This window comes from Xenopus laevis, chromosome 2L (genome assembly GCF_017654675.1).
Source record: "Xenopus laevis strain J_2021 chromosome 2L, Xenopus_laevis_v10.1, whole genome shotgun sequence".
NCBI classification, from domain to species: domain Eukaryota; kingdom Metazoa; phylum Chordata; class Amphibia; order Anura; family Pipidae; genus Xenopus; species Xenopus laevis.
In genome coordinates, this window is record NC_054373.1 from 57,081,491 (window position 1) to 57,139,716 (window position 58,226).

The window sequence follows — 58,226 nt, forward strand, 5'->3', positions numbered from 1 at the left end:
CAGTGAAAAAGAAAAATTGTTGATGGCTTGAAAACTGTTCCCAATTACAGCTACTGCACACTGTTATTAGATTAAACATGAATCCTGCTGTACTCACTCCATTGAAATGCATGGAATTGCCACTCAAAAGCCCCAGATACAGGGTGTGCAATCAGGTGGTGGGGACAAAACCAAGATGCACTTGGATTGCTTTGGATATGGGTTTCACCTCTTAAAGGACATGTAAAGCCTTTAACAAGGTTAAACATTAGCATGAATTTTCCCATCTGTCATCAGATTTTCCCTAGTGCCCTAGAGAGCACAACATTTACCCTGCAACAATGAAAGTATAAAAATGGATCTATATGCACAAAAGCCTTTGTTGTAAACTCAGCATTTGAGCCTATTCCGAGAACAACAGATCTTCCAACTTGAGACTCTGTGTAAACATTTCATTTATCTGTCTCAGCTTTAGAGTCGACATTAGAGACATTCCTTTCCACTTGCAAATAAATACCAAACGTGCCCTACACAAACCCTGTTGTATACTAATTTCTTCCTTGCCAAACCTGTTCCCTCCTCGCCTTCTCTAAATGGAATGTATCAGCTCCTTCCATGAGTCTCACATCTCATTCATTCCTCAACTTGCCTTTCCTGTTTCTCACCGACCAATCCTCTCGCTCGTGTCATGGCAAGTTTTTTTTCTTCTAAGAAGCTGTGGTATTAAGGAACTGTTTCTTCAGAAAGCTTTTTTTTCTTCCAGCAAGCAGGAAGCAGTGGGTCATATATACCACAGGCAGGTCGTCTTATTGGCATTTGTATGTGGAAATAGGGATCTCTCTCTCTTACTGCACTGCCCACAGCACGGGATAACTTTTACACCATGGGCACACTGGGTGAGTACATTTTCTTCATAGGCATAATATAGATATATTTCAGCAGCACAGAATAATTAACCAGCAGGGGTGATGAAGGCTTATTTATATATATATATATATTTGCTGAGTTCTAATTCAAAACTGCAACACAGCTTTTACATTCAAATAAACAAATCTATAAGATCAGATAAGGGTTTCAAAGTTCCTTTTGTAGTCTGTGCAATTCCTGCGTGTAATGACTTAATGACATATTGCATGTGGGCATGGGCAGATCTGAATGTTAGCTCAGAATTCCTTACAGAAAAAAAGCATTTAAAGGCATGTCTGCAACATGTATTAATCATGTAAAAATGCAAAGATCAAATTTATTAATACTCAACTGTTTATTAAACCCTCACGGGAATGGTTACCTCACAGACAGTTGCTTCAGTCCATTATAATGCTGGCTTGAGTAACGTGAGTCAAGAGGAAATGAGCAGCCAAACAATTACAGTATTTGAGTGAAAAATGATATATTTACCGGCAGCTTTTACAACTTGTGATGAAATGAATTACTAAAAGCTGCAGGGTCACATGACTACCTGTGGTAAACAAATTAATCTCCTTTCCATAACATGAACTCATCCCCTCACCCCTTTCTTGTAGCTCAGTGTGTAAATGTGGTTAATCATTATCAGATATGTTTGTCATCTGGAAGTTTTCTATTGTGCTAGTTAAGATAATATCTGAGTGATTTGGAGCAATAAATAAAATAGGGATGTGTCAGAATCTAAGGGTCAGGACACACTGGGCGTTTTGGGGAGATTTGGTAGTCTGGCGACTAATCGCCTTGTTTTTGCGCGACCAATCTCCCCAAACGCACCGCTGCGTGTGATTAGCGCCGGCGTTTCTTCATTTTAAGCCGGCGCAGAGTCAGGGAAGGCGTTTGGGGAGATTGGTCGCCGCAAAGACGAGGCGATTAGTCGCCAGGCGACCAAATCTCCCCAAAACGCCCAGTGTGGACTTACCCTAAGAATACTATACAATGATTGGCCTGTTAATATTTCTATTGCAAGTAAGCAGGTTTAGATTGGCTCACCGAGATAATGAGAAATTTGGTGGTTGGCCAAAATGTAAAAACTATGTGTAGGTTCATCTATCTCATCGGAATCTTGGCAACTAGTGATGGGGGAATCTGGGCCTCACCGAATAATTAGTGAAACGGCAAAATAAAATTGCAAAACTGTGAAAATTTGGGAAACGCATTGAAGTCAATGGGTGTCAAAATTATTTTGACACACGCGACAATTTTTGACACAAGCGACAATTTTTTATACGCACAACTATTTTGTCCAAATTCAAAGTCAATGGGTGTCCGAATAATTTTAACGTGCAACAACATTTTTCACGAAAACATTTACGGCCGGTGAAATGTGAAAATTCTCTGTGAATCCATGCCTGGCGAATTTATTCCCCCATCACTATTGACGACTACTTAGTGCAGCCACTGAATTTACTTTCCAGAAAGCTGAATTACGCAATGTCTCCCATAGACTCCATTTTATCCAAATAATCCAAATTTTCGGATTGATTTGTTTTGCGAATTCACCCAAAGTTTCATTGTGAGGCAAATTGGGGCGACTGGAAAACCGAAGCAATCTGAATGCCATCCCACTGGCGATTCACATTCTTGCCGGCAGGAAGGCTTTTCGAGGAGATTAGTGGCCTGCAGAAGAGGAGATTTGTCTCTGGGCGACTACTCTACCCTGAATCTGCACGTCTGCCATCACCGTTAGTGACAGCTTTAATATCAATATAGTCTTAAGAAGTCTTACTCTGAATGCAGATTTTAATATTGTTCATTTAACTTTACTGGAGGTATTTGGATTTTCTTCCTAGAAAACACTGCAACCTGAAAAAAGTGCAACACTTTAAGTACATTCAGCCAGATATTGATTGGGCAGGTTGTCAGGGGGTCCCTGTACATGGACTAATATGTTTCCGGCTAAGACTAAAGGGGGCAGCTTTATTACACATACTGTATATGACTGGCTTTATCCCCCTTTTCTCACAACAGATACTATTTATTAGTTGCAAGATAAAGAGAGCAGCCTTTCAGCCAGTCGGATAATTCATTCATGAAAAACAGTTCGTTGGAAGTTACTGCTGGAGCTTATTTGTGATAACTGCAATATGGATTTATAGTGCAAGGGTCACCACTGAGTCAGTGAGGCAGATTTACTAAAGGTCTAGCGATATTTTGCCAAAAATCCCATCCACAGGTACATTGATAATTTAAAGGTGTAGGTGACAATTCGCTAATGAACTGGACCGTTATTATCGTTCGTTCGCACCCTATCACAGGTGACTTTTCGATCTGGCGAACGGTCATCTGGCGAATTTTACTGAACTTTACCTCTTTCGCCAGAGTTGACTCTCAGACCAGGACGAACTGCTAAAATGAAGCTACATCTTCCTCAATCTTATGTCACTTACATTATATCCTGTCTGCCGGAAATGCATTCAAGTTGTAAATATGCTGGCGACTTGTCCTTTTTTTAAGCGGGATTGCCTGCAAAAGTCCGAAGGATTTAACTTTTTTGGGTTAACATTTTTTCCCGGACATTTGAGGGACATGGAACATTTAGGATGGGCTCATGTGTAGGGCATTAGAGCTTCTCTTTATTCAGGTGCCTTGGACATTTGTAATAATACGTGGCCACTTCAAGCATTTGCACCAACATCTCTAATAAAGACATCCATATGACTTTAATGTACCCGCCCTATTCAAATTGACCTAAGCATTAGAGGACTAACGAAGTTTCGCTAGGCAGAAGTGATCACGTGTAAATTTCGATTTGAAACCCTCACACTGCTTAAGTAACACTAGCGAAAAGGCGCCAGCATACAACTTCACATTTTAATGAATTAGCGGAATGGTAAAAAATTGTGGTGAATCGTTCGCTGGCAACAATTTGCCCTTTAGTGAATCTGCCCCAATGAATCTATGGAGTCATAGGCATCATAAGTCTGGTGCCACCCTATTCTCCAGGTATGAGCTTTGCTACCTTTCCACTCCAAAATAATATCTATATAATAGCGGTGCTTATATCATTCCCTGGACACCTACCTGATCATTATGATGACTAGAAATGGAGAAAAAAAGGGCTTAACCCTTTACGGAAAATGTTCCGTGTTTTGAGGAGATAACACTGCTTCCTGACTGTGGTTTTGTGCTAATTATCAATACTATTAAAAGATACAAGCACACCAATGCAATACTGAGCCACAATAAGTGGAAGTCATATCATGTCCTCCTGCTTTATTTGATACTGATGCAGCAAGAAACAACCTTCATAAAAAATATTTTCAAATCGCTTCCAGACTTATACATTCAGTTCATCAACAAAAGAAAATCATTGCTATGTGACGATGTGCAGTTTTCCCAGTTTAACATTCAAAGTAAATGGAAATTATATTTCCAAATAAACATGATACTAAATTTCAATTGACCCTGAAATAGGGGAATAATTACAATATATGATCTTTCGACTGCCATTCCCAATTACTCAGTGTTTGTATGTACTGTAATGCCATTGTCATTTCAGAATGTCAGTTCGACTCTTCCTTCACCTGCCTGTGTCTGTTGTTTTACAGGTGATATGTTGGTTCTAGTAGACTTTAAGGGGCAACTTGATGATGAGTTAAAAATAAAAACTGGAGATGTCATACAGAATGTGAAGAAAACAGCAGAAGAAGGCTGGCTAGAAGGAGAGTTCAATGGGAAGAGGGGCTTCTTCCCCCAAATGTTTGTGAAGGTAAATAAACTCCAACACCAATATGGATATACAGTAGGTCCTCTTGGGAAAGGGCAATCACATATCTACTAAACCATACATATTTTGCTTAGTAACTGTGCAGCCACTTTGTTTTAAATACCCTGAAATAATGAAAAAAAGTATATTATATCATCTGTAAATGAGAAATCCTTGAATTTTGACACTGACATAATAGAGGTATGGGACCTGTTATCCAGAATGCTGGGGACCTGGGGTTGTCCGGATAACGTATCTTTTGGTAATTTGGATCTTCATAGATAAAGTCTACTAGAAAATCATGTAAACATTAAATAAACCCAATAATATAATTTTGCTTCCAATAAGTATTAATTATATCTTGATTTGAATCAAGTAAAAGGTACTGTTTTATTACTACAGAGAAAAAGGAAATAATTTTTTAAAAATTTAAATTATTAGATAATACTGGAGTCTATGGGAGATGGCCATTTCATAATTCGGAGCTTTCTGGATAACGAGTTTCCAGATAACAGATCCCATACCTGCACTGAAACATACAGGAAGTGTTACTGATGCTCAATTTTGTACCATTCAACATTTCAGTTTGTAATTTATAGCATTTACGTTTGGACACCTGTTCCTTTGAGGTCATGCCTGTGTAAATTCTCATCCACTTTTGACATAGACCCACCCATTTCTGTGAAGCTACTCCATGTTTGTTCTTAGATAGCTAGATAATAAATTATGATAATCCCGCCATATAGGGTTGCCATCTTTTCTGGAAAAAAAAAAATACTGGCCTTCATATATATTTATATTTTTTGCCTATTGATAACATTGGGATCAACCACCATTTTTACCGGCCAGGCCAGTAAAATACCGACCAGGTGGCAACCCTACCGCCATATAATGACTTCTGGCAACAGTCACAACTAAGGAAAAAACAAGGGAACTGTTTATTGGAATTTTAATATCTATCTTGCAAGGACCAAACATGGGGTAGCTTCAATTTCCCTGTTTGCCTTATTTAGATTTAGAAATAATCTAGTTGACTTGAGTTGTGGGTATAGTAACTGTGGTAAAAATGTGGGCTGTAGGTACAGTAAGGACCTACACAAGTCTGAAGCACACAGACATTAATAATTTATTCTAAGGCTTAAAACTGGATTTATGATATCTGGAAAGACAAGAGCCCTGCTCAGTCTTATATTACTGTGCTTTACAATTTTGCCTCTAGTCCAGCGACCACTAGCAACCATGAAAGAGAACTTGCTTTGATATAATCTATTTTATACCCCTCCACTGTAATTGTCATTAGTACCTAAAAAAACGGCTTGGAAACTGTTATATATATACAGTATATAGGAGTACTGTTGCTCACTTGCCTGCAATATATTGCTTCTAGCTACAGCATAGTGGTCTTTACGTCCTGTATAAAAGTTTCTTATGTAGCCCAGGCCTAACAAACATGTAGTAAATCCTCTTTATCTGCCCATGTCTTCCTTAGAATATAAACTACAGCTGCAGTGCCAGAATCTAATATTTCACAATCCTTTCTGGACTTCAGTTATTGACATTTGTGTTAATGATTCATCTTGCCCTTTGCTGAAGTTTTATATTTGGCATTTTATTGTGTATAAAGTGATATAATAACAATCTTAGTGTTATTGGCACACATCTAATTCTTATACTGTACGCTGATGGAGCCCTAGAAGCCTGCATTGTGTCAAGCATGATTTCAGCTTGGTCATGAGCCACGGCATAGCATATAAAGCCTCACCTCCACATTAGTAGGGTTACGTAGATTAAAACAAACATAGCTTGAAGTCATTCAGTTTCATCTGCACAAACAGCTTACACAATAATTTCCAGTTATGAGGTATGAAGTATGTTATTAAAAATATACACCCTAAAAAATGATCTGGTGGTAATTTATGATTTAATCGTTTTTGATTAAAGAGAGTACAAAGTGACTTTGATGATTATGACATATGCATGGTACATTTCTTATATGTGATTTTGGGGGCCAAGTTCTGTCACACAAGAGAGTTATATGTTTTGCATGAAATGTTACGCATCTTCCAATCTGCAAATAAGAATTTTTTCACAGATAGAGATTACCTTAAAACTTTATGCTGCATAAACACTATTGGGCAATTTTCACCTAGGACATGTTTTCAGAGTATTTAGTTTTAAGCCCCTCTTTAAGGGTTAGTCCACACGAGGAGATTCGTGGAGATTTAGTCGCATGGCAACTAATCTTCTTCTGGGCGACAATCTGCCTGAACTGCCTTTGCGTGTCTTCCCATTTGCTATAATGAAAAGTCGCCTGTGCTAAAACATTATGCGGCTCTTTGTTTTCTAAAGTCATCTGAAGTTTCCTCATGAGGCAACTTCGGGCGACTTTGGAAAAAGTGCCACATGTGCTTTAGCGCAGGCGACTTTTCATTATAGCGGATGGGAAGACACACAGAGGCAGTTCGAAGAGATTGTCGCCCAGAAGAAGAGACGCCAGGCGACTTAAACTCCATGAATCTCTTCGTGTGGACTAAACCTTAAGGGTGAAGACATAAAGAACTACTAGTAGCAGTTACTTCTCACGGCTACAAAAAAGACAATAGTGATAATTGACTTTGCTACGACACTACCCCCCAAATGAAATAAAAGGCACTAAGTTTGCCATGGGGCAGTAACTCATGGCAACAAATACAATGCTTCCATTTAAACAGGTGACCAATAAATTCTACCTGCTGATTCTATGGGTTACTGCCCCTGAACAAACATATTGCCATTTATTACATAATCCTACACGTGTGTTTTAGCAGAAGCAATTCTCTATGGCTGGGTATTTTGTAGCCACAACAAGTAGCTGCTACTAGTAGCTATGTTGGTCTAAACCCTAAGGGCAGAGACAGAAGAGAAGATTCGGGGAGATTTAGTTGCCTGGGACAAATCGCCTCTTCTTCGGGCGACTAACCTACCGGAACTTCCTCACCGCTGATTAGTTTTCCGAAGTCGCCCGAAATTGCCTCAGGAGGAAATTTCGGAAAACAAAGCGCTCTGAGTGCCATCCCTCTGGCGATATATATTCTAGCCTGCAGGGGGGCAGTTCAGGGAGATTAGTCGCCCGAAGAAAAAGCAATTTGTTGCCGGGCAACTAATTTCCCCAAATCTTTTCATTTGTCTCTGCCCTCAGTCAAATCAAGGTTTGGCAGTAAATAACCATTCCCTCCATATTTTATCTTAAAGTAACTGTAACACCAAAAAATGAAAGTGTTTTAAAGTAATGAAAATATAATGCAGTGTTGCCCTGCACTGGTAAAACTAATCTGTTTGCTTCAGAAACACTACTATACAGTAATTCATATAAACAAGCTGCTGTGTAGCAATGGTGGAAATTGAAAAAAAGCTATATGGCACAGGTTAAATAGTGGATAACAGATAACACCAATATGTTCTACAGAGCTAATCAGCTATCTGCCTTTCCTCCTTTGAATGACTACCCCCATTGCTACACAGCAGCTTATTTATATAAACAGTAGTAGTGTTTCTGAAGCACATACATTTTACCAGTGCAGGGCAACACTGCATTATATTTGTATTACTTTAAAACACTTTCGTTTTTTGATGCTACTGGTCCTTTAACTATCCTTTAAATTTTAGTCAACACATTAGTTGTTTTGTGCTCCTTTTGTAATACAATGCTGCAGTTCAGGAAACAGCAGTCTTGGGCAATAGATATTTTTGGTTCTAGCTACTCTTTGTGCAGGGGTGTAACTACATAGGAAGCAGACCCTGCAACGACAGGGGAACCCAGGAGAAATAAGGGGCCCTGTGAGCCCTTAAATGATCAGCAATTTCAATATATGTTGTTATAACAGGTCACTTCTGGACATTTTAAGGGGCCTTGCAATTTATTTGCTGTGGAGCCCCATAACATCAAATTACGCCACTGCCTTTGTGTGTCAAATACTTGTTCTCCTCCCCCTTAGCTCCTAAAGATGGTGCCGATATTCAAAAACATGTTTGTAATAGTCATGTTCCTATGTTTTCCAAGATTGTATATAAGCATTCACCCTCACATCTCACCATAATTGCTATTTTCTCTGGTCCCCTTTCAAAAGGGTTGCCACCTGGCCAATATTTTACCAGCCTGGCCGGTAAAAATGATGGTTGATCCAATTGTTATTTATAGGGAAAAAAAGATAAATATATAGGAAGGCCAGTATTTTTTTCCAGAAAAGGTGGCAACCCAACCTTCCAATGGCGTGCCCTCCCTGGGAACCATTGGCCTAGGGTATCCACCCCAAAAGGCTGCATAAATACAAGAAAAACTGTCAGTCATAGAACAAAGACACAAAATTGATATTATACACATTTTGGTACAAGAAGAAAGGAACGGTTATGTTTCAAGAAAGCTTTTGTCCTACCATTCCAAAGGTGTCCAGCAATCACTATCCACAATTTACAAATGATCTGTGTCTTTTAATAAGTGGCTGAGTATAATGCTTTATTATCATTACTGCCATAGGAAATCCCTCCATTCTTCCTAAATGACAATGCACAGAGGTACCCAAGGTCGATCAGGAAACCTAATGGTAAGATACTTTATATTTCCCCTGTCTCCAGAAACAGCCGGACTGCTCTCCTTTGCTCCATATTGTTTCTGCTCCTGCAGGCACGGCCTGGGTGCAAACTCACGCAGCGGATTTCGGTGCGAGAAAAAGCCAAAAGAATGCATTGTCATGGCAAAATTCACTCCAGGCTGATGCCATGCTCGCAGGTGTGGAAACAACACTGAGGGGAGGTTAGAGGTAAAGTTGTTTCTAAGCCTGTGTTTATCCGCAGGCTGAGAAACAGCCATGTCTGACTGCAGTCTAAGTGCTGTGGCAATTTCAGTATGCCCTGCAGTATATGAATCACTGTTGTTTCCAAGCTGTGTTAATGATCTTCTGATAGAACCGGTGCATTATTTATAAAGCCCTACCACAAATGTTTTTCTTTTGCCTGCTGGGTATACACTAAGTGATTGGTTTGTGGGTGTATAAATATGATGTTGCAGCGGCACAGCCCAGTAATGAACTGCTGAAAGTATTTCTGTGGGTAAACAGCAATTGAGTAATACGGTTTCTAGGCCTGTTCACCTTGTTCTTTTCGTTAACTTTCTCACTGCTATAAAACAATGAGCAACTCTTTGATAACATTTTTTGTTAGGTCATTTAAAGGAAAAGTAACATAAAATAAGAACTACAGGTGGATGAACATCGTGCTTTCTTCTCATACACAGCATATAAATATATATATTTCAATTATTGGCTTGTAAGGTGAGCAGAAAAAAATCCAACAGGGCTTCATAGAAACAAATGGAGACATAGGCCCTGTATTTATTTTTATCAGCTAACAAAAAATAAAGAGGTAGAATTACTGCTTTATGCTTTGATATGCATCCAGCAGAACAACACATAGTTAAAGGGGTAGTCCATCTTTCAATATGATATAGACATTGATTTTCTACATAAACATATATCTGTTTTTTTCCAGAGACAGAAATCTTGTGCAGTGTAACACGGCACATTAAAGGTCCATTATAAGTCAGGTATGCAGTCAGTGAGAAAGACTGACAATGATATAGGTTAGGTTCAACTTTGCTCTAGTTCAGTAACTCACAGCCACCAGTCATGCATTTTCTTTTATTATTCTCAACTCTATGAAAACACATCACCAATTGGAGTTATGGGTAATTTTTGCCCAGGTGCAAATCTTTATTAAAATATTCCATCCCACCATCTTATTGCTACATGTTTTCTATAGCCAAGGGCGTAACTACAGAGGATGCAGACCACGTGACTACAGGGGGGTCCAGGAGGTATAGGGGCCTCATGAGGCCCTAATTCATATGCCATTTCAATACATATTAGTAAAACACACCAACCTCTTTTGGGACCCGAAGAATCATATATGTAATATCTAGTTACGCCACTGCTTATATGTAGCATAATGCAGCAACAAATGCTAATGTCACTTATATCTCTCTAAGAAGTAGACACATAGCTGGTAAGTTACTTTAATTAGCAAAACAGTGGAGAAATGACTGAGGCCAAATTTTTTGCTACAGATAAGCAGGAGAATCCAGGGAGACTATTAATTACATAGAGCTGGCAGTGGTAGATTCTCAAAAAGAATTTGCACAGTATAGTTATACAGCCATACTTAGCTGTTTTTGCGTATTTCAGCTCTGAAATTCATTAGTGTGCATTTTCACACTAAAATCCAGGGCCTCTGGATGCAGACAAAAGGTAAAGTGAATTCGAGTGGAGGTATTGTTTCTCAGCCTACGTATATACGCAGGCCGAGAAATAGCCCAGTGTGGCCATACCCTAAATAAGGGAACAAGAGCGAATAGATTGCTCAAACAATCATATAATTTGGGCTGTAAACAGCACAGGGATGGAGATGTTCCACCTGCACACCTCCCTGTCTCTTGGTCTGTGCCCAGGGGAGCGAAGCAATGAGGCAAGCTGAGAAGCTCGCCTCAGGCGGCACGCTGCAGAGTTTACCAGGGGCGGCAAAAAACGCTCCTGGTACATTTAACAGTTGAATTTCCATTTTTTAAACTGGAAATTCGGCTTCACTAATGCAAGAGAGCGCAATTGCACTCTCCGCAATAGTGTTCCTGCCTCCCCTCCCAACAGGTAAGCCGGCGAGGGGGGAGGCCTCAGACGGCGCTTTACTTAGAATCAGTGCTGTCTGTGCCATCTGTCTGTATCCAATGTATTGCTCTGTGCTCTTACACAGCTTGTACTAGCAATAATACAACAAACAGAACATGCAGGAGAACACACCAGCCCTGGTAGAATTAGTCCTGAATGTGTCTTTTTGAAAGCAGCCGCTCTGGTTGCTGTGATATCTCTATCAATAACATGTTTCCCAGAGACCTCAGTGAACTTGTGCCTTCTAGGTTATATTAATCAGTTACAATTGAACAATGAACTTCTCAAACATGGGGATACCAGAGTTGTACTTAATAATAAGAAAAAGTTGAAGGGTTCCGGCTGGTGTGCCCTTGATTTAAGGTTCACTGATGGGCCGTTGGTGTCCAAAACCAACACTGTCTGTACAGCTTTTATCTCTTCTTTGCCTTATCTTCTTCTTTTCCAATTTTCTGTAGTGTGCTGTCCCCTGTCTTAACCAATTATTTCATCTTCTTCATCCTTTTCCTTTTATGATCTCCTAACCTTGTTACACAATTTCCCCCTATGCATTCACCATATGTTGTTCATTCTTCCTCTTACACTATCGACAACTGTATCATGCAGTATTCTTTTTCTTATCACACTACACTGTGTTCACTTGCCTTTGGAGAAGATTGGATTCTAGGGGCTTCTGACACACACAGCTTTTCTATAATGGCAGTAAACCACTCTTAAAGGAACAGTAACACCAAAAAACAGTTTTTAAGCGTTTTAAAGTAATTAACATATAATATACTGTTACCCAGCACTGTTAAAAGCTATGTGTTTGCTTCAGAAAGACTACTATAGTTTATATAAACATGCTGCTAGGTAGCCACAGGGGCAGCCATTCAAGATGGAAAAAAAGGAGAAAGGGCACCGGTTACATAGCAGATAAACAGAATACAATGGTGTTTTATCTGTTATGTGCTATGTAACCTGTGCCTTTTCACTTTTTTTCCAGTTTGAATGACTGCCCCCATGGCTACACAGCAGTTGGCTTATATAAACTAGTTTTACCAGTGCAGGGCAACACTATAACATATTTTAATAACTTAAATACAGGGAACCAATGAAGTCCACAGAGAGACAGCAGCAAATGAAGTCTTTACTTGAGGTCAGGGAAATCAGGCAAGCAGGGGCAGCAGACAGGCAGGACAAATTCATGAACATTGGAATGCCTTTTATCTTACCTTTTGATCCCTCTATCTCTAGTCATTCCATAGTTTTCTCTGCAATCTTTATTTCTGTTTACTAGCTAGTACACATTTCTTATATTCCTCCCCTTTATGTCTTTCTCCTTCTTTTTTTCGAGTGTGCCATTCTGTTTTCTTTCCACTCCCCTCCATGCTATTCCCCTCCATTCTCCCCCAGTGTGTCTTTCTCTTCTCACATATAGTGATAGGTGACGTTAGGGAACCGAGGGCCCAACTAGAAATAGCAGACACAAGAGGTAGCACCCACCACCACCACCACCATTGCACCCTAGCCATGCATCTCTTTTGCCTACCCCTAGTCCAGACCCTTTATTTCAGCCTATTACACATTACTTCATCATTCAGTTCCTGCCCAAGTGGTTCTTACCAGGTTCATTTAAACAAATTTTAATAGCTAATGTTTAGTTCTGCGTAATGAAGGTACTCATACTATTGTCTTCTCTGCTTAAACCTTTTAGACTAGCGCAAGCCTGGTGCTTAATGGACAGAGTTTCTTAAAGGGATCCTGTCATCGGAAAACATGTTTTTTTTCAAAACGCATCAGTTAATAGTGCTACTCCAGCAGAATTCTGCACTGAAAAACATTTCTCAAAAGAGCAAACAGATTTTTTTATATTAAATTTTGAATTCTGACATGGGGCTAGACATTTTGTCAATTTCCCAGCTGCCCCAGTCATGTGACTTGTGCCTGCACTTTAGGAGAGAAATGCTTTCTGGCAGGCTGCTGTTTTTCCTTCTCAATGTAACTGAATGTGTCTCAGTGAGACATGGGTTTTTACTATTGAGTGCTGTTCCTAGATCTACCAGGCAGCTGTTATCTTGTGTAAAGCTCCCCATAGATTCTTCTTGCCGAACGACCGATTTTAGGGAATCCCGACCAATCCTTCGAAATTATCGTGCGGTTAGTGGGATTCGAACGATCGTACATCTTACGATTTTTCAGCCGACATCTGTCAGGAAATTGATCGGCCAGGTCAAAAAATCTTTGTCGGTCCCAGTGCAATCTATCTATGTTTGCAGGGCCAAGCAGGCAGCTCCCCTTTGTTTTCCTGTCAAATTGGTCTTTTTAGTTGATGGTAAATTCGTACGATCGTACGATCGTTCTGAGAAGATCGTGGTCTCACAATCAGGATCTGATCTTTTAAAAATCTCAACATCTATGGCCAGCTTTAGGTAGCTGCTATCTGGTTACCTTCCCATTGTTCTTTTGTTTGGCTGCTGGGGGGGAAAAGGGAGGGGGTGATATCACTCCAACTTGCAGTACAGCAGTAAAGAGTGATTGAAGTTTATCAGAGCACAAGTCACATGAATTGGGGCAGCTGGAAAATTGACAAAATGTCTAGCCCTATGTCAGATTTCAAAATTGAATATAAAAAAATCTGTTTGCTCTTTTGAGAAATGGATTTCAGTGCAGAATTCTGCTGGAGTAGCACTATTAACTGATTCATTTTGAAAAAAAAGTTTTTCCCATGACAGTCTCCCTTTAAACAACCCCAGATAAAGTCCCCTAAGAAAGCATTTTGTAGCTGTCTGTAGGGTGAGATGTTTTCTTTCCTGGATTGGTCATACATTGGTGTGCCAAATGTTTAGGCTAGCAAACTGTCTGCAGGCATATTTACACACTGGAAGGATTTGGACACAAATATAGAAATAACACACCATATTAAATACATTTAAGATGAGGTAAGTCTAACACTTCTGTGCCTAAAGGCGGTACGTTTGTTTCTAACCTAGATGCAAAGCAGTCATTATAAAACAGAACAGTGGGGAAATTTTGCAATGCAGACACTTATGTGGCTTGTCATAGTTTCTTTTATTGAACTATACAGTGATTTTGTTTCATGCCTTACATAGCTTTATCTGTTAAAATTTACTGTGTATCTGAAGGCTGTGCATCATATGAACCCTGCTGATTTAGTGCTTCTACAGAAGGATATTGCCTCCCATAACTATCATAGCTGTGACTTGTACCCATAGCACTTGGAATTGAACTTTAAACGGCTTAATTGAACTGTTATACTATTTCTCTATCTACAGCATCCATTGTACCTAAGAATCCCCAGGAGGAGCTCCCAGACACACAGGCACCCACTGATGATGGTTATGGTAATGTAAATGTACCTTTGAACTAAAGTTCAGACAGATGTTTGCTGAGTTTGTGCATGTGTGCATGCAGTGTGTTACAGTATATCCATTAGGAAAGGTTAGAACCATGCCTCAGGTCTGCTCTGATTCATCTATAAGCTAGGTAGTATTTTATGAATGATGGGTTGAACTTGATGAGTATGTTGTTTACCTTATAGTATGTTATTATTCTCACCCATAAAATATTATTATTTAAATTATTATAGGCAACGTGCATCCATCTCTCATTCTGGTTTGGACTGTGCCCTATTAAGTTAGGTTTACACTGACCAGTAAGCATTTATTTAATGCAGTCTGCAGCCTACCTAAGGGGCTGATTTATTTAAAACTAGCTGATACATGGAAAGATACACTTATTTGGCAAGACCATCAAACAAGCTGATCTTTCCTCAATATGCCCACCTTGAGGATCATACCAATCAGAATACAATCAACCAATTCAAATATTTTTTTTCCATCTTCCTGCTGATCAGAGTTAATCACTGATTTGTTCAAATTGGTTATTGCCCAGGTACAAATTTGCTCACTGTTAGTAAACGAGGCAGCTACAGAAACTACACAGCTGCTGTGGGGTTAGGAAGATTCAAATTATATGAAAGTTCAGATGTATAAGGGTACTGGCATATGGGAAGATCTGTTGCCCACGGTTAAATCTGCGATACTGCGGATGACAAATCTCCCCAAAATGCTTTACCACTGGCAATTAAGTAAATCACTGGTGGGAAAACATACATGGGACTTCATTTTCCAAGTCGCCCGAGGTTTCCTTGTGAATTAGTGTCTGGCAACTTTGGAAAATAAAGTGCTGCATATATTTTCCCATCTGCAAATTTAATTTATCACCAACTGGAAAACATTTTTTGTCACTCCCAGTAAATGCAAATCTCCCGGTGTACCATTAGCCTAAATACTTAACTAACAACTTTAACAACTTAAGTAGTGCATTGCAGTATCTGTAAACAAACATTATAACAGAGCCTGAACTTGGTATAGAGATATATGGTATAGATCTATAAGATAGTGGTATACTACTATAAATCACATAACAAGGTACTATAGATGGGCTCCCACAACCCCAAAAACTTCTCCACTACCAAGATAACCATAAATTTTCATTATAAATACCCTCTGGTTGTAGTGCTATATCAGTTGATTTGAATTGGTCTGCCATTTTGGGGGGATACTTAAATAGCAGATGAAAGTTTTGGTGGGCCCTGGGCAAATAACCCTTTAGCCCATTTATTAAAAAAGCCTTTCTAACTGTTAAACCTGTATAGATTTTAGGTTTTCCAATATAATATTATTATGTCTTAAATTGCCAATATTTTTATATTGATTTGTAGCTTATGAATGAGCTAAAGACCTGTGTTAATTCACCATTTTACAAAGGAATTTTTTTATCTTTCCTTTCCCAGCTGGGGTCAATAAGAAGAAACGTTGGTGCAGAGTCGAGTATACCTACAAAGCAAGCAGTGCCGATGAGCTGGATCTCTCTGTAGGGGATACTTTTGAAGTATTAGAAGAGGTGAGGAGGACAGAATGGCTATTTTTTATTTTCTCCATTCTGCGTGTAAATTTATTCTTTTAAAAAGTCTATGTGAATTATACAAAGGGACTGATTTGCCTTCAAAGGAGAAAGAAGTAATTTTAGTTGTAGAAAATCCTTTCCTAATAAGTGGCTTTTAAAATTGACAAATGTTGGAAGTCCTGTCTGAATCCTTATATTGGACATGCATGAGCCAGTGGTTCCAAAGCAGAACATGTATAAGTACTGCTAAAAGTTGAAATTGGATAACACTATATTAAGGTTAGTTTCCTTTATTTTATGCAAAAAGGTAAAGAGATTGGTAACATCTCTCAGAAGAAGCAAATTCTTTGGCTGCAATTTGCACATAAAATTTTAACAATATAATAACAAATACACCATTTTTCAGTTATAGTAAACTATAGTAATACATTGTTTATCTGCCTACATATAACTAAATCTTACTACTGACTGTTATAATACTAAGGCTGGAGCAACTTTTGCACCTTTTATTATATTAGGCCCTGTGGCTTTTACTTCAATTATTTTGAATCCAAACAAAGTGTTGTTATATGGGGATCATTTGCTACAGTGTTGTCCATCTGGAAGCCTACAGACCTCCAAAAGATTCTTATAGTCCCCAAAAATGTCCAAAGACAACATAAATGTCTTTATATATATTTGGTATATTGAATATTTGGCTAACTACATGCAAATGCAAATTGTTGGACAACAATACATGAATGTTGGTATCAGGATGTATTCCTGAAGTAGGATTAGTGGAACAAAGTAATTTGGTAAAATTTCCTAACATCGGATCCCTACCATATTATTTTCTCATTTAGATTGAAGATGGCTGGTACTTAGGCAAGAAAGGAGATGTAGTTGGTGCTTTTCCATCTAACTTTGTAAAAGAAATCCCAGAGCCTCCTTCTGGTAAGAACAGTGTCAAAGTTTCCAACTTTGTTGCCTTTCTGTATTCTGTTTATATCTGATGTCTTCGGGTATTTCTTTTGTGAACCATCATTTGTATAAAATCAGCTTGGGGACACAGTAGGTAAAATACATTTAATACATAGCAACATGTTTCCATTAAGTAAAACTATTTTTTTTTGTCTGTAGATAAAATACCAGAACATTCAAAAAATGCCAAAAAGAGGCCAGCAATGATGGATATTAACTTCTCAGCCAAAGAAGAAGGGAAGGTTAGAGATAAGAGCATAAAAAAATGCAGAATAAAGATGAAGAGAAAAGAGAATATATACTATGCTTTAGAACAGTGATGGACACCTGGCAAGATTTCATGGCCCTCATATATGGCCCCTGGGTTGTAAAAATGTCCTGCAATATATATTGTGTTGGTGATAGTATCAAACAGTGCAGAAATACTGTATGTAACTTGTGCACAGAGTACTTGTTGATCCAGGGCCGGAACTAGGGGTAGGCAGAAGAGGCAACTGCCTAGGGCGGAATGATTTGTGGGTGCTGGACAGGTACCTCTTCTGCTTACCCCTAGGGCACCCAACTGGCCTGACCCACCTCTGCGTTGGTCCAACCAATTGCTGAATAAAGCATGGTACATAATTGTGTACAATGCCAGACCATAGCACCGACTTTTAGGGGGTCATTTATTAAAGGTCGAGTTGTGTTTTTCCTGAAAAATTGAAGTTTTTCGGGAGTAGTTTTACTAAAAACACAAATTTTTGGGGAATAAGAAAAAACTCGAATTTTTCGAGATTTAAAAAGCTGTTAAAAGCCGGAATCCAAAAATACTCCAGCTAAAACCTGTCAAGGTCATGTAGATTTCAATGGCAGAGGTCCCTTTAACCATTTGAAGATGTGTTTTGCCTTCATGATTTTTAATTTTTTTTATGGTGGTTTTCGCTCAAAAACTCCTATCAATTCGAGGTGTTTGAGGGTTATTTTTTTTTTTCGAGTTTTTGCCCCTTATTGGATTCAATCAATTTTTTTACATTCAGGTTTTTTTCATAAACAGGCAAACATGTGACAAATACGACCTTTGAGTAATTACCTAGTATATTATTTATCCATTTCCGCACCCTGGTTACATGCTTTGCTTAAGTCATTGATTGCTCTTGTCATTTTACAGTGTAAACAAGATGATAAACCAGTACCAGAGAACCAAAGCAAAGGTAACTTTCTGGGTGGAACTGGCAAACAGCCAGAAGCATATAATATTTTGCAATCATTGTGGATGCTATACTTGGGGACCCATCTTTTCCAAATTCATCTGCTGGTTTTTACAGGGAATACTTAGGGGAACCTAAATATTTGGAATTAACGAATTTCTTTAATACAGTACAAAAGACTTCACGTCCATGTAAACTGCACCTTCATTTGTATGGAATTCCTTCAGTTTTGAGATCTGCCTTGATAAGGCAAATAAAGGGAAGTACTATTGCCTTTTCCTGAGTTACAATCCAGTAATATTTGAAATATATATTATGTAGCCATGATCTCTAAGAGGAGGGCCTCTGCAATTAATATTTACATATATTAATATTAATTATTGCAGCTGAAAAACATACACAAATGAGAAAGAATGGGGACAACTACTGCAAAGTTAATAGTCCTTTTCATTATTAATATATTGCCTGCCCCAGGGTGATGGCCCCTGTCAACAAGTAGAATGAGGCCCCGTGGTGTCTATCTAGACCCACTGACAGGGCTCCCATTTGCCACCCCCACTGAGAGTGGCCCTGCCCACACAGCTTCTACCCTATTTGCATGCATATTCAGGCACCTGTGTTCCCTGTAGGTAGAAAGAATATGTAATAAAATTGCTCCCACAGAACAACATGTGGGGGGTTAATACAACTAGAAAAGAAGGGACTGAAATAAGAAGAGACTGAAATAACAGATGTAACACCCTCTTGGCGACCCCCCTGGTGCCAAGGTTGTACATTCTTATCAAACACCAGTGCAGATCCTGAGTCCCCTTTGCAAGATGAAAGGGTACTGGGAATTTAACAGACACTTTGCTTTATAAAAATATCAACTTTATAATAACGAAAGTGCAGTTTAAAGGGTAAGTAAAACTGTCATAATACAATTATGCATTCAAATAGCATGCCCCACTACCCTGAAAACCCTGTAACAATCCAGTCCTGGCACTTCCCTACCAGGCAAAGTCCCGCACTTCTCCATTATCAGATACAGAGTTTCAGTCCCTTATCCCCAATGAGCACAATTGGTCCCAGGTAGCGCTAGTACTCAAATACCTCTCCTCACTGGACCCGGTACTTATTCCCATGTGGCTGGCATCAACAAAGCCTGTGTCACAAACGGAAAACATGCTGGATCCTCTCCTTTTCTATCCTCCCCTGGGCACCACTCACCCTGGGGATTCACTAACATGGGTAGGCTCATCCAGAGCTGGAGCAGGCATCCACAGCGATGAAATCCATTCCGTGAAGCACATGCAACTTGCTTTATCCTCCAGACATAGCTCCCAGCACTGTCCATAGCGTGAGCACACTGTTGCTAAACCCATAGCTGAACTGTAGCTCCCAGCAGGGCCGGGCCATGCTGGCTGGGCGCCCCAGGCAACCCAGCCAGCTGTGACGGCCCCTCCGCTCCACATGCGTACTGACGTGCACATAGGACGTCAGCGCGCATGCGCACTGACCGATCACATAGGAGGCGCGCACACGCGTCGACCTCTCCTCTCCAGGTACACTCTCCCCCTCATGTACGCGCATGCGCACAAATAGGCGCATGGACTGGAGCGGCACTTACTCAGCCGGACTAGGGGTAGGTAGCAGTGAGAGGTGCGTGCCTGGCACCCCTCAAGCTTTGCCTACTCTGCCTACCCCTAGTTCCGGCCCTGGCTCCCAGCACTGTCTATAGCACGAGCATTCCGAGTCCAGATTTGGGAATCAGTAGAGGCCTCCTGCCTCTACATATTGGCTGCTGAAATAACTCTCCCCTCAGTGAAGTAGCATCCAGCAGTAAGACAGTAATGGATGTGTGAAAACATCTCTCCTATTTACAGTAAAGGGGTGTGGCAGCGACACCTAGTGACATCCTCCGGTATCTGCCATGCTGCACAGGCACAAGGGCTCTTGCCCCTGCCAAAACTCTAGGAGACACTGTGGCTCAAGTCTAAGCAGGGGATTTCCGTGTCCCTACATAGACATATAAATATGGCTTAGATTCACACTAGAACGTCTATGGCTACACTGCTATTACCTACACTTTGGCTCAAGTTTAGGATTTGTGAAAGGAGCTTTATATTGCAGTTTATGCTGCAAAAATCTACTCACAGATTACTGAAAATGGCTTGTGTTTCCATACTGGTACCATTGCTTTTTTTTTTGCAGTAGACTCTTCACTTCCTCAGGCCAAAGAATATTGTAGGGTCATGTTCAACTATATACCTTTTCTACCTGATGAACTTGCGTTAAAGAAGGGTGATGTGATACTGCTCATAAGCAAGGTATGATTGGGTTAATGTAAAATCACTAGCAATATGTAATTTTCCATAAATTAAACTAAGATTTAAAAAGTAGCATCCATGTTACAGATATAGAATCTTTTTCTGTACATAATTTATTGATACTAACAGGAGCTGGCATGCTTCTTCTATTTATCTCTTTATTTAAGAGCTAGAGCCCACAGTTTGTAGTAATAATGCTTTGCAATTGACCTATTAATAGGATTTTGAGATTTGACTCAGATGCATATTTGCACCAGTGCAGTGATTCATGTCAACCGATCAGGCCCCATATGTAAATTAATTTCTCCCTTCTACTCTGATATGGAACACTATAATCTATTTTATCAGAAGGCATTGGCCACCCACCCAGTTGTAGCAATGTCTCTTTTACCTTAGTATAGCTCAAAGAACATTTATATGAATTCTTTAAGACAGCCAGTTAAGTTTAATACATTTATCAATTAGCATTGACATGTTGCACATTCTTAAAAAATTATTTAAATTTTTTTTTTCCTGAAATGCACATGGGTGGCAAATAAAATTCTTCAAGGGGCGTTATAAAACTATGTTTCTCATATATTCTTGTGCTGAAACTAAAGCTATTCCATGTTTGGTTCTTGAGAGACAGAAAATTTGATTTTTTGTTCATAATGAATAAAGTTGCATGTAGGTATATACTACACCTTTAAAAGCTTAAATAATTAAGGGGCACATTTACTAAGGGTCGAATTTCGAAGTTAAAAAACCTAGCAATTCGACCATCAAATGTGATACTTCGATTAAAAAAAATATTTGACTTCTAAAAACTTAGCCAAATACTGGCTATAGGTTCTAAGAGGTCCCCATAGGCTAACATAGCAATTTGGCAGGTTTAAGGTGGCGAAGTGTCGAAGTCGAAGTTTTTTAAAGAGACAGTACTTCGATTTTCGAATGGTCGAATATTCAAAGTTTTTTCAATTCGAATCAAATTTTGGCCTATTTGATGGTCAAAGTATACAAAAATTACTTCGAAGTTTTTGAGTTTGAAAATTCACTTAGAATTCACTTCGACCCTTAGTAGATGGGCCCCTAATATCACAATACTAACTCTGTTGGTCAATATACTCTTGTTTTACCTTATAGGAGACAGGAGATGAAGGTTGGTGGCAAGGAGAACATAATGGGAAAACTGGGCTGTTTCCAGACAACTTTGTTATACCAATTCCTCCAGATATGCAAAATGTAAGTGTGTGCTGTAGATGCTGCCAATTGGAGTTGTATATGTGTATATGTATAGTTGTCTATGTTTTCTTTTGCTTATCTAACCACAGACTATGCTTCCACTTTACTTGTATCAATGCAAAATGAAGAGAATGTAGATGTTTAGCTGAAATTCTGATATGAAAGATTTTTCTGTAACATTACATTGGAGATGGCAAATATCCAGCTGCAAAATTCTTCTGTTATACTACACACAAGTTTATGGTACAGTCAATGGGTGCAGACACATTCTACAAGACAATTAAAGGGGAACGCCACAAAAACATAATTTAAGCTTTTTGAAAAGTAAACATAATTTCAAGCAACTTTGCAGTATACATCGTTTAAAAAATATGCAGACTTTCATTATTTTTAATGGTTTCTGACAGTTCACTAAGCCTAGCCCTCTGCTCTCCTGCTGATCTCTCTGACTACTTTGCTGAGCTGGCTGACTACTCTTAATTTGTATCAACAGCCAGCTGTCCTCAGTCTGCATCCTCCAAACCCCACAATTCCCTGCACACACAATTTCAATAAGGAATGGAACATCACAGTGCAATGCATTGTGGGTTATGTAGTTATGTAGTTATGTGGGTTATGCTGTCTTTAAGCTGTGGAGAAATTGTTACAATTTGTCAGTGTTTTAGTCCCTCCTTCCCTGCCAGGATTTCAAACAATGCAGAAAGAAAAGAACTGTTAAAACAGCTGGATTTCAGCATAGAAAATTGCATTTATTCGTACTTTTTGAAGAAATGGGTAACTGTGTTGAATATGTTAGGGGTTTCTGTGTTATGGGGGCCTCTTTATCACATGTTGGTTTGGAAGCCAGAGTTCCCCTTTAAGTTTGTCAGTGCCAATGTCTGTTATAGGCAGTGTGCTTGCCATTTAAGAACCCTATTTAAAAATAGTATTTCAATAATAATAATAATGCACCCACTATAGTCTAGGTAGAGATGTTGACTTCCTAGTTATGATTTGTCTGACATTGTTGACCACCCTCTTTCATGCCCCACCCATTCACCAAGCTCTGCCCTAGATCAGGAGACTTTTGGAAAAATGATGGTGGTTAACAGCCCTTTTTTGGTGCACGTGTATCAGTAAACGTTCCCCTTTGATAATTAATAAATGCCAGTTTTTAATGTTACCAATTCTGTAATCCTAGGTTTTAAGTTATAGTTTATAATTTTACAGTGCCCAATCTTTCACTAAAATGTATATTTATGCACATTTAATTGCTAAATCATGTGTGCGGTGATAGGCTGAGCAGTGTAAAGCAGCCAGTAAATAATTGATGGTGTATTGCCTTAAAGGGGACCTGTCACCCTAAGAAATAATTTCAAATTATTTTCTATCATGTTAGTTGAGCAAAATAAACTTTACTTACACTGTATTTATTATTTAAATTTTGTTTCCTTCTGTCTTGGAATTATACAATAACAGCAAGCAGGCAGCAGCCATTTTGTGGACACGTTTATTAAGGGAAATTGTGTATCACCCCAAAATCTTGTGTATGCACCAGAATGGGGGACGTAATGTCCATGTGCAGTGCCCTACACAATTATAGAGCCTGAGGAGGGAAGGGAAGGGGGAATGTGAGGAGAGCAGTGACATGTAGTAAGTGCTGAATGGAAAGTGAAAGTAATTGACTGCCCCTCCTCTATGCTACGGGCATAGAGGCGGGGCAGGTAATATTTGATTGACAGTTTAGATATTTAAACACCTTTATAACAGGTATGGATATTTTAATGAAAAATATTTTTGGGGTTTCATATTTAATTTGCAAAGGACTTTCATTATGCAGCTTTTTATGTGTAGGTGACAGGTCCACTTTAAGTTTGCTAGATGCCTGATCACATAAACTGCATGTGCCATTGCCTCATAGGGCATTCACTTTATATTAGTGAAGAATAGACTGAAAGTCCCATAATGGAGGGTAGCAGTGGCAGCTACAAATGGCAGGCAGCTACTGCTTCTGGCTGTGTCCTCAGGTAGTAGTCTGCAGATCCATGTGCTCTATTATCTATGCCATTAAGAGCGGAATGGGAACCCCCCTCATTATCGGACATCATTTCTTATATGAATCAGCTTAGTTGGCAAGAAGGCTTAATAACTAAAACTAAAGGAAGTATTTCCAAAGATTCTTTTAGGCTGGTTTGGTCTCCTTATTTTGAAATCTGTAACTCCAATACTGGCGATCAAATAATGCACTTTCTTCAATAGTTAGATGACCTATCTGACATTCCAGATGATAAATGGGCTTTTTCTTTCTTTTATTACATGTGCATCCACTGGCTTAGTTAATTTTTAGTTAGTTTTTGTTATTTTTCATGAATGATATAGTTTTGATAATATCATGCCATTGTCTCATATGCAACATTATTTTGTTCATCTGCATAACATTTGTTGTCATTTTGATTTCATTTGTTTAATATGAAAATCAAATAAAATATTTTAAACAGTAAGAGCTGAATGGGACAGAAAGGGTCACTCCTTTTTACTTTATTGTGTAAAAAAGGCATAAAATCATTTGCACCAGTCAGATTTGCATCAAGCAGCTATTAGACCGACAAGCCTAATTTCAGCAATGGAAGTAACAGTGTTGTATCTATTTATTATAATCTGCAGAAAACCAACAAACTTCCAACTCGAACTTCAACTATAAAGGGCCCAGGTAAGGATCCATGTTTTGACAACAAACACAGTCATTCTTACTGTGTATAAATATAAATAGAATCAACTGTATTATGGCAGCAAGGATCTGGTCTAGCCTGTCCTAAGAAATGTAGTTCATTCTTATTTTTTTGTTTATTTTTGATCGAACAGAGAAGTGCACTTTCACTGCCCTCAGTTATGTAGATCACAAAAAAATTTGCCAACTCACAAACGGTGCCCTGTACTTTATACTTTGCCTAATGGTAAGTACAGAGCTCCCTTGTACTTCTATGTGTGGCACTTTGAGCATTGTAACTCACTCACACAGTCCAAAATTTCAGGCCTGGGCCTGGGACAGTAGGTCTTACTGCAAGTTCACATGCAATAGAATTGAGGCAAGCACACTGACAATCAATAGGGAATTACATCCTTTCCTTTAAAATCTTTTTTTAAGTTATAACTTGCATGCAGTGTGTGGTATGCACAACATTTCGGGGGCTCCCACCTCCATTCCTCAGGTGCAGATCTACATCTGCAGCAGTGTTACAAGTCAGTGAGTGTGGATAGGTTTATTTTGAAATCACTGTTCTAAAGAGCATGTTGTTTGTATTGTAAGAAACAAAATTCCTATTTTATACATGATGTTTGTCTTCATATATTCTGTAGGAGTGCATTAGGGTTGCTGCTTGGGTAAAGTACTTGCCTCACCATTCAGTGATGGCTCAATAGTAATGCTCATGTTTGTGGTATTACAGCTTAGAGTAAATATAGGGGCCACAAGGGACATGGAGCTAAGCCAAGCCTACACTCCCGACACAGCCTGAACTAGCGAACTGGATAGTCTATCAAATGTCAATGGGGCTGCTGCTAGCTGTCACAGACCAGTTCTTAAATTTAACCCGCATGGGACTGTTTTGGCCTATATGACCTATATTGAATCTCAGTCCAAACATGCTCTCTTCCCAGCAGAGAGCAGCTTGAGGAGATGGGTCAGTGACCAGAGGGCCCTTTCATGCCTTATGCTAACTGCGTCCCGCCCCCCCCCCCCCACCCATAGACAACACAAGGGCTACCTGGGCACACTGAGAATATTTAAGCCCTATAGCAGGATGGTGACAATCTCTAGGTTAGGCCAACAGAAATCCCTCAATGGGGAAAACTATGTCCATTTTTTAAAGGCAATTTTGTTGTTTTAACAAGCACTAAACAACCCAAAAGAAAGTAGAACAATTGACTGTTGTGATGTGTTACAATGATGTAGATCGGTGCTGGTTCACATATGGTCTCTTGCATACTCTCAGCATCAAGTTGCTGTCACTGATAGTTGCTGATGCCAAAGTGGATAGGGAGGTTTTGCATCAGAGAGGTGCAGGTCATGTATACGTCAGGGAGTCTGGATCACACCAGGCCCCCCACACCTTGTCAAATTTGTCTGTTGCACCCCTTATTTCATACATCAGTTTGATTAGTGAGAGAGATGAATCTATCAGCTGGCTCCGGAATGGTATGGTGGGGGGGATGTTCCCCATCCAGTGCATGATCACTGCCTTCTTGGCATAAAACATGAGGGAGCACAGACAAATTCTTGCTGCAATGGTGGGTTTTATATCGTCAATCACTCCCAATTTACATTGGGGGCACAGATCATCCTGGCTTTTGCTGAATTTTTACAGTTTAAGGGGGTTATATAAACCTGATGGAGAAACTTATACTGTATAAATCTGCCTTTTATCAAGATTAAGAAACTACAAGCAGTGTCTACTGCTTCCTCTCACTGTTCTTGGTTGAGGTCAAGAATAGACTGTGCCTAAAGGTGGTAGGCTCTATCAAAAGGAAGTTTGACTGCTTCCATACTGTTTTGATATAGTATAGGCAATATTTTGCAAGAGAGGGTTGATGGACAGTGCTCTATAGGTTAACCTTGGCCATTACAGGGGTGAGAGTGTAAAACTGCTTCTGGAAGGTGTGTCTAATCTGAATGTACCTATAGAATTGTATATGTTGATCAGGTAGCCACTCTTGTGGGTCTTGGAATGTAGGAAATCGTGTATTTGGTAACAGATCAGAAAGCTTTTTGAAGCATAGTTGTGAGCAGTATTTGAAATAGGTGGGGAGGAATTGTGTTGCCCCACAGGCGAAGGTTGGGTGATGTGGTAACGGATGGCCTAAATGCTTCAGAGCCATAGTCCATGCTTTGTGTGGAGTAATAAGTATGTCAGACAAGGTACCCATTGCAGAAGGGTGCTTGTAGTGGTAGGTACTGGGTCATCCATAAAATGTAGAATGGAGACTTGGCGGACCATATTAGGGTTGAGAAAAAAGCACCATTGTATGTAGTTGATTTGGGAAACTATATAATAAAAATAAAAGTGTGGGAAGGGCAGTCCCCCTTTGGTAATGGGAGTGTTTAGTCTTTCCTAGGAGATACAGGGGTTTTTATTCCAAATAAATGGGAGTATACATTTCTTTAAAAAGGAACAGGGATTAGTGAACGGACTGTTTTGATAAATTTCTTTAAAAAGGAACAGGGATTAATGAAGGGAGTGTTGTGAAATATGTACAAAAGTTTGTGTAAGTACACCATCTTTATGATATTCAGTCACCCCATAGCATCAGTGGTAGGTTAGCCCAGTGTTTAAGGGAGAGGGAGTCAGTAATTGGGTCTAGATTGAGTTGCACAAAGGAATATGGGTCTTGACACCCAGGTATTTAAATGAAGTAGCCCACTTCAAATGTAGGCCTGGAGGCGGCAGTGTGGGTAGGGGGTTGGAGTCAAAGCCATGTACATTCAACTAACTATTGTAGCATTGATAAGCAAACTAATGGTTTGGGGCAATTGCTTGTCATTACTATCACAGTATGTAGTTTAATAGATTTCAGGGGTCATACATAAAAATCTAAGCCCAATTTTAGGAGTGGTAGTGGCCTAAGCACCTAGTCATTTTAGCATTGCATGAGCTAATTGTGGTTTAAGAGGTATAGTGAAGTGCTGATTGCTGCAAGGTAGCTTTCTACTTAATGGCTACAATAAGCAGACTTGCAGGATCAATGTTCCTGATTTGAGTGTTCTGAATGACACACAAGCGAGGCACATACGACAGGATGTCTATATGCCAACCACCTCATACCCCTGATATATGGAGAAATGCCAAACCCAGGCAGCACCAGAGAGATTAAACTGTTCATGCTTAATTCTAGGAGTCTCTAAGCACCAAGAGAAGCTCTTATACAAGGTGCAATATTTCACCTTCCCACTTTATTGTAAAGAGCCCTATGGTTTTCTTTGTTGCTTTTTGAGAATAGTGGGGTTTTTTGCACAGACAGCAATTTTCTAACCCACACAGGAAGAGAGGCTGTTTAACCTGTGTGGTGATACTGAGAAGAAATTTATTACACTCAACCTCAAGCCTATTGAAAAGATTGCATTGTAACACATGGTAAGACTTCTCACTACAGCAGCAGGAAATACAGCACACTTTCCGTCTACACTTGATTTTCATCATGATGTACCATTAGGCACATGCACATATACGAACGTGTTTATTCACTTCTTCATTCAACAAGATATGCAAAATTCCTCCAAGATCCTTTTTTTCTTGAATTTGTGTTGGATTTTTAATTGTTACGTCTTGTCTCAGGAGAAACTTATCCAGAAGCGAAAACAGATATTAGGTAAATAATGCCAATCTGAAGTTATACTGAGGGTGATGCTTATAACACAATTGCCTTTTTAGTTAATTATTTTAATCATTTAATCACTCCAGTAAGTGACTTCCAATCATATTTCTAGAAGAATTCACATCATTGTGAATTTTCTATATTCTGTATCTCTACAGAGACTAAATCAGACCTAAATATCATGGATAAAAAGCCTCAAGAAGTTAACAAGTCCGCTGCAGAAGTCAACAAACATGAACCCACAGCAACTAAGGGCCAGAAAGGTAAGAATGAACACCGTCTCTACTGTAGACTTAAATGGGAACTATTTAATATATTATTCATCTGAAATAAGAAACTTTCTAAATAGAATCAATTAAAAATTCTGCATTCTTACTGAAATAATCAAGTTTATCGTGACGGATTGCACCTCAATGGAAGGGGGGTCCACTGTGCTAGGGGAAAGGGTGGCTAAGAGGTTGGGGTTGTTTTTAAACTAGGCAAGGGGGCGGGTGAGATAAAGAATTATGGGGAAGCTAGGGTAGACGGGGCAGTGGGATTAGTAAGGGGTCATGGGGAGGAGTGAGGGGGACCTACAGTTAAGCAGCTAAGGAGCTCTGCTACAAGCTCTGTTACAAGGAAAACAGGCTAATACTAACTTAACATATAATTCTCCACTAAGCAATGCAAATTTAAAAAGTAAAAGTAGTAACCTCTGCTGTATGCTGGCAAATGCACAGAGTTTGTCAGGTTAAATGGGAGACCTAGAATTAATTGCATGCTCTAAAAATGATTATATGATTGGTATCAATGAGACCTGGTGGGATGAAACATGTGACTGGACTGTGAATTTAAATGGTTACACCCTTTTTAGGAGGGACAGAGGGATTAAAAAGGTGGAAGAATGTGTTTGTATGTAAAGCCTGAATTAAAGCCATGCACTAAAAAAATAACCATTGATTGCACTGGGGAGGGTAAAGAATCCCTCTGGGTAGAGATTTTGACTTGGCAAAAGGTTACAAAGAAAATTGTCATTGGTTTATGCTATAAACCACCTTGTATAAGTGACGAGTATGAAGCTGCTTCTATTTGTAAAAGTAACTGGGCTTCATACTTGTCCCTTATACAAGGTGGTTTATAGCATAAACCACCTTGTATAAGTGACGAGTATGAAGCCCAGTTACTTTTACAAATAGAAGCAGCTTCACAACTAGGTCAAGTTATTACTATAGGTGACTTCAATTATCCAGACATTGACTGGGGTAATGGGGCTGCTAAGACAGAAAAAGCTAGTAGGTTTGTAAATATGCTGAATGACAACTTTTAATTACAGCTCATTCAAGAACCTACTAGGAATAACTCTCTTTTGGACCTTGTAATAACTAATAATACTGAACTCATTTCTAACATTTGTGTGGGTGAGCATTTAGGGAATAGTGATCATAACATGGCCTCCTTTGAGATGCTGTTGCAGAAGCAATTCTATAAGGGAGTAACTAAAAGACCAAAATTTAGACATGCAAACATTGACAGTATATGGGCATCTCTGCAACATATTAAGTGGGACATGCATTTCACAGGGTAAAACACAGAACAAAAATGGGAAGTCTTTAAAATGCTGCTTAATAAATATACTTGTCAGTATATTCCACTTGTAAGCAAGGAACGTCATTGCAAAGCAAAACCTTTTTGGTTCAATAGAAGTGTTGGTGTTGAAGTGGGTAAGAAAAGATGTGCTTTTAAGGCTTTCAAGTTATCTGGGACAGCCAAATCATTTATAAGGTATAAGGAGGCCAATAAATCAGGCAAGCAAATCGATATGGAAAAGGATATTGCAGCAAGCAGTAAAAATAATACAAAATTATTTTTTCAATATATAAATAGTAAAAAAATGAAGCCGGAAGGGACCCTTAATATCAGAGTTAATGATGGTTTCCTTCTTAATAGTGCCAATTCTAGTAATACAACTAATGATGCCTGGTTCATACATGAGGAAATTCAAAAGAGACTACAACATGTTAAGATTAACAAAGGTCCGGGGCCAGATGGTATTCATCCCAGGGTACTTAGCGAGCTTAGATCTGTGATTACCAAACCTCTTCACTTAATTATTCAGGATTCATTAAGTTTTGGCATGGTGCAGAGAGACTGGCAAAAAAAAATGTGGAGCTGCGCTATATTCAAAAAGGTATCCAGTTCTCAGCCTCAAAACTATGGGCCAGTTAGTCTGACGTCAGTGGTAGGAAAGCTTTTCGAAGGGTTAATAAAGGATAAGATACTGGACTTTATAGCAAATCATAATACTATGAGTTTGTGCCAGCATGGTTTTATGCTTAATAGATCTTGCCAGACTAAGTTAATTTCTTTTTATGAGAAGATGAGCAGGGACCTCAATTCTGGGATGGCAGTGGATGTGATTTACTTGGACTTTGCTAAAACTTTCGATATAGTGCCACACAGAAGGTTACTGGTTAAAGGAATGTTGGCCTGGAACATAGTATTTGTACCTGGATAGAGAACTAAATTGTGCAGAATTGTAGGTTCCATGCAGGATGCTGTCACTTTGCAGAGTGATTTGAAAACTGGGCAGCAATCTGGAAAATTAGGTCTAATGTTGATAAATGCAAGGTTATGCACTTTGGCTAAAATAATATAAATGCAAGTTATACACTAAATGGCAGTGTGTTGGGAGTTTCCTTAAATGAGAAGGATCTAGGGGTTTTGTAGATAACAAGTTGTCTAATTCCGGGCAGTGTCATTCTGTGGCCACTAAAGAAAATAAATTATACAATTTATGTGAGGGTATGGAGGAGTGTGTGTATTGATGCTGGATTTTATTTGGAGGGGTTGAACTTCATGGACTTTGTCTTTTTTAAATCCGATTTAACTATGTAACTGTAACTATCTTCACTATCTCTCTCTCTGCATCTGTTTCTCTTCATTCTGTCTTCATGCAGCAGTTGGGTGTCAGATATTTATTGACAATTATATCCAATATATCTTATAGGGTGACTCCCTTTCCTAGCAGATGAATTACAGTAGAGCTCGCTTAAATAACTGATTCCAGTTCAAAGAAAATCTAACAAAATAATTGCCTTTTGCACATGTATAGAGACATGATGTCTGGTGATTTTAATAGAGTGACCTCTAATACATATTTTAGGCATAAAACACCTATATCCACACCTATAAGATATATTGAATCTGTCAATGTTGATATACTGTCAATGAATATCTGACACCCATCTCCTGTAAGAAGACAGAATGAAGAGAAACAGATGCTGAGAGAGGGATAGTGAAGATAAACTTGATTATTTCAGAAACAATACAGAATTTTTAATTGATTGAATTTAGAATGTTTCTTATTTCAGTATGATGAAGCCTGAATTTATATTAATTTTTCATTTTCATGATAATTCCCTTTTAAAATGGCCATACATTGGCTGAAATGAGCTGCTGATTGGCCCAGTTAGATCACAAGTTAGCAGCTTATAGGCCAATGTATGCTGGCCAGATATCTATTGGGCAGGTTTGAAAATTCCAAAAGGCAATAACTGCTTCAATGTGTTTTAGCCTTATTTGATGGGTCTGTAAAGACCCATATTTGCAACAAGTCTTTGGCCAAGTGGTCAAACAATCGGTTCAGCCAGTTTGATCACCATATTTGACCTATGGATCTGTTAATGTATGGTAGGCTTCATTGATATAGGCAAAGACAGTTATATTCTTGAATTTGCAAATCATATGCATTACACATACAGAACACAAGTATTGGATCTTTCTGGAATTTGGATCTGCATACTGTAAGGAGCAGATTTATCAAAGTTTGAAATTAAAACTCACCACAGAAAAACTCACCCACTTTCTATTCATTCCTATGGGATTTTTAAAAGTGTATTTATCAATGGGTAAAATTCTGAGTTTTATAAATATGTAAACATCCCATAGCTCTGTAGTGAGCTTTAATTTCAAACTTTGATAAATCCCCAATAGGTTTGTTTTGCCTCCAATGTGGATTCTTGCAGTTCAGTTGGGATTAAAGGTACTGTTTTATTACTACAGAGAAAAGGAAATCATTTTTAAAAATCAGAATTATTTGCTTAAAATTGAAACTTTCGCAGAGGGCTTTCCTGTAATTCTGAGCTTTCTGGATAATGGGTTTCCAGAAAAGGCTTGCCATACTTGTATTTCATAATTATAAAACCATTGTCCTTTGGTAAATAATATAATAGACAACTTGGTATGAGGCATGGGTGCACACATTGAGGATAGCAAAAGGAACTGCAGTATTTTTCTGTATGTAGCTTTTCCTGTTCAGTTCAGCAGTTAGGTGAAAACTCAGAGTTTCCAGGGTATAACAACAGATAGCATGACCCATTGGCTGCTCAATGGCAAAAAAAACATGAGCTGCCTAATGCTAGTGGTATGGTAATGGTAATCTAATGGTAATGCTATCTGTATATTTTAGTTTTAGTGAGTTATGAATTAAAGAAGATTGCCATAATTATTAGCCTCACCATATATATGTCCAGCATATTAGCAAATACTTTTTTTGCTGATTTTTTGAATATATTTGAATATATTCTGAATATATTTTATGTAAAGTTAGGTTTCGTTGTTTATTTTCATACAGTGGCTAGTTAATCGTTTAACTAATTAGTGGTTATTTGCAAAAAAAAGTACAAAAACCCCCCCGTAACTGGCTAGTTTTTATTTGCAATTTGCACACTGTGGGGGCTATTTACTAAAATCCGTATTCATTATTTATTTTCTATAGTTTTTGCATTATTTGCCCTTTTCTTTTGACTCTTTTCAGCTTTGAAATGGAGGTCACTGACCCCATCATGTAAGGCTACTCATGTTTTGTTATTACTTGTTTTTATTACTTGTCTTTCTATTTGAGGCCTCCCCTATTCATATTCTAGTCACTTATTCAAATGAATGTAATTTGGACCCTAGCAACCAGGTGGCTGAAATTGCAACCTGGACAACAGCTGAATAAAATGCTAAATAACTCAAAAACCACAAATAATAAAAATGAAAACCAATTGCAAATTGTCTCAGAATATCACTCTCACATCATACTAACAGTTCATTTAAAGGTAAACAACCTCTAGATTTAATCGGATCAGTAAAAAACTTGATAAAATCGGCAAAACCCCGAATCGTACAATTTTTTTTAGGGTTTTTGGCTAAAAACCCTAGATCTATCGGCTTAAACCCAGTGTATTAGCAGACCACAATATCTTCCATTTGGGGTAGAGACATCTCCCATTGACTTATACATGACTTCGACAGGTTTGAGATGGAGGATTTTCAGATTCTGGCTTTTTGCAGCATTGGGGTATAATAAAACTCCAAAAATGCAGTTTTTGCAACAAAAAGCCTGACCAGATAAATTCAAGGTTTAGTAAATAACCCCTGTCTTTTGCTCATTGTGCATTCTCTGCACACTGTATTGGTAAGGGGTGGGAGACACAAAAGAATCCCCCTATGAACAAAGCAAACTGCTGCATTCAATGTGCTGGTGTTACATAAATATAGGATAATAATATTTACATATTAGTGGTGTGGCCCAATATACATGGGTCAGGGATGTGGCTGCCTCTTTAGTTTCTGCTGATTATTTTGCATGTGTCAATTGGGTAGGAGATATAAATCTGGTGCTGTCCTTAACCACTGGTGCAAGGAGATGTGCTGCATTTTTCATTCAGTTACATAGGAAATAATCCAGTCCTAGACCTTAACTTGGTATTCCATTACTTGTGTAAAAGCACTAAGGCTTTGTACTTGTATATGGTCATCAAACTTCTTGGTGATTTCTAATGGCCATCTAGTTTATTATTCCCAATATAATATGTAGGATTCATAAATAGCCTGTAAAATATATCCTTGATGCTTAAATATTATCACCAATTACAATCATTCCATAGTAGAATTATTTGTGTCCTAGGACTGAAATTTGAGTATCAGAAAAACTGAATATTATACTGCCCCATGAATTTATATTAGATTAATCTCCATTGAATTCAAACATTTGCCCAATTTAATTCTGCTTATTTTTCTGTCATGCTTTAGTACTTTGTCTAACTGAGGTCACATTTTTAGAGAAACATGCACAAGTGTATAGAAACGTTACTGTGGCCATTTCTATTAGTTGGCTTTCTAGATCAAATAACCTGCACGTTGTAGTCTTTTGTCATCTTAAAATAAAAATGCTACAGAAACAGCATTGCTTTAATCAAACATTTTGAATTTAATTCTTAAGGAATTGTGGTTGAAACAAGCAATTTTGAACTTGCAGTTGCCAAAACGGTTGTGTATGTATAAGGTTGCATATTACAGGAAATTGCAAAAAAACACAGATTTCTTGATGGGTGATCAGATAGACAGAGCTTTTCTGAAATGAGTCATGAGGTTGGGTAGATGAGGAGACACTTTAAAATGCAGTCACTTGTGCATAGTTTTTGGTACTAACACTTGATAAACATGCACTTGCATATGGGTGTATTTTCCACTTGATAGAGAGCAAAAAATGAAGGTTAGATTGCTGTGTGCACTGTATTTTCTTCTCTTTATATTCGCATTTCTGTCTATGTGTATAAATGCCATACTGCTTGCCTCCATTGCAAGAGATATCCCACTTGCTGATACCAAACAAAGGAAGGAAAAAAATAATAATAAATAATAATAATACAAAACAGTGCTTTCCAACTTTTGTGGTACCCAGGGCCGGAATTTTTCTGGCCTAAGTGATGGACGGCCAATAACTGAAGCCAATGTCGACCACTCCCCTTTTAAAAACAACCACACCCATATTATCACAAGAAATGTTAAGACAATATCCACATTGGTGGTAGAATGGTTGGTTCTCACTGCAGGGATATCACTCATTACTCATATGTGAAAAACATGAAATGAGTCATATTAAGACATATCTTTAAATACATATGCCTCTTCCTCCCCTGTGGATAACACTGCAACCCCCAATACACAATTAAACACATTGGGGGCCCCTTAACAAAGACAGAGTATGGCACATACAAGCAGCATAGGGAAGGCAAAGTATGGCACACACAGGCAGAGTATTGCACACAAAGGGAGCATTGGGCAGGCAGAGTATGGCACACATAGGTAGGGTAGAGCAGTCACAAGTAGAGCATGGTAAGAGAAAGGGAAACCTAACAGGGCCACTCTAAGAGGTACAGTATGTACTGTACTATGTAAGGTGATACAATACCAGTGCTGCTCCTTTAGTCTATATGTGTGTATGGATGATGGATTTTCATTTGGAGGGGTTGAACTTGATGGACTTTGTCTTTTTTCAACCCAATTTAACTATGTAACTATGTAACTATGAGGTGTGAATAGGTGACCAATGTTGGAAACTGACAGTCTGAGGTGTGAACAAAACACTGTCTTAAAGTTGTGAAAAATACATGGGTATGAAGTGTGCACAATGCAGGGCTTTTACAGCTTGAATCTGAGATGTGAACAGTGCAGGGGCCAGTTAGTTCTGATACCTTTTGAAGCTCATACAAAGGTAAGCAATCAAAGCAGTAGTTCTTTTTTAAAGGAAAATTATACCCCCAAACAATGTAGGTCTCTATAAAAAGATATTGCATAAAATAGCTCATGTGTAAAACCCATTTTCATAATAATATACTTTTTTAGTAGTATGTGCCATTGGTAATCATAAATAGAAAATTGCCATTTTAGAAAATAAGGGCTGTCCTCTGGTATCACAGTGCACATAACAAACCAAACAAACCTTGGTCACATTAGCCAATTACCAGTTTCGTAAGTTTCATTAATATGTCACTTAATATGATATAATCTGTTGTTTAAATATTCATTTTGGGGGTAAAGTTTTTCTTTAATGAAAATGCAATTGAATCCTTATTCCTCACTTACTTTTTTCCTAACATGCCTTTATAGCAATTTTAATTTATTAAGCCTTGTCTTGCTGGTATTGTTTCAGACCAGCTAACCAGTGTTTTCCTTATCACTTCTGATAACCTTCCTATCCCTACCCTTAAATATATGAATTACCCCAAATATATATATATATATATATTAATTATTAAATATATATTAAACCAGTTGTAACATGCATGTATTGGCAATAACCCTCTATAGAGGTTTCTGATCTGCAGTAAAAGTCATGGCAATGCTCATGTGCAATAAAAAGCCACAAGGTCATCATAACAAGCCGACCAACCAATCAGGAAAGCTTTCAGTTGGTACATATGGGCAGACTTTAGCAGAGAAGGGCAGGAGGTAGTAGGTTTTTACTGTAATCAATAGTTTATTTCTGTACCTTTACAGTCCCTGTTAAAATAACTGGCAGAATGCAGTGATCACAAGTGTGCTGCCTAACAGTGTCGGGCAGGCCCACAGGGAGACCAGGAAAACTCCCAGTGGGCCCAGGTGTCAGTGGGCCCTCATGCTGTTAAACTTTTGGCCTATTTCATGACCATTCCCTATTTCTTTGAGAACAAAGAGGCTAAATAGATGGAATAATAGATTATAGTATGTAAAAAAACAGACTAGGAGAATATAGGTTGAGTGAGGAGATGAAGAATATTAGTACTGAGAGTGGGACCCTCATCTAAGGTTTTATGATGGGCCCCTGGTCTAAGGTTTTTGGGTGGGCCCCTGGTGTCCCAGTCCGACACTGCCTAAAAATCCCTGAATGCTGCATTCTGCCTCTAGTGTGTGCATCCATGTTTAAATGGGCTAGTATCTCTCTCTATCAGTAATACAAATCATTAGCAAATATGCAAAACACAGAGCTCATCAATTCAGCAGGGGTGTATTGTATTGCCAACAGTTAATTGGTGTCATCAGAAGAAAACAAAAGGAGCATGATAGTCATTCTAAATAGGCTGGACATATCCCTTAGCAGAATTCCAAAGCTCTGGTTCACCAGGAGGCTGTTATTCCCTAGCCTATGATTAAGTGTGCCTGTGTGACACGAAACGTATCAGGCGTTATTTTTTAGATGTGATGTAAAATAAAGTATTATATTTTATATATCATTTTTTGCTCTTGGAATCTACTTTCGTTGGATGTTCCGGATTGGTGCCTGCCTAATGCGGTTTGTTGGGCTGTTATTCACTATTTGTGTTTGATGTCTTTTCATCCCTAGGGGTGACTGACAGCCCCACATACTCTTCCATATGTACCCCCTCTTTACATATATATGTACAACTTCTGCACCAAGTGTTTCTCTAGCATTTCCAGCCTATATTATCCTCTCTAAGCACATTTCTTGTGCCTTCCACCATATTGTGCCTATAGCTCTTGCTCCCCTTTTCAGGCCCTTCTTCTGCTGCCCCTTTACCCCCATTCCTATGAACAGGTTGGTGTTAAAGGAAAATCTTTAGCTGTAGATAGAAAATGTCTGGACAGCCCTGTGTTCACTTTGCACAACTTATACACATTATTTAGGTAGTACACTAATTCCTCATTGTGCGCTCTAATATTGTCCATTTAATGTTGTATTTAAACACTGCTAAGTCCCCAACATGCACATGGAGGGTGCAGTTAATTAGCTCAGTGACCTTTTAGACCTCCTGGTTCAGGAATGGGGTTACCATTTCAGTAAAAATAAATCCTCCAAGTTGATCACATCAGTTACCCAAATATATTTCCATATTGAGGTGCCTGCACAAAATAGTTCATTTATAATGTGATGAGATAACTAGCATTATTGACGTGTGTATTGTATTGTCACTGGGATGTCGTTTTCCATGGAAATGTTGCAAAATTGTTTCAAAATCAGTATGTAACATATAAAGCACACACATACATCTGCAAGAAAAACTTTGCTAAATAGGAGGTTCTATCCTTGTTTAACTAATGACTGTGAATCTGGCCACACATTTCAAAGTTTTGGATATCTGACAATAGGTCTGTTGCACATTTAGAAGGATATTTGTGCAATGTGGCCAAACTGATGCAGACCATGCAGTCTTCAGTTGGCAGCTGATACAATATCCTTACCAAACAGGCTGAGAGGTTGGGCTACGTTTCCATACATACGTTTAAGCAAGTCTATATTGGTTTCTTTCTTTGTTTTAGGGCAACGTGAACCAAAGGCTGACCATACTCCCAAAGTGAACAACCAGCCAGCAAAGAAGTCAGCTCCTCCCCCTCCAGTGCCAAACAAGGTCAAACATAATGTTGCTGGTCCCTCCAACAAGTAAGATATACATAGAGACATTTGCACTGGTAATTACAGAGACATTGGATATAAGCCATTCACCAGAATACATACAGTATATCATGTATATCATATAACAAAAGCATTAACTATAACTTACTGGGATTCACAGCAAGTTTATTTTTGAAATCTCCCATGTTCTAAACTTTCAGAAGATATGAGAGCACACACAAAAAAAAATTGTTAAAAATTGTTAAAAAATTGCTATGTTATATTTACAGACCCAGCACTGAAACGGGAGAAGATGTGAATCATAGTTCCAAGGAGTCAAGTAAGTTGTAGCTGTTGGTCAGGTCTGAATGGACTGATTGTACCTGCTCACAATTTTCATTATGCGTCTGTTAATATTGGAAACAAAAGGAAAAATTTAAATTATTAGGCAGAAGTCCTAATGACTTTAAAAATCATCTCCAACAGGCTTACTTTACTTATTGTGTAAGAAATAACCCCCAAGAATGTTGAATAGCAGACACTCACCAGTAGAATGTTGGGTTTGGGTATCAAGCTCACAACCTACAGCCAAGGCAAAGTATCTTTATTAAGTTTACATGTCCTTAAAAGTGTATACTTGCATGAAAGCATAGATGTAAACTGAAAGAGCAGTTTTCACTATATTTACACTATATGGGTAAAATAATCCAGAGCAGAGCCTGACCAACATAACAGCATCTACTCTTCTAGGAAGGCTTTTCACTAGATTTTGCAAAATTGCTGGTATTTGCTTTCATTCAGCCAATAAAGCACTGTGCTAAGTTTGGGGAGGAGGTAGTGTTCAAATTAATTCCTCATAGGTTTAGCTGAGTTGAAGTTAGGGTTTAGCACAGGCCAGTCAAATTATTACACTCTGTTTTCTTTATTTACGTGGCATTATCATTCAGAAACAGGAGAGACTACTTTAAACTATTGCCACAAAGCAGGAAGCCCGAAATAGCCAACAATGGCATTGTGCACTGCAGCCCTTAGTCTGCTTTGAATGGAACCTGTGGACCTAGCCCAAACCATGGAAAACTGTCTTAGACTATTATTCCTTATCTAACAAACCATTTTTATTATATATTTAGGCAGATAGTGTTCTTCTCCAGCTGATGCTTGACATTGCACATAGTAATGTTAAGTTTTTGCCTGTTATCACCAATGAAAACCCCATGCAACTTATAAATAGTTCTGCTGCTGACTTTGCTGCAGAAGACAATTTGGAACTTGGCAATGAGTGTTCTAACTGAGGTCATACTAGATGGAGAGCCCAGATATTTTTGGCTTCCAGCTTATTGCTTTGCAGGTCTTGGAGGTTAATATCTCAACATGTCTCTATCTCATGCAACATCAGAAACACTCAATGTTTGAAAGAAATAACAAAAACATACAAATATATTTATTTGGCTTGTTGCCCTGTGTATTTGTATATAGTGTAATGTAGATGGATATGTTTGGTCTCCCCATACAGATACTTTAGATGGATTAAGGTTGTCTTCTGTGAAGCTGGCACATCCTACTGCAGACAGACCAAAGATGATGGGCAAACGACTACCTAAGGGGAAGGTGAGTTTCGATTTTTTTAAATAAAGAAAATAATAATAATTGCAAATTAAATCTTTACCAGCTCCCAGAAAGACCAGAACAACATTGGGTGGTCTAAAATTACCTTTTTTTGGAGCTTAATTTCTTCTCTCTCTCCTTTTAGAAACCTGTAGCAGAATCAGATGATAAAAAAGCTGAAGAGAAGGTGAATTCTCATAACAAAGTATCCTCATCCGCAAAGGTAAAAAGAAAGAAAAGAAGGAAATCAAAGCCTATAATATTTATTTAGACATCAGGTAACACTGACACCTTACTTAGGATCACTCTTTAAAGTTATATGAGATTTTTTTCCTATGATTTAGGAAAATTTCCAACAAGCAATATGCAATATAGTTAAGGTGGCCAACTACGTTGTGCACCAAACTACACCAAAGAAAGCATTTTAAAAAAAAAGACAACCATTTGGAAAAGCCAATTTGCTATAAAATTTATTCCCTATAAAAATAAAAAAATAAATATTTGAATTCTTGATGAATCAGATGAAAGGACTGGCAAGACTAAGGGTGACTTTAAAGTTTCCGGCCATCGCAAATATAGTATAATATATTGACATCAATTGCTGTTTTGTTAAAAGGATAAGGAATTTTAAAATCACAGGGGGGTACCAAACGTTATCTCGAGACAGCCCCCGGCCAAAGCATGCACAGTAGAATGAAACGCTGGCTTTTTGCTTCTAAATTTAGCTTTTCATGCTACTGCACATGCTGCAATGAAGAAAATACAGAAGAAGCTGGTTGTATTCAGCTCCAACAAACATGCCCTGAATTGGTGCAGTTTTTAATGAAAAGAATCACCTGCCAGGGGTAAAAGGTAAGCGGTTGCAATCACTGTTGATTTTCTACCATTTTGGCATCCCTTTGATTATACTATTACTTTTAATAGGGAGGGCATGTTTTTATGTCAAAAATTTCATAATGTTCTATAACATATTGATGAGGGTGAGTGTAGGAGTGCAAGGACCTTTTCTTTCTCTGTTCTCTGCACTTTTGTCTAAATCCTGACCTCATGAACCCCACATCCCTTATCCTATCAGTTCTCATTTGTTATAGTGGATTCCTGTAGTCTTTTTAGTTCCAGTTCCAAATAGCAAATAGCACAAAAAAGCAAATAATAAAGCAGATAACATTGCAGGTCTTACTGTTACTTTGTGATCAATATAATTATTGTGTTGACAGTGTATTAGAAGCAAGAGTTCTTGCTATGCATTGGTTATTAGTTTATAACTTACTACAGCTTTAGATTTGTTTCTAAACAAAACCTATTCATGCATATATCTAAGTCTAAATAAGTAAGCAAATTCAGTGCTTTCATGGCTTGGTTTTATACATAGTATTTTATTGCATTTCTGCTAGTAAAAAGTCATTTTTGTTTTCTTTAACAGGATCCAAGGATCTCCAGCACCACTAGTCCAGCATCCTCACCAACTAAGACTAGCTCGCTGTCTCCCTTAGCTGCCTCAACAATGAAGCAGAGCCAGGAGACTTCTGAAAATCATGTATCCTCTGTGCAGAGTTTAAAAGTAGAAGACGTTGCAGCAGAGATTGCATCACTCAAGTTCATGATGGATCTTTTGAGGAACAAACATGCGTATGTTTTTATTTAGGGTTTGGTATGCTAAGAAGTAGTATGTCAGCCATTTTCTAACTTCCTCCATATATCAATCCTTATGACTTATTTACTAAACAAGGGCAAATTGCCAACAAACACATTTTTACTAGGGATGCACCAAATCCTAGCTTCAGTTGGGGATGCATTGAATCCTGCACTGGTTGAACCAAATCCGAATCCTTAAAATCACGAGGGATTCAAAAAAAATTTCTGCATGCTGCCACGTGTGGACTTTCTTTACCCCCTCCGTTCCCTAAATGACTTATGCAAATTAGGGTTCAGATTCGGTTCAGTATCTGGATGAATCCTTTCTGAAAGACTTGGTGTTTGGCTGAATCTTGAATATAGGCATCCAGTGCATACCTAGTTTTTACCAACAAAGTAACAGGTACAACACTGAGAACCTGTAGGCACAATGCAGGTAGGAAGGAAGCCCTACACTTGAGCGTACTGCTCATGAATAAGGGAGCCCTAGGTATAGAGCTACCAATTTAAGTTGCACATTGCAACTCAAGCTCCAAAGTAGGCTCGAACTGGTCATAAATTGGTATAGCATGGCTAAGCCCATTTTGTACCTAGCGATGAACCAATGAATTGTAAATGAGCCCTTTTACAGGATCTCACTTCCCTTTTGTATTTCGTTTTGCTTGTGCAAGAAATGTATATGACACACACTCATTGACTACAAATGGAGAAAAAGTTTAGAGGGGAAAAATTGTTATGAATAAAGTCTGTCTGTACTGTGCTAATACAGTAGACAAAATGTGGACTGCTTCTTATGATTTTGTTTATGCAGAAAAGATATGGAAGATATCAGATCAGAGATGAATGAAGAGAGAGCCAAACGCCTAGCACTCCAGGTAAATAGGAAAACCCTGTATGCATGTCAAAAGGAAAAGTCTTCAAATGACACTGGCATCTATAAAACTTTTACATATACTCTTTGTTGCTATGTTTTAATGTTTGTCAAATAAAATGTAATTGAGCATTTACATTTCCCAGTAGATTGTATTTGAACACACTGATTTCTGCAGTAGTCATTTACTACTTTTCACTTGCAAAATTAACTAAATATTTACTTTAGCAATGGGTGCCCAAACTTTTTTTCAACTGTCTATCTTCTCTCTGATCCATGTTGCTGGGTGAGTTTTGTCTTGTGTTCATCTCTAGCAGGCAGGGTATTTGTTTTCTGTGTGTCCATGCCCATGCACCCAGGTAATGTAAGAGACAAAGCCTTGCTCTATAATAAACTCGAAAGGCTTGTAAGCAGAGTGAAGAGAAGGTTGCAGGGAAAAGAAGATCTGTGTTGAGCTAAACTACTTATATTGTAAAATCAAATTGAGGTGTCACTATTAGTTTGCAATTTGCAAATCCGCTGGTTCTTAAAAATGGCAGGTTTAAATGCTTTTTCACTCTGGAGTTTGATTTGGTCCTTTAAAACAAGCGTATTTTAATGCAATTATATGTATGAACAAACCTGTAACTTTTATCATCCCCAGCATTTATAAATCATACAGGAGTTAAATGCCAATAAATGATTTGTGTATTTTCAGATGGAAGTTGAGCACCTGAAGAATCTGTCTTCGGCATAGATCATTGCTGGATCTAACGTGTCCCTGTCCCCTGAACATATAGAACTCATGGACTCCATAAGGATCCAGATTTGGAAAGAGAATGGACCCAGTGGTGACTTAACATACAGACACTACCCAGTTTTACATTGAGATTTTATTCATTCTGTGGAGAAACACTGAAAATGAATCTTTAACCAAAGTGGCTGCCTCTTTTGCATTCTTCCTAATGTCATTGTTTTAGTCTTCTCGTAGGCCTCATTATATCCATTATCCATCAATTTTATTCATGCTGTGGAGACACACTGAAAATGAGTCTTTAACCAAAGTGGCTGCCTCTTCTGCATTCCTAATGTCAATGTTTTAGTATTCTCATAGGCCTCATTATATCCATCATCTATCCATTTTATTCATGCTGTGGAGACATACTGAAAATGAGTCTTTAACCAAAGTGGCTGCCTCTTCTGCATTCCTAATGTCAATGTTTTAGTCTTTTCATAAGCCTCATTATATCCATTTTCTAACTACTTGGGCATCTTCTGCACTTCTACATCATCAAAGGTCATGTTGTAGAACATATTTAAATATGTCATCTCAATAGCAGAGCCAGTTTGGTAAATAATAGTTGAGACTATAATGGGTTCCATAAACAGGTGACATTTTTTTGTACCTCTTGAATTAAGATGGTAATTTTCATTTATATGCACTGCCTGAGCAGAACATGTTCCTGCCTGATCTCATATACATTTTTGCTCTTACTATCAGGATTGCACATGTACAATGGGCCTTCAAAACATTTATCAACTATCATCCCAGAGGTGAACCCTAAATCCACAAGCATGATGTACTACATCTAGACCTATGTCCTAAGGACATTATTTGGTAATGTTTTTAACCAGCATAGATCTCAACCTGAGAAACTCTGCATTTTGAATAACTATATAGACCTGATTGTCTCTTTTGCACAGCTCAAAGTAAAGTTGTAATTAGAAGAAATTACATATATTTTCTTATGTACTTTTAATACTTGGGACCAGTTCAGTGCCAAACCTCTTCTGGCCTTGAAAAGACTTATGGGAAAGTCAAATTTTTAAAATCAGGTTGGGTTATCTGTTAATATCTGTCTTTTTCTATATAACTTGTGCAATATTTTTAATAAATATGCATATATTTATTCATATATAAACTTCAACTTCATTGTTTATGTGTCAAATTTGTTTGGTGTAAAAATGGATTAGACTGACTTTTTAGAAGTTAATGCTCACACTTCCCTTTAAGCATGCTCTAGCCATTGAGCTACATTAACTTTGGAGTGCAAATATTCACCTGGCAAATTCTAACCAATTTTTGGGTGCAATTTCAATCTAAGGGTGAAAATTTGCTTTGAGAGAACTTCTTTTCTGCGGGTGTGCCTATCTCCATCAAGAAGAACCATTACGTTTTCTTCAGTTCTTGCAAGTTGACTTAACTAGTGTTCCATTGTTTGACCTGTAGAATGTAAGAGCAGATATTTCTCTCACAGCAGGGACGGACAGTGTCTATTCACCCACTGCATTTTCAGCATTCAGAAAATCAGGACCTACTTGCAACCTTGTCATAATGCTTGTTGTATTTTTCTTTCATCTGTGATTGCTCAGTACATGACTAACATTTAATTTTGACATAAAGAGAAGGTTGTAGGGATAGTATGAACAATTGGAAATGGCATTATCTTTGCCTACCCCTCACTACACTCAACCCACATGTTTATATATCCAGTTGCATTATACAGAATGCACACCAAGGTACAGTTAGAAACAAAACTATTTTTATAACAGTGTCCAGGTTTCTACCAACAGATAAAGGATATACAGGCAGCATTGTGGCTCAGCGAGTAGCATGTCTGCCTTGCAGCGCTGGGGTCCTGAGTATCTGCAAATTTGTATGTTCTTACTGTGTCTGTGTAGCTTTCCTCTGGGTTTGCCAGTTTCCTCCCAAACTCCAAAAACACAGACAGGTTACAGTAATTGGCTCCTGATAAAACTGACCACAATAAGTGTGAATATGATAGAGATCTTGGACTGTAAGCTCCTCTGGGACAGTGACTGACATGAATATTAATATCTGTAAATAAATATGAAAAAATATATATAAACATTTATTTCAAAGTACCTTGGGGTTTGAAATAATGGCTGCATTCTGCATACAAACTAGATTATAAAATGTATGCTGAACTTAACCAGTATCTCACCATTCACTGTTGCTGAAGGCAGCAACATATAATATATAATATAATTATTAGTAGCTAAACCTCTGAGAATTCGAAAAAGTCCCCATCTAAGTACATCAGATCCTGTATAGAAAATGGCCTATAATTAAGTGCCCCTAGTAGGCATGAAACGGATAAGGTTTTTTTTGTACAATGTGAAAGGATGTTGGAACCCTTTGATAAATTATTAAGCAGCTGTGCCAGCCTGTTATTGCTGTGAAGCTTTGCATCATGCCAAAACTTGTTTATGCATACCTCCCAACATTTTGGAAATAAAAAGAGGGACAAAAAATATTTTTTTTTGACCACGCCCATTTTTGTGGTCCACTCCCCCCTAATACCATGTTCATTTTACAAAATTTGGCAGGTTATGAAACTTTGAACATATTTCTGTGTTTTTTTTTCCAGTTATTACAGTTTTGTTAATGAAGGTGAATTGCCCTTTAAAGGGGTTGTTCACCTTTGAGATAACTTTTAGTATGATGTAGAGAGGGATATTCTGAGACAAGTTGAAATTGGTTTTCATTTTTTATTATTTGTTGTTTTTGAGTTATTTAGCTTTTTATTCAGCAGCTCTTCATTTTGCAATTTTAGCAATCTGGTTACTAGGGTTCTTATTCTCCTAGCAACCATGCATTGATTTGAATAAGAGACTGAAATATCAATAGGAGAGGGTCTGAATAGAAAGATGAGTAATAAAAAGTCGCAATAACAATACATTTGTAGCCTTACAGAACATTTGTTTTTTATAAGGGGTCAGCGACGCCCATTCGAAAGCTGCAAAGTCAGAAGAAAAAGGTAAATAATGATAAAATATAAAAAAGAAATAATCAAAACCAATAGAAAATTGTAACCAATCGCTTAGAATTGGCCAATCTATAACATACTAAACAAATCAAATCATTAAGGTGCCACACTCACACAGAATCACCTTTTGCAGCGTCGGGTGCACAGCTGTGTTCCTCTCTGCCCGAGGAAAAATTCAAATGAAAAGCAATAACTCCAGCAGCACTCCGATATGTGAATCAAAGGTTATTTATTCATGCCATTAGCAGAGCGACGTTTCGGGCTATTCCAGCCCTTTATCAAGCTTATAACATACTAAACGTTACCTTAAAGGTGAACCACCACTTGAATCTGTGAGTCTAACTTTTCCCAACGGACCTGTTATTAAAATTGTTACAAAAGTATCTTATATGCAGATGTGGCTGTTCTAGGCTCTCTGCCAAAAGCTTTGTTAAAAACTTTGTTTCTTTTTCTGGCTGTTCAGTGCAGAGAAAAACGGGACTTGTCATTACAAACGAGGGGCTGCGGGTTGAGCTGTCAAAAGAGGGACTGTCCCTCTAAAAACGGGACAGTTGGGTGGTATGGTTTATGCACTAAATCCCCATGTTTTGATGCTGAGGACAAGTATGGAATGTGAAGTGCAGTGACATCTAAAAAATGCATACTGGGAAGTGCAAACAATTGCCTGCCTGCCTGCCTCTATGGGGCAAATTCACTAAGGTGCGAAGCGCCGAACGCTAGCGTTTTTTCGCTAGCGTTCGGCATTTTCGCTACTGCGCAAATTCACTAACGAACGCTGGCGTAGTTTCGCTAGTGTTACTTCGCAACCTTACGCCAGGCGAATTTTCGCTAGCGACGAAACTACGCAAATTCACTAACTTGCGCAGTGTAGCGAACGCTACATTTTACGCTAGACTTCCTTCGCCACCTCAGACCTGGCGAAGCGCAATAGAGTAGATAGGGATTGTTTCAAAAAAAGTCAAAATTTTTTCTAAGTCCCAAAAAACGCTGGCGTGTTTTCTACATGATGGCTGATAGGCTGAAAAAGATCGAAAAATTTTTGGGGCTCCCCTTCCTCCCCCCTACTTTTCCTGACTCATGGCAACTTACCTAGACAGTGGGCACATGTGTAGGGCAAAACTTCGCAAACTTACGCTACCCCTGTGCGCAACTTCGCATTTTAGTGAATTTGCGGAGCGCTGGTGAAAATTCGCCTGGCGAAGTTGCGCCTGGCGCAACTTCGATTCTTAGTGAATTTGCCCCTATGCCTCATGCAGGTAATGATTGACAGTTGTTAAAATTAGTGATGGGCGAATTTGCGCCGTTTCGCTTTGCTGGAAAATTCACAAAATGGCGGAAAATTTGCGAAACGGCACCGGCGTCTTTTTTTTTTTACGCTGGCGAATATTTTCGGGCAAATTTTCGCTGGCGTTTCACGAATTTATTCGCTGGCGGCGAATCGCGCAAATTCACCGCAAATTCGCACCTGGCGAAATACATTCGCCCATCACTAGTTAGAATACATTTTTAACAGATGTGGATGTTTTCATAAAAAAATAAGATTTTGGGTTTCACATTTAATTTGAAAAAGACTTTTATTATATTGTTTTTTTATGCATGGGTGACAGGTGCCCTTTAAGTAATTATTGTTTAAAGATTTGTTGTAGAAAGGCACATGCCCTCTAAAGGTGCAGTTTAACTCATCATATTAATATAGTTCACCAGAAATAATGCCCTTTTCACTTGCTTCCTAATTTAAATCGTTCACCAGATTCTAAAAGTTTGTTTTGCTGAATTTACTATCATTTCATACATTAAAGTGCAGAGGCATCAACATATACACATACACATACAATCACAAGCTCTATCTTTTATTTCCATATCTTTTCTGCCCTTTCCTTTTCTCATTACCTCTGTTATTTATTACTGTTTGTTTAAGGAGAACTAAAGCCTAACTAAAGAAGTAGCTAGAAATGTTGCACATTATGTTTTGTGTTTCTGTACTAGCCCAAGGCAACCACAGCCTTTTAGCAGTAAAGATATGTGACTCCAAAGATGCCCCAGTAGCTCCCCATCTTCTTTTCTGCTGATTCACTGCACATGCTCTGTGCTGCTGTCACTTACTGAGCTTATGGACCCACTCACAATATACAGTACACATAGAATAGAAATGTCACAATATATGGCTGATTAGTAATTAATACAGATAATTACTACATGGCAGCACAGAACCCAGTATTTAAGTGTTTAATTGCCTTTATTTGTAACATCATATCACAGGAACCACAATGTTTCAGGCTTACTTTGGCCTTTTATCAAGCTGTATGATATACTGATAAATATTCAATACACTGTATTTCCAGTCTGCCCAAGGATTTCTGTACATATATCCTAATAATCCAGATATCACTACATGAAAGAGATAGATGGCACTGGTCTACATGTTTACCGTAGTTAAACTCAAAAAATGGCCAGATTGTCCATGTAACATATCTGAAGATTATATTGTGCTTTTGCCTTAAATACAATTTTCCTTCAATCTCTCTTGTCAGTTGGGAAGATCATTTGAAAGAGAGTGCTATCTAGTGGACAAAAGCAGTATATAGCCTTAAAGCAACAAGATTAAAAAAAATGCAAACAGTATTAGCAACCTTTCACTTGCAAAGCGGCATAACAGTAAGGGTAAGGCCAGACGAGGAGATTCGGGGAGGTTTTGTCGCCTGCCGACTAATCGCCACGTCTTTTGCGTGACTATCTCCCTGAACTGCCTCAGCGTTTTTTCCCCATAGGCTACAGCGCAAAATCGCCTGCGCTAATGCACAGGCGGCGATGCGTTTTCAATAGTCGCCCAAAGCAACTTTGGGCGACTATTTTAAAACGCCGCGTGTGCATTAGCGCAGGCGATTTTGCGCTGTAGCCTATGGGGAAAAAATGCTGAGGCAGTTCGGCCGGCATCAAAAACGGATGCCGGATTTTGCAAATTTTTCGCCGTTACGTGGATTTCTCTGGAAATTCGCAAATTTTTCATCGAAGCGAAACGGCGCATATTCACCCATCACTAATAAAGAAATTCTGGGAATATCGGTTCCGTTTTAATACTCTCATCTAAAAGAAACAAAATAGAGGTTGGGCAGAACCAAAAGGTAATAATAGTTGTAATGTGCAGGGTCATTAGGACAGTTGGTAGACCCAGTACCAGTGGGAGGGCATGAGAGATGTGACAATATAGTTTTAATTGTCTCAAAAGCAGAGCTACTTTCTGAGAGTGGGCAGGGTAGCCTTCTTTACTGCTCAGTATAAAATAACAATATCTTAGAAATCTACCCCTAGGTCTTTATATAAGGTATAACCCAAAAGGCCATTATTCAAAAAGAGCCATGTAAAAGTTCTTATTTTAGCAGGACAATGATCCCAGTGTAGGAACTGGATACTTAAGCAAAGAAGTTATTTCCTTTTCTTTTAATGTAAAACAATGCAACATTAAAATAAGTTTGCGTTTTAGTCTTTTGAGATAAAAAAAAAAAAATTGGTTAATGAGAATTTGGGGGTGAATTATCAAAGCTCAAATTAGAATTTTTGTTTTGAGTTGTTTGAGCTAAACCTCACAAATTCTATCTATAAAGGAATTATTAGATGATCAATGGTCTGACAGCTGCATATACAGGGAGTCTTCGAGTTACATACACCTGACTTACATACAACTCACACTTACAAACAGAGGCTATTACAGTAATGTACTGTGGTTTGCTTGGCCTTTATTAGCATTTAGCTTTAATAAACCACCTGCCTCACCCCCTCTGGCATGTGTTGTCTACTGCAGAGCACAGAAAGGTAAAAAATAAATATGCACAGAAAGGAAAAAATAAATACTATGTTAAGACAAACATCTTTCTTGTTGCATTAAATATGTAAATGTATATGTTTCAACTTACAAATTCAACTTAAGAACAAACCTAAAGACCCTATCTCATATGTCATCCGGGGACTGCCTGTAAATATCCTAATAACCCAGATATGTGCAACAAGCTTTATATGAAAGATTATCTGTATAGACTAAAAAAAATAACCCAGATATGTGAGGTACCACTACATGAAAGAGATACACTGTCAGGAAGTGCTCGGTTTCAAACTCTGGACTTTGTGCTAACTTACCGGTGCACTTGCCTGTCATGCCACTGGAGGTCCTTAGTCTTGTTTTGATCATTTGTGTTCCTGATATATCTCAGTCTTCCGCTTTACCTCTCCTCCCATCTCATTATCCCTATCTGTTTCTCATGATCCAATCTTGACCCATTATAAGCCTGCCCTTGACCTCCGCCTGGTGCTTTTTTATTAAGCTGTTCCTGTGACCTTGCTGTTCCTGAATTTGTCTGATCTTGTTCCAAGTTCCTGTGGACCCCATTGTTCCAAGTTCCTGTGGACCATCTTGTTCCAAGTTCCTTCATGCCTTTTTCCTGTACCCTAATGTCCTCCTTGCTCTGCTTGTGGATTCCTCGGTTCTGACTCCTGGCCTGTCCCTCGACTTAGATTGTCTGCCGCATGACAATTTTATGGCACAGGTTGTTGAGGAGCCAACCAGGAAAAATGCTATTCTGGATCTAATGATCTCTAATGATCCAGAACTTATAGCAAATGTGCAAGTCATTGAACCCCTGGGTAATAGTGACCATAATGTTATATCATTTAATGTCTGGTGCAACAAAACAAATATACACTGGGGCAACAAAAACCATGAATTTCAGAAAATCTCATTTTAGGGCTGCCCTACAGAGAATTGATTGGGGAATTATGTTTTCAGCTACAAACACAGAGCAGAAATGGTTGTCATTTAAAATTATATTAAATCATTACTGTTCTCAATTTATTACCTTAAGGAGTAAATGTAGAAGTTCTAAGAATCACCCTATGTGGCTTAATATAGAAGTAAAGAAGTTAATAGGAAAGAAGAGAAAGGCATTTAAAAATTACAAATCTGTTGGGACAGAAGCTGCATTTAATGAATATAAACACTGTAATAAATGCACATGGATAGGAAACTGGCTACAGGATCGGGTACAGAGGGTGGTTGTTAATGGTACATTCTCTACTTGGAGTAAGGTTCTTAGTGGGGTCCCTCAGGGCTCGGTATTGGGTCCACTTTTATTTAACTTATTCATAAATGTCTTAGGGGAGGGTTTTGTAAGTAATGTATCAGTGTTTGCAGATGACACAAAATTATCCAGCCCAATTAATTCCATCCAGAATGTGGCATCCTTGCAACAGGATCTTGACAGCTAAGTGGCAAATGACATTCAATGTTGATAAATGTAAAGTCATGCACATGGGATGAAAAATATCCAAGCCACTTATACCCTTAATGGGACTGCACTAGGCAAATCCATATTGGAAAATTACCTTGGAGTCATTGTAGATGATAAACTTGGCTGTAGCAAGCAATGCCAGTCAGCAGCATCAAGGGCAAATAAGGTCTTGAGCTGTATTAAAAGGGGCATAGATTCACGGGTGGAGGGGGTCATTCTTCCAATTTATAGAGCACTGGTAAGGCCCCCATCTAGAATATGCCGTACAGTTTTGGTCCCCATCACTCAAACAGGACATTATTGTATTAGAGAGGGTACAGAGAAGTGCAACTAAGCTAGTAAAAGGTATGGAAAATCTTAGTTTTGAGGAAAGACTGGCCAAATTGGGGATGTTCACGCTGGAGAAGAGGCGCTTAAGGGGTGATATGATGACTATGTATAAATATATAAGGGGATCATATAATAATCTCTCTAATGCTTTATTTACCAGTAGGTCTTTCCATCTGACACAAGGTCACCCATTCCAATTAGAAGAAAAGAGGTTCTGCCTAAATATTCGGAAGGGGTTTTTCACAGTGAGAGCTGTGAAGATGTGGAATTCTCTCCCTGAACCAGTTGTACTGGCTGATTGATACATTAGATAGCATTAGATAGCTCATAGTACAAGTTGATCCAGGAACTAGTCCGATGAGGCAAATTGGAGAGGCTTCAGATGGGTTTTTTTTGCCTTCCTCTGTATCAACTGGCAGATAGGCAGGTTAAAAAAAAGTAAAAAGGTTGAACTTGATGGACGTGTGTCTTTTTTCAACCAAACTTACTTACTATGTTTACTGTTTTGCCTGTTTCTGGACTGTATCCCTGCCTGCCACTTTCTACTACAATTTTGTAAATAGGAAAATAAGTGATTAAATTATTAGATGATAAATGGTACATCAGCATGGGGAGGCTTTGGAATTTTACTTTACTAAGGCAACCCTCACTTTCTGCCAGTTTTGTGCTAATGCCTCAACAAGAGGTCACCTTTTTTGCAACAAATTTGCATTTAATTTTTATATTGGTATCAGTTTGCTAACTGTGTATTATTCATTATAACGGTTTCGTGGATTGTACTTATCCTACTATGAACTTAATTTGTTGATTAATAAAATGGATTATTTTAGTTAGTAAGTATTGATTGCAATAGTGGGCAGCTTTTATGGCAGGTCTGGGAGGCGTATGTAGATATTCTGTTAGTCCTTGCACCGCCTAGGAATTAGGTTTGGACACTAATGAAAATTTTAGCATGTTCCACTTTTTCTAATTTTTTTTAACTTTTTTCACACCCCAACCAAGAATTACAAGCATACTGCAAAAATGTAACAGAACAAACTGTGCAGCTGCGGACCCATGGTGCTCTGCTATTTAAAACTAGTATTATTCTGTACAGACACAGAGGTAGATACAACCTCTTTCTTCTGCTTTTTTTCAGGATCAAAAGAAGAAGTGGTTTGTGCAATGACTGCGCTCTTCTTACCTAAGATTACAAAACTTTTTTTGTCTCAGAAGGGAGGGAGAAGCCAGAGAACAAGGAAGAGAAATCTTTATTGTTAGTTAACATACACGGCACCATGCTCTGTGTCAAGTAAATTGTGCAATTGAGCTGTGCAACCTATAGACTCATACAGATACATAGGTAAAGAGTTAAATATGATTCAATGGAAAAGTATTAAATGATAGAGAGATGGCTGGATGGATGGCTTGACAGGCATATTGATATCTAAAGGACAGATAGATGGATAGATAGAAATATGGAATATTAATGAATGAATGGTTATTAATGGAGAGATGGAGATCAATAGATAGATTTAGATATATAATTATAGACAGATATATGTGTATATATATATATATATATATATATATATATATATATATATATATATATATATATATATATATATATATATATATATATATATATATATAGTTTCCTGCAGGCAGCCGCACTCGGATCCGGATTTTTTAGATGTGGGTGCTGGTTCAAATAATATGTATAACTTTCACATAGAGCCGCACACCATTTTCTTCTTTGTGAATCAAATAATATTTATATATATATAAAGTATATTAACTAATGTATAATGATATATGATAGACAGGGGCGGATTAACGCCTAGGCTACCCTATAGCCTAGGGGCCCATTGATGGTAGGGGCCCATGGGTTTTTTACTAAAATGTATTTATTTATTTTTTTAATTTTAAAAATCCACCCGTATGGGCCCAGTAACATTTCTGCAGATACAGTGAAATGATTTTTGTAGCCTGCAGACAGTGAAATGATTTCTGCAGACAGTGAAATAATTTCTGCAGACAGTAGAATAATTTTTGTAGCCTGCAGACAGTGAAATAATTGTTGTAGCCTGCAGACAGTGAAATAATTTCTGAAGGCAGTGAAATAATTTCTGCAGACAGTAAAATAATTTTTGTAGCCTGCAGACAGTGAAATAATTGTTGTAGCCTGCAGACTGAAATAATTTCTGCAGACAGTGAAATAATTTCTGCAGACAGTAGAATAATTTTTGTAGCCTGCAGACAGTAAAATAATTGTTGTAGCCTGCAGACAGTGAAATAATTTCTGCAGACAGTAAAATAATTTTTGTAGCCTGCAGACAGTGAAATAATTTTTGCAGACAGTGAAATAATTTCTGCAGACAGTAAAATAATTTTTGTAGCCTGCAGACAGTGAAATAATTTCTGCAGACAGTAAAATATTTTTTATAGCCTGCAGACAGTGAAATAATTTACACGGCGATCGTGTAATGAGGCCCTACCCTAGAAGGGGGCCCTGTGGAAAGTGTAGCCTATGGGCCTCACATGTCCTTAATCCACCACCGATGATTGATAGATAGTATATTAATTAATGGATAGATAATAGATAGATAGCAGATAGATGGACAGATTGAAAGTTGATCAATAGATAGATAGATAGATAGATAGATAGATAGATAGATAGATAGATAGATAGATAGATAGATAGATGGATAGAGAGATATAGATATAGAGACATAGATAGATTTATATATATAGGTAAGAATAAAGTATATTAACTAATGTATAATTATTAAAGCATAGATGTTAGCTAATATATTAATTAATGGATATATGTCATAACGCATGCATAAAAACTGTTGTTCTCTTTTTTAATATATTAATTAATGGATAGATAATACATAGACAACAGAAAGATGGAAAGATTTATAGATGATAGATAGATAGAAGTAAAGTATATTAACTAATGGATAATTATTAAAGGATAGATGATAGATATATTAATTAATAGATAGATAACAGATAAATGGACAGATTGATAAATGATAGATAGATAGATAGTATATTAATAAATAGATAGATAGACAGATTGATAGATAGATGGTAGATAGATACCTAAAGGACAGTTAGATGATAGAAAGATAGATGATAGACAGATAGATCGATAGATAGATGATAGACAGATAGATCGATAGATAGATGATAGATAGATAGCTAAAGGACAGATAGAAAAATATTTATAGAATATGAAACAGATACATAGAAGAAAATGGATAGAATGGTGATAAAAGATATATAATAGATGCATTGGCATATCTAAGAAAAGCGTGAATAGAATAATCACAGTCACATTTTGTCACACATCAATTTTCAAAAATAACAAATCACATTGTTCCATACTTTTGCAATGAGATCGGAAGTATTAATTGTTTGATAAACTAAAAATAATAAATTAATAAACGAGAAAAAATGCTTGAAATTTTTCACAGATTTGTCATTTTATGGTAATTATCAAGATTTTCTTTCTGTGAGTTTTAAAAACCATAATTATATTCATGTCTGTGCTTTTTTTGCGTAGGTGGGGGTGTTCTCAAATTGTGGAAAAAATCTAGATTTAAAAAAAAAATAAAAAATTTAGCCCCACAGGCTGAATTAATAATAAAAATGTTCCTGTTTCAATCCCAGTGTGCAACAGCACTTTCCACTTTTATATATAGTTATTTGTTGGCACCAGGGCCTGTGGCCCTAATACAGTGTGTCGCATCTTCATCCTTCATAAACTTGCCCTCTTGTTATATGGTCTCCTTTTATCCTCAGGGTGATGACAGCAATATTGCACATAGTTTTGGAGGAGGTGGGGGAAATTGGATATTGTTTTTGTTTTGGGGTGGTATTAAGGCCATATGGACAAAAACAAGACTTTGCAAGTTTGGCATCATGAATTGGTGAAAGAGGGGTTTGGGACTATTGCCTATGGACAGAGGGATGGACTCTGTGGCAGGAGGGTGTATTGGTGGGTTTGTGGCTTTTTGATTTGCTGTTATGATGTTCTATTTGATTAATTAATGTAAGTGTATTTTTTTTTAATAAGAAAAATCCTAATACAGTATGTGCATAAGGCTTTATTTATTAATTTATGGGAAAACAGAATTACTGACATTAAGGTAATAGCAGGTCAAGTGTTTTCAGTAAGCAACATTTCTACACAGGTATGCTGATATTTCTTCATACCATTGGGCATGACTAGTTGGCAATCTTAACAGTGATCACTGGTAGACTGTAATAGACCGTGGATTTTTACTTACCAGAAAGCTCTGAATTACGGGCAATCTCCCATAGACTCCATTATAATCAAATACCTCAAATTCTTTGGAAATTATGTACTTTTTCACTCTTATAATAAAACAATACTTTGTACTTAATTCAAACTAAGACACAATGCATCCTTATTGGAAGTTAAACAATCCTATTAGGTATATTTAATATTAGAATTATTTTTAAGTAGACTAAAGGCATGGATATTCAATTTACAGAAAGGTCCCTTAACTAAAAAACCACAAGGTCCCAAGCATTCTCGATACAGGGGCCAACCATACCTGCATATATAAATGCATTCATGCAGGAGTTTACATGGGAAGCACCACACTTATATTGTGTAACTGTTTCAATATAACTGGTACCATACACTTTATTACAATATAAATAATTTTTCATCCAAAAAAAGACTGTTTCATGATTAGTAAGACCTTATCAAAACTATTAAAAGCATGCACGTATATATCCCATGTACTTTTCTTGGGTAATTGACTCATCATATACTATATTCAAAATTGACTCATTTCTTCCTATTACCTGCTGTGACTTTCATCTTCCGCTTGCTATTGTTTCAACATTCTTTTTTTCAACTTTGTCACGTAATTTACAACAAACTTCCTTCTTTAAGGGGAATTATTATAATACCCCCCCCATATTTTCTCATAGACTGAACAAAAAAATATTATAATATCATGCCAGCATAACATCCTGCCTGAAGTTGAACCAGGGACCTGGCATTTCTAGGTTGAATGCATTGCTGCTGTGCTATGTGAGCAGCCAGAGATGGCCCTGGTTCACTCCTATTGCTTTTCTTAAAGTAAGCATGACTTATTTCACCTGTTGCCAATTGGCCATCTGCGTAAGTCATTAGTCTGGCAATAAAACCCCCTACTCTGAACTGATTCATTGCCCAATGTAGGTCTATTTCCTGATTGTTCCAGAGTGTGATTCGTGTCTGATTATCTGTTCCTGACCCTTGCTTGTTTTTGACCTTTGCTGTATCGCTGCTGGAACCAGCCCTTGCCTGTAATTGACCACACTCTAATGAATCCTGGCTTTGTACCGCATTACAGATTGGTTTTGACCCAGCCTGTTTATCCTGACTACGTTCCTGGTTCTGGTCTGATTGGTACTGACTCGGCCTGTTCCACGACTACGTTCTCTGTTCCCTGTCCTTCCTGTATACATTATCGTTCCCTTGCCTGCCCAGAACTCCCTCCTTGGTCCTCTCACTTTAAGACCTGGCTGCATCCAAGTAGTGGAGGTCTCCTCTGCTACAAAAGGCAGTTGTTAGAGGCAGAATCGTGAGCCGAGATCTGGACCTTGGGGTTTGTTCTGGGTATTGGGATACCATACATTACATTACGTTGGGCCAGACATGGATGCTAAAGTAGCAGCTACTTTCCTATGGAAGCAATCCTGGCGAGTCTCCTCCAGCGTCTTGGGGAACAAGAGTCTAAGCAGGATCGAATTGTCCAAGTGCCTCCAGATGTTGTCCGCATGGTTGGATGTTATCTAGCAACAAACAGCCACTCCAGCTCCCCTCACAGGTAACTATGCAGTGGAACCTAAGATTCAGTTTTCCCGAAAAGTTCACGGGGGATCGTAGTGAATTTTTCACCTTCCAGGAGGCATGTAAACTACATTTTGGGTTCCTATCCTGCTCCCTTCGTACCAAGGAATTTGGAGTTAATTTTGTTATTACTCTACTCCAAAGTGATCCCCAACTGTGGGCTTTAAGCTCACCCCCTTCTGATCAGCCTGTCTCTCTCTCTCTCGAGGACTTCTTCAAGGCTATGGCAATAATATATGACGATCCCGACCATACTGCCTCTGCTGATGCAGCTATCTGTAACATATAGACAGTCATCCAGCACTTGAGTGATTGGAGCTTATTGTACTGTCCTGAAATACCCATTTGAAAGCTGGAAAAAGTCAGAAGAAGAAGGCAAATAATTCAAAAACAATAAAAAAAGAAAAAATGAAGGCCAAATGAAAAGTTGCTTAGAACTAACCATTCTATAAT

At 38.1% G+C, this 58,226-nt stretch overlaps 1 protein-coding gene across 2 annotated transcripts; it reads left to right on the forward strand.

The window, feature by feature from the left end:
- The first annotated feature begins 657 nt into the window (after positions 1–657).
- Positions 658–44,435, forward strand: sh3d21.L (SH3 domain containing 21 L homeolog). 2 transcript variants are annotated; one of them, NM_001114840.1, is given in 19 exon segments: positions 658–875; positions 4,494–4,654; positions 9,165–9,231; positions 14,619–14,687; positions 16,142–16,251; positions 17,097–17,187; positions 17,374–17,456; positions 18,362–18,404; positions 20,595–20,710; positions 21,833–21,931; positions 24,575–24,620; positions 28,438–28,542; positions 38,345–38,465; positions 38,708–38,757; positions 39,931–40,025; positions 40,168–40,245; positions 41,446–41,651; positions 42,469–42,532; positions 43,226–44,435. In NM_001114840.1, coding segments are annotated over 19 exon segments (1,656 nt in total). In that variant the 5' UTR covers positions 658–862; the 3' UTR covers positions 43,265–44,435.
- The last annotated feature ends 13,791 nt before the right edge of the window (positions 44,436–58,226 follow it).

Bases quoted from the DNA above. Each gene is read 5' to 3' on its own strand.
- sh3d21.L (XM_041580784.1), top strand. The intron at 4,655-9,164 runs GTAAATAAACTC...TTACTGCCATAG, and splicing joins TCCCCCAAATGTTTGTGAAG to GAAATCCCTCCATTCTTCCT. The intron at 17,457-18,361 runs GTTAGAGATAAG...GTCATTTTACAG, and splicing joins CAGCCAAAGAAGAAGGGAAG to TGTAAACAAGATGATAAACC.